This window comes from Narcine bancroftii, unplaced genomic scaffold (genome assembly GCF_036971445.1).
Source record: "Narcine bancroftii isolate sNarBan1 unplaced genomic scaffold, sNarBan1.hap1 Scaffold_245, whole genome shotgun sequence".
NCBI lineage: Eukaryota > Metazoa > Chordata > Chondrichthyes > Torpediniformes > Narcinidae > Narcine > Narcine bancroftii.
The window spans coordinates 279728-351816 of record NW_027211980.1 but is presented as its reverse complement, the minus strand read 5'-3'; the positions used below and the strand labels follow the sequence as shown (position 1 = coordinate 351816).

General features: G+C 45.0%; 2 long non-coding RNA genes across 3 annotated transcripts in view; both read left to right on the top strand.

Moving 5' to 3' along the window:
* LOC138750733 (uncharacterized) overlaps positions 1 to 9713 on the top strand; it is a 12357-nt gene extending 2644 nt beyond the window's left edge. Inside the window, exons 2-3 of the long non-coding RNA XR_011349480.1 lie at positions 52 to 135; positions 7894 to 9713. This is a non-coding gene — a long non-coding RNA (uncharacterized lncRNA). The remainder of the gene's footprint in view (positions 1 to 51; positions 136 to 7893) is intronic.
* A 29455-nt stretch (positions 9714 to 39168) lies between these two features.
* LOC138750736 (uncharacterized) lies at positions 39169 to 71520 on the top strand. 2 transcript variants are annotated; one of them, XR_011349485.1, is made up of 3 exons: positions 39169 to 39232; positions 54553 to 54710; positions 71312 to 71520. It is a non-coding gene; the product is annotated as an uncharacterized lncRNA (long non-coding RNA). The 2 variants fall into 2 exon arrangements; XR_011349486.1 differs by lacking the exons at positions 39169 to 39232; positions 54553 to 54710 and adding an exon at positions 61021 to 61409.
* Positions 71521 to 72089: the final 569 nt, after the last annotated feature.

Below are 72089 nucleotides of genomic sequence, written 5' to 3'. Positions count from 1 at the left end.
CCTGCTCCGCCCACCCCGAGCCAGTAGTGAAGGTGGTTTCTGTCCCAACAGGTGTTGCAGACCTCATCCAGGGAGCAGATCCGGGAGATGAACCCAAACTGCAACGAATTCAGCTTCCCGCAGATCAAAGCCAAGGTGAGTGACCCGAGGTGAACCAGAGCTCCAGGGGTGGTTTTGTCCTCTGGGTCCTTCCCTAATACTGTCCCCTGTCACCCACCTGGCCCTTCCCCAAAGCCCTCATCTCCAACCAGGCCTGTCCCCAAACCCCTCACCCTGCTGAGATCATCCCCAAAATACTGTCAGGCCTGTCAACAAAGCCCCTATTCCCCACTGGGCCCATCCCCAATGCTCCACCCATTGCTTGGACCGTCTCCAGAGCTCCTGTCTCCCACCAGGGCTTTCAACAAGCCCCTGTCCCACAACATGCCCAGCCAAAAGTCCCTGTCCCCGTCCCCCACGCCAATTCGCCTGTATCCAAAGGCCCAACATCAGGTCTGTCCTCCCACCAGACCAGTTCCTTCACTGGGACCCTCTCCAATCGATTACCCATCACAACTACCCCACCAAAGTTCTTTAACCTTCCCCTTCCCCCACCCACAGGCCTTGGTATCTGAGCTGCTCCTAGGACCCCTAGACAGTGGAGATGTGGGGAGGGCAGTGGTCCATCTCCTTCCCGTTGACAGTGTCCCATACCTTCACAAAGCTGGGGAATCCCCTGACCCTTGGCACACAGATATCTATCCCATCTGAGCCAGTCCTCTCTCTCTCTCTCTCTCTCCCCCCACCATCCTGGAGAATGTGGCCCAGTTCAGCTAGCTGCTACAGTACACACTGCCCTTCACCTCTTCCCCAGGATTCCTGCTCCCACTTGTCCTTCAACGAGCTGTGTGCCCACAGCCAGGAGCTTCCCCCTCCTAGTTACCCTTGGCCCTGTGGGTGAGTGGGTGGGACATGACAAGGGTTTGTAGGTGGTGGAATTGGGGTAAGAAAGTTTTCGTGAGACCTGGGAAAGAGAACGGTGATCATCCAGCCGGTGTCAGGCATTGAAGACGGAGTCAATGGGCAGTCCCCTGCCGGGTCCATCCCCCAGCATGTCTATCTCCAAAACTGACCCCGCCAGGTCCATCCTCAATATCATCCCCTGCCGGGTCCATCCACAATCCCCTCCCCTGCTGGGTCCAACCCCAAAACCGTCCCCCGCTGAATCTGTCCCCAATACCGTCCCCCGCCGGGTCCATCCCCAATTCTGTGCACGCCGGGTCCATCCAAAATCCTGCCTCCCTCCGAGTCCATCCCCAATCTTGTCCCCCACTGGGTCCAACCCCAATACCGTCCCCCACCTGATCCATCCCAATACCATCCCCCACCGGATCCATTCCCAAACGCATCCCCGCCAGGTCCATCAACATCCCATCTCCTGCTGTGTCCATCCCCAATGCCATTCCCAACTTGGTCTGTCACTAATTCTTTTGCCCGACAGGTCCTCCCACAAACCCACTGGTCTCTCCCCAAAGCCCCTGACCTCCACCAGGTCCATTTCCAAAGCCATTGTCCCCCACCGGCTGGTCACCAAAGCTCCTGCCTCCCCACAGGATCTGTCCTGAAGCCCCAGCCCTCATGTCTGTCATGTCTGTCCTCCCACTGGACCGATCCTCTCGATCACCATTCAGAACTACCCCTCCCCAATTCCCGAACCTACCCCTTCCCCCACTGACAGGCCTTGGAACCTGAGCTGCTCCTGGGACCCCCAGATGGTGGAGATGTGGGGAGGGCAGTGGTCCAGTCTCCTTGCCGGTGGCAGTGTCCCAGACCTTCACCGAGCTGGGGAATTCCTTGACCCTTGGCACCGGGACATCTGTCCCATCTGAGCCAGTTCTCTCTCTCCCCCCCACCCTGGAGGCTGTGACCCTGTGTAGCTGGCTGCTACAGTACACACTGCCCTTCACCTCTTGCCCCAGGACTCCTGCTCTCACTTGTCCTTCGACAAGCTTTGTGACTACAGGCTGGACCTTCCCCCACCTTGCTACCCTTGGCCCTGTGGGCGAGTGGGTGGGCCATGACGAGGGGGTTGTAGGTGATGGAATTGGGTAAGAAAATTTGGGTGAGAGCCAGGAGAGACTGGTGATCATCTGGCCAGGGAGAGGCATTAGGGACAGAGTCACTGGGCAGGGGTCAGAGTCTCAGGGAAACAAGGGCACTGGAATTGGAAGCAATCACAGCTCATGGAAAGTAGGAGGAAGAACCCTGGGAATAATTGAGAGTGGCGAGGTTAGTGCCGCGGTTAGAAAAATGCTGATAAGGGGCCAGCGAGCCAGGTTCAAATTTGACACTGTCTCTGGGGAGTTGTACATTCTTCTTGTGTCTGCGTGCATTTCCACCAGTTGCTCCTGGTCCTTCCACCATTTAAAACGTACCGGGGCTTGGAGGTCTTTGGTGTAATTGAGTGGTTGTGGCTCAGAGGCTGAAAGGGCCTGTTCCCGGGCTGCATGTGTCAATCTAAAATCTCCATCTAAAATGATAGTCCTGCCTGTCATGAATTATTTAAGGATTCAACTCAAAAGTGTGGACAAGATAGACAACTCCGAAACCATCCTTTTGGCCCTTCTTTTCTGCTGGCCAAGCTGCTTGCAAACAGTCCATATCCCTCTCATCCTTTTCATTCCACAGACCCATTCAACTCGCATTGCATTGTCAATCTCACGGCCTGTTGGAAGAAGTTATTTCCCTGTCTGGCAGCCTGATTTTGTTCCTCCATATCTCCTTCCTGATGGTAGTGGGTCAAAGATGCTGTGTGTTGGATGTCTGCGGGTCTATTTACAGGCCCCATCCCTGGACAATCAGAGGCCCCTTGTCTCGAAGTCCCATCCATGTGGCCCCTCACTCATCAATCCCTCGTCGGAACACAACTACCCCCTCCTTACCTACCTCTACCAGCCCTTAGTATCCTCATGACAGTTCCAGGCACCTGTTATGTCGACCCTTGATGACCTGCGCCAGCTCTAATTTGGACCCTGGCCTCACCTAAACCATTGGAATAACCTGCGCCTTTTACCCTCGAGAGCCCGAGGGAATCTGCACCCTCAGCAGTGTCCTGCTGGTGCACCATCGAATGCCCTCCATCCCCTTCCACGGGTTCCCTGCTGTTATCATGCTCCTGCATGGACCCCACCCTGGCAAAACTACCCATATTTTCACTGATCCCTCTGTGCCTCTACATTTCGTCCAGGGTTCAGGGTTGTGCTGGGGGACTGGTGGAGAATAAAACAACAATATCAGGAGACAGGGAGCAGTGTAGAGACCCCCAGATCTGCAAGATGGGGACAGTACAGAGACCCCCAGCTCCCGGAGACAGGGAGCAGCACAGAGACCCCCCAGTTCTGGGAGACCGGCTGAGTTGTACACAAGTCTGTAAGTGGCTGGACCAGGAAGTATACAAATCTATGTTCCAGGGTAAACTGGAACAAAAGCGAGGAATGCACTTTGGTAAATCAGTCCGCTGTCCTTTTCACAGTCAGATCTGACTACCTGAAGGTGTCGGGGATCTGGCTTGGAGAGGCCGAGGCATGCAACAAAAAAATGGTCAGAGCCGATTGTAAAAGTCCACCAGAAACTGGGTCTGTGGGAATGACATTCCCTCTCAGTAATGGGGAAGAACCTGGTCATCAGGTGCAAGGTGCTCTCGGTACTGCTGCATGTGATGCAGGCGTGGCCCATCCCACACACCTCTGCCCTGGCTATTACCAGAGCAGTTTCCCTCTTCATGTGGGGATCCAAAATGGATGGAGTGGGAAGGAGGTCCATGTACATCGCCAGACTATGGTGTTATGAGCCCAAAGGACCCCAAAACCCAGCAGCAATAGACATTCACCAGGACGAGTAGTTATATAAAGATAAGTTGTTTTTAATTATCTTTAAACATGAAAACAGAATCAAACTTTAACTTATCTCTATTAACTTAACTAACCTTAATCCCCTTCTAAGTCTAAGTGCACATGTATGATGTGTGTGTAAATATAAGAAACGTTATTTGGTTCACAGTTCAATCTCACTTCTCATTCTTCTAAGTTCATTGGTTGTAGGCAATTCTGATACTGTGCACGGAATTGAACATGTATAAAGTTTATCAGGCTTTGCCACTCAGGAAAGTTCTGTAGGGTTTGCAGAGAGAGATTTGTTGTTCCAGGATTTTCACAACTGATCTAACACCATTAGTCAGCTCAATGTGTCGCTGATAAAACTTGGCCCATCAGGGTTCTCCAGATGATAACTTATTTCTTTCAGGCTAGCACTGTGGTCCTTCCTGTTTCACTTATTCCGAGAGTAACATCAGGCAGCTAGCACTTCCAGCGAGCACCTAGGATTAGGTGGAGGTTAAACATGTGGCTCAAGGGGTGGAGTCAGAGACTGGGTTTCAATTCTTGGACAACTGGGACCTTTTTTGGGGAAGCTGGGACCTATACCATAATGATGGGTGACATCTTAATCTCAGAGGGACCAGACTCCTGGCGGGGGCATTTGCTAGGGCTGTCAGGAGGGGTTTAAACTAGTATGGTTGGGGACAGGGTTTCAAGTTAGGCAGGACAGTAGGGTGAGGGTTAGTAGGATAAGGAAAGAGACAAGTTTAGATAATTTGAGGGAGGAAAAGCAGGAAGTAGTAAACAGATACTGCAGTGAAAATTGTGAGAATGGTATAGAGGAGGATATGCAGTAGGTAGGATGTAGGAGATCCCTGAGTTGTATTTATTTTAATGCGAGGATTAATGTGGATTGACATGTGGCATTATGATGTGTGGCCATTAGCGAGACATGGTTGAAAGAAGGTTGTGACTGGCAGTTGAATGTTCCACGATTTTGCTGCTTCAGATGTGACAGAGTTGGTGGATTAAGAGGGGGAGGTGGGCATTACATGTCAGGGAGGATATTACAGCAGTGCTGAGGCAAGATAGACTGGAGGGCTCGTCAAAAGAGGCAGTGTGGGTAGAGCTGAAAAATAAGAAGGGTGAGGTTATTATTTTGGGGATTATTAAAGGCCTCCAAATGGGGAAAGGGAACGAGGAGAGCAAATGTGCAAGGAAATAGGTGAAATGTGCAAGTGAAATAGGGTGGTGTTGGTTGGGGATTTCAATTTTCCAAACATCGATTGGGAAACACAGTCAGTAAAAGGGCAGGATGGCTTAGTATTTATGCATTGTGTTCAGGATTGCTTTTTGCAGCAATATGTTGAGATGCCAACTAGAGTGGGAGCAGTGTTCGATCTGTTGTTTGGGAATGCAATGGGGCAGGTGACGGAGGTGAGCGTTAGGGAGAACTTCGGATCCAGTGATCATTTTGACATACTCTTAAGAACTTGAAGAGGGAAATTAGAAAGACAAAAAGAAGGGATGAGGTGTCCATAGCTAATAAGGCGAAGGTGAATCCTCAGGGTTTTTTCAGATCTTTGGCTTGGCTTCGCGGACGAAGATTTATGGAGGGGGTAAAAAGTCCACGTCAGCTGCAGACTCGTTTATGGCTGACAAGTCCGATGCGGGACAGGCAGACACGATTGCAGCGGTTGCAGGGGAAAATTGGTTGGTTGGGGATGGGTGTTGGGTTTTTCCTCCTTTGCCTTTTGTCAGTGAGGTAGGCTCTGCGGTCTTCTTCAAAGGAGGTTGCTGCCCGCCAAACTGTGAGGCGCCAAGATGCACGGTTTGAGGCGATATCAGCCCACTGGCGGTGGTCAATGTGGCAGGCACCAAGAGATTTCTTTAGGCAGTCCTTGTACCTTTTCTTTGGTGCACCTCTGTCACGGTGGCCAGTGGAGAGCTCGCCATATAACACGATCTTGGGAAGGCGATGGTCCTCCATTCTGGAGATGTGACCCATCCAGCGCAGATATGTGAACAGTAAAAGGAGGGTTAAACATAGAATAGGTCGACTGGATGATGGGACCAGTGAACTATGTCAGGAACCGGATGAGATGGAGAAATATTGAACAATTTGTTCTCGTCTGTATTCACGAGGGAAACGGACATTGGGCAATACAAGATAAGAGAGGCAAAGGGGTTAGTTATGGAAAGGATAAGGATTAGTAAAGTGAGAGGTTTGGAGCTTCTTGGGTCAATTCAAGTGGATAAGTCTCCTGGTCCTGATGAGATTTTTCCCAGGACTTTAAGGGAGGTCAGGGAACAAATAGCGGGGGCACTGACAGCGATTTTTCAAAGATCACTGGAGGAGGGTGTGGTGCCGTGGGATTGGAGGGTTGCAAATGTAGTTCTGTTGTTCAAAAAAGGCAGTAGGTGGAGTCCAAGTAATTATCGGCCAGTAAGTTTGACTTCCGAGTGGGGAAGATTATGGATGATATACTTCGAGATAGTATGTACAAATATCTGGATAGGCAGGGATAGATCAGGGGCACCCAGCATGGGTTTGTGAAAGGAAAATCATGTTTGATGAATCTTGTTGAATTTTTTTGAAGAGTTGACAAGAAAAGTGGATGAAGGTCGGATGGTTGATGAGATCTATTTGAATTTTAGTAAGACTTTTGATAAGGTTCTGCATGTAAGGTTATTTAGGAAGGTTCAGTCATTAGGGATTAATAGATAGTGGGATGGGTTCAGAAGTGGCTGGGAGATAGACAGCAGAGAGTCATGGTGGGCAACTATATGTCATGTTGGAAGCCTGTGACAAGTGGAGTGCCTCAGGGATCGATGCTGGGTCCCTTGTTGTTTATCATTAATATTAATGATTTAGAGGAGGGTGTGGTTAACTGGGTAAGCAAATATGCAGACGATACGAAAATAGGGGGAGTGGTGGACAGTGAGGTAGACTTTCTTGGAATAAAGGATTTGGTTTGTTTGGAAAAGATGGCAGATGGAATTTAACGTTGACAAGTGTGAGGTGCTGCATTCCGGAAAAAAAAATACAAATAGAACATATGCAGTTATGGGGAGGGGGTAGAGGAATGAAGAGGAACAGAGGGATCTTGGAGTTATGGTACAGAGTTCACTGAAGGTGGGTTCCCAGGTAGACAGGGTGGTTAAGAAGGCATATGACATGCTGGCCTTCATAAATCATAGCATAGGCTAGAGTGCAGCTGTTTAAGGCATTGGTGAGGCCATGTTTGGAGAATTGTGTTCAGTTCTGGTCTCCAAATTATAGGAAGAATATAGATAAGGTGGAGAAGGTGCAGAGATTTATAAGAATGTTGCCTGGCTTACAGCATCTGCATTACAGTGAGAGATTAAGGAGACTGGGACTTTATTCATTGGGACGTAGACGAATGAGAGGGGACAATATAGCTATTTAAAATTATGAAAGGAATAGATAGACGAAACATAGACAGACACTTTCCCGTGAGGGAAGGGAAGGTTGGAACAAGAGGCCATGAGTTAATGGTAAGGAGGCAAAACTTCTGGAGAAATTTTAGAGGATGCTTCTTCACTCAGAGAGTGGAGGCAGAATAGAATGATCTTCCGAATGAGATAGTTGCGGCAGGGTCCCTTCTGTCATTTAAGAGAAGGTTGGATGTGTACATGGAGGTGAGGGGGTTGGAGGGATATTGGCAGAAATCGGGAGGATTGAGCTAGTGGAGTTGTTCTAGTGAACCGGTGCAGTCTCAAAAGGCTGACATGGCCTGTTTCTGCTCTGTAAATGGTTATATGGTTACATGGTGACACAGTTTTCATTTCAATGTCCCATCTCTCGTTACACAACTCTCTGCTCTCCACGTTCATGCTGCACATTTCTTCACTGCTGTTATGGCTGGACTCAGAAAATGATTTTGATATTTATTCAACTTCAGTTTTGTATCTGCTTCATATCTCTGACCAAGCACAAATATTCTCACACCCTTTTGTATTTTAATCTTCATAATTTGTCCTAATAATAGACTGAAATCCTTTCACTTTTACAAAGGTCCAAACCGAATGGAAAGAAAAGTCTCAATCACCTGATTACATTGAAAACATTTCTCGGAATAATTGGAGATAAGTCCATTTAATTTATATGTAGTATAGCAAAATTGATGTGGAGATTTTTATTTTTATATCTGGCATTAATCATATTTGTAACACTCTTGACACAATCCTGACCCTATTTCTTCTTGAATTTGTATATTTCAATCTTCACACCACTCTGAACAGCTTCTTTCTGAAATCGTCACATCCAAGCCCGACTCCCATCTTTCTCATGACCTCTGCTATCCTGGTTTTGGATTTTCTCTCTGGAGAGCATCGTACATTTCATTGATAACTTTGGGTGTATTTCCCATCCGACTCTTTGTTCCATTTCACTAATTTTAGGTGGAGTCAATGTTGGTCCCTATCTTTCTCTTAAGAACGATCTAAGCGGGAGAAAACAGAAGGTCCCACTTGCCTCTCCGTATTTGTGTTTAATTGTTTGAAGAATTTCTTCCATGTAGCATCTTCAAAATATCATATACTCTGTCATAACATAAATTTAATATTCTATTGCCTCTGTTCATAGGTAATAACACATTTTGACATACTTTGCTTCCCCTCCTCCATTGTTGTCACATTCGTGTGGGTCCCACAGATTAAGAACCAGACCAAAGCGGAGGTACAAAGCACACATTTATTTCGGGGATGGAAACAGGACAACAGGGTTGATATGTTAGGCAAGCCTCTACACTTCTAATTAGGAGGGAGAAACCGACAGAGACGGGGAAATTACATGAACATACACATTCAACATTCAGGATCAAGTTGATAAAAGGTGAGGAGGAATGCAGTGGTCATTGGGGACTCCATTGTTAGAGGTACAGACAAGAGATTCTGTGAGCCAGATAGGTATACCCGCATGGCGTGCTGCCTCCCTGGTGCAAGGGTACGGGAATATCTCAAATCGGGTCCAGAGTATTCTGAAAGGAGACTGTGAGCAGCCTGATGTCTTGGTACATGCCTCATTGGGTACCAATGACATAGATAAAAAGAGGGAGGAGGTACTAAAAAAGAATTACAGCGAGCTGGGACAGAAGCTAAGAAAAAGGACCGCCAGGGTGGTGATCTCTGGATTGCTACCTGTGCCAAGTGCAACTGAGGACAAAAATGGAAGGTTAAGACAAATGAATGTGTGGCTGAGGGGCTGGTGTAAAAGACAGGGTTTTGGCTTCTTGGATCATTGGGATCTCTTTTGGGGAAGTCATGACCTTTACAAGAAGGATGGGTTACACCTAGACCCAAAAGGGGTCAATATATTGGCAGCTAGGTTTGGTACAGCCGTCGGATGCGGTTTAAACTAATTTGGCAGGGGGATGGGAACCTGTTTGATAGGGCAAAGGACAGGAAAGATAAAATAGGAAAATTTAGGTTGGGCAGCGAAAGTAAAAAAATCAGAAAGAGCAGGGAAGGTAAAAAAAAGCACATTTGAAGGCTTTATATCTTAATGCAAGAAGCTTTCGGAACAAGGTAGATGAATTGGCTGTGGACATTGAGACAAACAAATACGATTTGATTGGGATTACAGAAACATGGCTGCAAGGTGGGCAAGCCTGGAAACTTAACATCCCGGGGTATACGATATTTAGGAGGGATCGGCAAGAAAGAAAAGGGGGTGGGGTAGCATTGATGGTGAGAGAAGGGACCGACACGATTGACAGAAAGGATATTAACTTGGAAGATACCGAATCTATATGGGTAGAACTGAGGAATAGCAAGGGGCGGAAAACGTTAGTGGGGGTGGTATATAGGCCTCCAAATAGTAATGTAGAGGTGAGGGAAGGCATAAAAAGAGAAATTAGATAAGGGAACAGCTGTCGGAGACTTTAATTTACATATTGATTGGACTAGCCAAATTTGTAAAAATACTGAGGAGGAGGAGTTCCTTGAATGTTTACGGGACGGTTATCTAGACCAATATGTCGAGGAACCAGCTCGGGAGCAGGCCATTTTAGACTGGGTATTATGCAATGAAAAGGGGCTAATCAGCAATTTTGTTGTACGAGGTCCTTTGGGTAGCAGCGATCACAATATGATCGAATTCACACTCGACATGGAGAGTGAAGAAATTAAAACCGAGACTAAGGTCCTGAATTTAAATAAAGGGAATTATGATGGTATGTGATGGGAGTTGAGTAAGATTGATTGGGTGGTGTTTATGGGGGGCGGGGGGGTTGACGGTGGATAGACAATGGAAAGCATTCACAGATCTAATGGAAGAATTCCAGAAATCGTTTATACCAGTTTGGCATAAAAATAAACCAAAAAAGGTGACTCAACCGTGTATAACAAGGGATATTAGAGACAGCATTAGGTCCAAAGAGAGAGAATATCAATTGGCGAAAAAAGTACCAAATCCGAAGACTGGGAACAGTTCAAGATGCAGCAAAGGAGGACAAAGGGATTAATCAAGAAGGCAAAAATAAATTACGAGAGTAAGCTTGCGGCAAACATAAAAACCAACTGCAAAAGCTTTTATAGATATGTCAAGAGGAAAAGATTGGTGAAATCCAGAGTAGGTCCTGTTAGAAATAGAAGTACCTTTAAAGAAATTGCTCGAGACAAATATTGAGAACAAAGAACATTTATTACAACAACAATGCAAAGTTGGGTGCTTCCCCTTACCCTGGGAATAAACACCCATACTGGGGCTCACCCAACATTTATACAGTAAATTTCAGTATCAGAATACCCTCCCCCTTACATTCTTCTGCCCCCTGGATGGGTTTGGCAGAGGCAATCCTTCCTGCTTACGTGCAGTTTCAGTAGACTTGGAGGAACAGGGGGTATCCTGTCGGTGTCTTCTTATGCCATTATTCTCATTGTCCTTATTCACATCCTAGCCCTTGTCCTCATTCACACCTTCCCGACTCTCAGGGCTACAGTCCCTTCATCTGCAGGGTTCGTTAATCTTGTCTAGGGTTTACTAGTTAAATATGCATACTTGAAAAATCTGTTGTATGGCTTACTAATTATATATGTATAACTTGCTAATACTGTCTAAGGTCTTCTAATTATTTATGCAAGCCTTGCTAATTCTATCTGGGGCTTGGCGACCCTTATCTCGTTCAGACTAACTCTACTTCTATTCTCAATTGTCTGTCCTTCTCTCCTTCATTCAGTGAACTTGCTGGTGTAGGAGATTCTTATCTTACTCAGACAGTGTCAGCTTCCTGCCTTCTAATATCCATGTCTCATGTTTTTTGCACTGGCTTCATTCATTTACTTATGTATCAATTTTATTTTCTTCATGTTCATATTGCAATGTTAGTTTTTCTCATCTCTCACAATCCTCACTTTTCTTTTAGATCAGTAATACTGATCTCACGCAATGATCAGTGTTACTGATCTCAGTGTTACTGGTCTCTCACATTCCTCCGTTTTCTTTTAGATCGGTATTACTGATGCGGTAAAGTGGAACTTGTCGGTTTTCCCAGCTGGTCAATAAACGGATAGCAGTTTCCATGTCCTCAGAAAGATGTTGGGAAGCGTACATCCTTTGGGTGTAAGTGTTCTGACGAAAGGGTTGATGAGTTAAACGATGTGTACCAGTCTGTATGTAGGGAAGCAGTAAGATGGTGAGAGTAATGAGTCCAGCTGTTAAAAGGGTTGCGAGTATCAGATTCCAGTAACCGGTGAAAAGTCCAGTCCATCCCGCAGAGGACCGAGGTGGCAAAGTCTGTCCCTGGGCATGGGAAGTTTTTTGACGTCCTGAAGAAGTGTTCTTAACCGCCTGCCCGTTGTGAGTAGTGTCTTTAAGGAGTCTTTCACAAGTGCTGCGTTCAGCAGCGAAGCTGTAATCGAGAGGCAGGCGGTGTTGTTGAAGTGTGTCTGGTAAACGTTGTTTAACTTCAGCCCGTAACCTCAGGGCCATTGTGTTGTGTTGGATGATAATGCCCAAGGCTGCATGGAGTCTGATTAGATGTTTCAGATGGCAAGGAGCGTTAGCGATCTGTAGCCGCTGTTGCCGTTTATAACTGGAACTTCCCTTAACGATGCAGTAGTAAGGATTGTAAATGCCGGCGGAACCCAAAGGATGTTTGAGAAAAGACCAGTCTGGGGAGGATTGTGCATTACGATTAGAGATGTGTGTAACAGTCTGAGTAGAATTGAAGTTATGAGTCGAAGCCTGTCTGTGTACATTAGCAAAAGTCCTCTCTCTCTCTCTGACAGGTGCATTGGTCACTAACATTCAGTGTGTCTGTGTCATATCGCTCTCTTTGTGCTACAGGTTTAGAACTCATACCTTTAATATCTATGTGGGAAGTTAAGTGATGGTCTCTACAGCTGTTCTGGTCCCCTGGTCCGTATTGGAATCCCTTGTTAAAACATATCTTACTATGGCTAAAAACTAAATCTACACCTTGTCTAAACTCTAAAGGAAAAAAATTGTGACCTCTGCTGCCCCTATTCCAGGAGGACTTAATACATTGTGAGTAATTAAGTGATGTCCCAGAAATGGAGAAGCAACAATTAAACAATTGTTTAACAATTAAACAATTCTTGTAAAGAATAAAAACAACATTACGGCACTTTTTCACGGCGTAGTGTAAGTTTCAGGTCAGAAGGATGAGGCACTGCACGCCAGGTGGAGGTTTGAGTTTGACTGTCTTGATCCTGTGGTTCGGTAGCTGGTTTAATCCGTTGGATGTGGGTCCAGCCTTTTTCTCTTGTTCGCACGGCAGCGTCTGAAATCAAAAGGACACAGTAGGGACCATCCCAGGCAGGTTTCCGTTGGTTATCTTGCCATGCTTTGACATAAACCCAATCACCAGGTTTAATAGAATGGATAGGAAATTCCAGGGGTGGAGTTTGGGCTAATAATCCCTTCTGTTTCAGATCGTGAATTGAAGTAGAAAGACCCTGTAGAAATTTTGAAATGTATTGATCATTAGCCTCAGGGATAGGGGTATCAGTGTGGAATCCCATAAATGGAAGTCCAAACATCATTTCGTATGATGAGACTGCAAGGTCTTTACGAGGGGTTGTGCGAATTCTAAGCAGGGCTAATGGTAAAGATTTAATCCAGGAGAGGCCAGTCTCTTCACGAAGTCGAGTGAGTTGATTTTTCAAAGTTTGATTCATTCTTTCAACTCGACCTGAACTTTGGGGGTGCCATGGGGTATGTAGTTGCCAGTCTATTCCCAGTTTCTTGCAGACACCCTGGAGAACCTGAGAGGTAAAATGTGTTCCTCGGTCTGAATCAATGGTTTGAATCAGACCATATCTTGGAATCACAGATTCAATAAGTATTCTGATGACAGTGAGAGCTCGATCATTTGGGGTGGGGAAAGCTTCAACCCATCATGTAAAATGATCTACCATGACTAGAAGGTATTTGTAAATACCAATTTTAGGAAGTTCTGTAAAATCAACTTGTATGCGTTGAAACGGGCGAACTGCGATGTCGCGACCGCCAGGCAGTACAGGGCGCATAGATTTCTTATTGATTCTCTGACAGATCAGACAGCTGCGAGTAGTAAGTTTAGCAATTGTATATATACCGGAGCAGTATAAAGATCGTTGAAAGGCATCAACAAGCGCCTGAGTTCCCCAATGTGTCTGTTGGTGTAGCTGATCTACCACTTGGCGGGCTAATGCTTTGTTAAGGACTTGACGTCCGTCTGCTGTCCACCACAACCCGTCGGCAGTTTGGCGAAATCCCTGATCTTTCATTGAGACCTCCTCTTTCCGTGAAAAGATGGGTTTTTTTTTAATCTCTAGTGGTGTGGGCAGTAATAGGTGGATGTGAATATTTTCCGCAAGTGCAGCCTGTTTGGCAGCTGCATCAGCCTGTCTGTTGCCGTTCGCTTCAGGACTGTCACCACTTTGATGTCCTCGGACATGTACTACGGCTATTTCGGTCGGGAGCATCAGAGCATCTCGGGATTGGACAATTAAGTGTTCATGGGCTAACTTTTGTCCTTTACCAGTTATCATTCCCCGTTCTTTCCAGATCTTCCCAAAGGTGTGGACTACACCAAAAGCGTACTTAGAGTCAGTGTAGATAGTGTCTATTTTGTTCTCTAAGCCGTGGAGTGCTCTACATAGGGCGTATAATTCACAGGATTGCGCTGACCAATGACCAGGGAGGCGACCGGCTTCAATCACTAGTCCTTGCTTCCCATCCACTACACTGTACCCACTGTAGCGAGTTCCTGCAATGCATCGTGAAGAGCCGTCAATAAACCACCTTTCACCTTCTTTTAAAGGGACATCAGTTAGATCTTCCCTAATTTTGGTTTGTAGATCTATGACTTCTAAGCACTCATGTTCTAATTCATTTGTGGAATTGTCCAAATTAGGAGCAACGAGGAAGGCTGCTGGGTTAAGGGTTTTAGTCGTGAGCAGGGTCAAATCATCCCTATCCATTAGGATCGTTTCATATTTTAAAATTCTAGGGTCTGTGAGCCATCTCCCAGCACATTGTAAAAGAATATTGCGGACTGTGTGAGGGGTGTGAACTATCATAGGGGCGCCGAAAGTAATTTTCCGTCCTTCCTCAACTATAACAGCAGTGGCTGCGATGGCTTGTACACATTCTGGCCAGCCACGACAAATGGGGTCTAAAATCTTTGATAGAAAAGCCACTGGTTGTCTATAGCCTGCCCTGTCGTGGGTTAGTACTCCGGTGGCTACTCGCTTGGCATTAGTATATAAATCAAAAGGCTTATTTAAGTCGGGTAGTGCCAAGACTGGGGCACGCGTAAGGCTATGTTTAACGAAGTCAAAATCTTTGATCTCATCGTCTGTCCAGACTAGAGGCTCGGTCTCTATAGTCATGAGTTTATCGTAAAGAAATTTGACAAGGCTAGAATAATTTTCCATCCAGATTCTACAGAATCCCACTAAGCCAAGGAATTTCCTAAGTTCCTTGGCATTTTTGGGAGGGGGAATTTGCAGAATACCATGTATCCTCTCTGGACTTATTTTCCTAGTTCCCTGACTTACCAGATGACCTAAGTATTTAACTTCTGATTAAACAAATTGTAATTTGGATTCGCTCACTCTAAGACCTTTCTTTTCTAAAAAATTTAAAAGTGCAACAGTAAATTCTTTAGCCAATTCGTATGTTCTTCCCGTAATTAACAAGTCGTCTACGTATTGTATTAGCTGACAATTGTCTCTCCATGGAGCCTCATCTAATATCTGTTCCAGGACTTGACCGAATAAATTTGGAGATTCTGTAAAGCCCTGAGGAAGGACAATCCAATGGTATTGATTTTTACGTCCAGTAAAAGGGTTTTCCCATTCAAAGGCAAACATGTCTCTGCTTTCTGTTGCTAAGGGACAGGTCCAGAAAGCATCTTTGAGGTCAATCACACTAAACCATTTACTCTGGGGATCGATTTTACTCATGATCGTATAGGGATTAGGTACAACAGGGTGACGGGTGAGAATGATTTTGTTCAACTCCCTTAAGTCCTGTACTAATCGATAGGTACCGTCAGGTTTCTGGACAGGTAAAATTGGGGTATTAAAGGGTGACATACAAGGTTCGAGTATACCATCCTTAAGCAGCTGGTCAATTACGGGCTGCAGACCTTTGCGGCCAGCCATAGGAATTGGGTACTGTTTTCTTCTAATTGTTTGTTGCGAGTCTTTTAAAGTAACTTGGAGGAGAGGAATGTCTAAAACTCCTCTATTGCCTTTTTCTGCCCATACTCTTGGATTGATAAGTTCTCGATCTTCCTCGCTTAAAATATAAAATTGAACCCCGATGCCTGATTCTAGTGGTCTGGTACCGATAGCCAATTGGTCCTGTAAGTCTCGTCCTAATAAGCATACCCCAGCCTGGGGAAGTAGTAGAAGATCCTCTACTATTACCTTATTTCCCATTTGGATTCTGACCTCTCTTAATACAGGGACTGTGAATTCTCTTCCTCCCAACCCTGAAACTATCATTGTCCCTTCTATTGTAACCCCCTTTGGTTGGTGTAAGATACTAGATCGGGCTGCTCCAAAATCAACTAGAAATATCATGTTGTCACTGTGGGGTCCTATGCATAAATTAACTAATGGTTCTCCGTGCAGCCCCACAGTGTGTATTGACTGAGAACCGTGACCCCCCTATTCATAGTCTGCTTCCATCAGGGTATAGGATCGTGTGTCCCTGGTTCGCAGTGGGCAATCCTTTTTAAAGTGTCCTTCCTTTTTACAATGGAAACAGACAAATGTTCCCGTTTCCCAATCTCTACCTGGTTTTCTAAGGTGCCCCGGGAAGGGTCGTCGTCCCCGGAATCCTCCTCTACTCCTCCATCCACTGAGGTCCGCACTTCCCCACCCGTGGCTTCCCTCACGGCATACAGGAGCTGGCACACAGACCCTATCCTTTTTAGGTCGCTCATCTACTAGCTCTCTGACTGCTTGGAATAATGTTTTTGCCTTCACTATTTGCTTATCTTCAGACCTCTGGACAAATGCTTTTTGTGCGATCTGTAGAAGCTGGGTTATTCCCTGCTCATGCCAATTTTCTGTCTTTTGTAACTTTCTTCTAATGTCTGGGGCTGAGTTGGTAACAAAACCAGTTAGTACCAATTGTTGCCCTGCCGGGGATTCTATGTCGAGACCCCCATATTGCTGTATTGCCGCACGCAATCTGTTCAGAAATGCGGAGGGGGTCTCGTCGGGACCTTGGGGAACCTCAAAGGCTTTCTTGAAATTCTGTCCCTTTGGGACAGATTCCTTGATTCCTCTTATCAAAATAACCCTGTATTCTTCCATCAATACCCGACCATCATTGGTATTTTTATCCCAATTAGATCTTGCCAAGGGGAATTTAGTTTCTCCTGCTACCGCATCTAGTCCCCCTTGGTGATCCCTATCCCAGACTTTAATCCCTGCCTGGCGGATCATCCCACGCTCATCCAAAGTAAACAGGGTCCTAAAGATAGATGTTAACTCCTCCCAAGTATATAGATTTGGTCCCAAAAATTGGTCTAACTGTTTAGCACATCCCTGGGGATCTTCTATCAGGGAGGTGAGTTCTTTCTTAAAGTTACGCACTTCAGTATTGGTCAGGGGCACATTAACGAAACCGAGACCCTCTCCTACGGGAACCTCCCGCAGTGGTCGCATCCAGTTGGTTTCTGGCTGATTAGGTCTGGGTTCCTGCTCCCTGGGAGATGGATTGGGGGGCTCTGCCCTTTCTTCCTGAAGAGTCTCACACTGTTCTGAATTAAAGTCTCCTCTCTCTCCTGTCAACGGGGGTGGTAATCGAGTGCTTTGTGAGCGAGTCATCATACCACTCCTGCTCTCTTCTCTCTTCTCTAGTGGTGGGGGAGGTGGGGAAGGTGCAGAAGGGTAGGTTATAGGAGGGGGAGGAAAGATAGGAGCCGGCATAGGAGGAACATAAGGTGGAGGGAGGGAATGTAACACATCCCACCCTTGTGGTTCAGGGACAAAAAGTTCCTCCTCTCTCTTGTCCCTGTACTCTTTTTCTTTCAAAACCAATTGATCAAACGATCCCCTAAGCCAGCAGGCTGCATATTCTCTGCTCTCTAGGTTATCTCTCTGGTTTTGATAGAGCCAGATGTTCAATGCTTGACACATCCAGTCATCCTCGGATCCGAGTTTTGGCCAGTACACAGAGCTCCCTTTTATCGGGTATTTAACCCAGTCCCTACAACAATACCTGACCATGGTCAGTTTGTCCTTTCCACGGGTCCTTCCCGTGCCCCACTCAGATAACATCAACCCAAGCGGGCTGTGTGTAGTTATCTGATCCTCACATCCTGAACCAGGACTCTCTTCCTTGCTACCTGTATTTCCCATACTGAAAGGCAAGTAAAATTCCTCTTACCGGGTTCCAGTAGCAAGGTTCTAGCGCGCTTCCTTAACGTTTCTTCCGTCGTTTGTTCTCAATGCCTCTTCTCGGATATCACTCGCTTCTTCCACTGACCAGCCACCCGTCGTCCGTGAGTCCAGCTGAATCAGCCGGGGTGCACCTACTCTCGTCGTCGGGATACTCTGTCAGTGGAGGGAGTGTGATCCCGGATGAGCCCCCATTTGTTAGAAATAGATGTACCTTTAAAGAAATTGCTCGAGACAAAAATTGAGAACAAAGAACAGTTATTACAGCAACAATGCAAAGTTGGGTGCTTCCCCTTACCCTGGGAATACACACACATACACTGGGGCTCACCCAACTTTTATACAGTAAATTTCAGTATCAGAATACTCTCCCCCTTACATTCTTCTGCCCCCTGGATGGGTTTGGCAGAGGCAATCCTTCCTGCCTACATGCAGTTTCAGTGTACTTGGAGGACCAGGGGGTATCCTGTCGGTGTCTTCTTATGCCATTATTCCCATTGTCCTTATTCACATCCTAGCCCTTGTCCCCATTCACACCTTCCCGACTCTCAGGGCTACAGTCCCTTCATCTGCAGGGTTCGTTAATCTTGTCTAGGGTTTACTAGTTAAATATGCATACTTGAAAAATGTGTTGTATGGCTTACTAATTATATATGTATAACTTGCTAATACTGTCTAAGGTCTTCTAATTATTTATGCAAGCCTTGCTAATTCTATCTGGGGCTTGGCGACCCTTATCTCGTTCAGACTAACTCTACTTCTATTCTCAATTGTCTGTCCTTCTCTCCTTCATTCAGTGAACTTGCTGGTGTAGGAGATTCTTATCTTACTCAGACAGTGTCAGCTTCCTGCCTTCTAATATCCATGCCTCATGTTGTTTGCACTGGCTTCATTCATTTACTTATGTATCAATTTTATTTTCTTCATTTCTTCATGTTCATATTGCAATGTCAGTTTTTCTCATCTCTCACAAGTACTTTGTGAAAGTCTGACTGGGGGTGGGTGACACTGAGTCCTTTAGTCACCTGCCACTTGTGGACTTTACCACACCCAGATTTTTAGGGGGCTACTACTCTTGAGTAGCTTGTTTTCGGATTGATTTTTCTCTTTTTTTTTGGAATTTTTTAAATAGGTGGGGATTCGAATACAGCAAGACTTAGAAGGGGAGCATTATTTTATAGTAGGATTCACATTTGTGAGAAGGTTTAACAGTGATATACTATGAACTGCGTCAGACACTGTGACACCAGGTTCACAGAGGGAGAAGGTTTAACGGTAATGGACGGTAGACTGAGGCAGATTATATTACACCAGGTTCACAGGGGGGGGAGAAAGTTTAACGTTGATGTATGATAGACTGAGGCAGAAACTTTGAGACAGGATTCACATTCGTGATGTGAGAGATAGGAAAACTGATCTAAAATTATGAACATGAGGGAAACTAAAATTCATACATCAGTTAATGGCTGTAACCACTACAAACAGGATGAGCTTGGGAATTAGGATGCAGGAAAGCAGAGTCAGCACGATTAACATAAGAATCTTCTTTGTGACAAGAGCCACCATAAGACTAAGATAAGGAGTGGAAAGGAACAAAAGAATGTAGGAAGTTGAGGTAGTTTGGATCAGATAAGGGTCTCCTAGCCCTAGACAGAAGTACCAAGTTCTACATATCTAATTAGTTAACCTTACACAGATTTACAAAGTTATACATATTAAATTAGTCAACCCTAGACAGGATGAGCTAACTTTGCATACCAAGAGACTGTAGCTCCGAGAATCAGGAAGGTGTGAATAAGGACAATGACATGATGGGACACCGACAGGATATCCCCTGCTCCTCCAAGTATACTGAATCTGCACATAGGCAGGAAGGATTGCCTATGCCAAACCCATCCAGGGGGCAGAAGAATGTAAGGGGGAGGGTATTCTGATACTGAAATTTACTATATAAAAGTTGGGTGAGCCCCAGTGTATGTGTGTATTCCCAGGGTAAGGGGAAGCACCCAACTTTGCATTGTTGTTGTAATAAATGTTCTTTGTTCTCAATTTTTGTCTCGAGCAATTTCTTTAAAGGTAATTCTGTTTCTAACAAATGGGGGCTCGTCCTGGATCACACTCCCTCCACTGACAGAGTGCCCCGACGACGAGAGTAGGTGCACCCCGGCTGATTCAGCTGGACAAACGGGCAACGGGTGGCTGGTCAGTGGAAGAAGCGAGTGATATCTGAGAAGAGGCATTGAGAACAAACGACGGGAGGAAGCGCGCTAGAACATTGCTACTGGAACCCGGTAAGAGGAATTTTAATTGCCTGTCAGTATGGGAAGTATGAGTAGCAAGGAAGAGAGTCCTGGTAAAGGATGTGAAAACCAGATAGCTACGTACAGCCCGCTTGGGTTGATGTTATCTGAGTGGGGCACGGGAAGGACCCGTGGGAAAGACAAACTGACAATCGTCAGGTATTGTTGTATTGAATGGGTTAAAAGCCCGCTTAAAGGGAGCTCCGTGTACTGGCCAAAGTTCGGATCCGAGGATGACTGGATGTGTCAAGCTTTGAACATCTGGCTCTATCAAAACCAGAGGGACAATGTTGAGAGCAGGGAATATGCAGCCTGCTGGCTCAAGGGATCGATTGACCAACTGGTTTTGAATGAGAAAGAACTCAGGGATAAGAGAGAGGAGGAACCTTTTGTCCCTGAATCACAGGGGTGGGATGTGCTACATTCCCTCCCTCCACCTTATGTTCCTCCTATGCCGGCTCCTATCTTTCCTTCTCCTCCTATGACCTACCCTTCTGCACCTCCCCCTCCTCCCCCACCACTAGAGAAGAAAGAAGAGAACCGGAATGGTGTGGTGACTCGCTCACAGAGCGCTCGATTACCATCTCCGTTGACAGGAGAGAGAGTTCATTGTAATTTAGAACAGCATGAGATCCTTCAGGAAGAAAGGGCAGAACCCTTCCATTCATTTCCCAGGGAGCAGGAACTCAAATCTAATAAACCAGAAACCAGCTGGATGCGACCCCTGCGGGAGGTTCCCGTGGGAGAGGGTCTTGGGTTCGTAAATGTGCCCCTGACCAGCACTGAAGTGCGTAACTTTAAGAAAGAATTGACCTCCCTGATAGAAGATCCCCAGGGATGTGCCGAACAGTTAGACCAATTTTTGGGACCAAACCTGTATACTTGGGAGGAATTAACATCCATCTTTAAGACTCTGTTTACCTTAGATGAGCGGGGAATGATCCGACAGGCAGGCATTAGAGTCTGGGATAAGGAACACCAAGGGGGACACGAGGCGATACCTGGAGAAGCCAAATTTCCCCTCACAAAACCTAATTGGGACAAAAATACTAGTGGTGGTCGCACACTGATGGAAGAATACAGGATTAATTTGATCAAAGGAATCAGAGAATCTGTCCCCAAGGTACAGAATTTCAAAAAAGCCTTTGAGGTTCCCCAAGGTCCCGAGGAGACCCCCTCTGCATTTCTCAATAGATTGCGCATGGCAATTCAACAATATGGGGGTCTCGACATAGAATCTCCAGCAGGGGAACAATTGGTTCTAACGGGTTTTGTTACCAACTCAGCCCCAGACATTAGAAGAAAATTACAAAACACAGAAAATTGGCACGAGCAAGGAATTACCCAGCTACTACAGATTGCTCAGAAAGCATTTGTCCAGAGGGCGGAAGATAAACAGAAAGGGAAAGCGAAAATTTTAATGCAAGCAGTCAAAGGAATAGTAGATGAGCATCACGAAAAAGGTAGGGATTACGGGCCAACCTCTGTACGCGGTGAGGGGAGCCACGGGTGGGGAAGTGGGGACACCAGCAGGTGGAGGAGTAGAGAAGGATTCCGGGGATGACGGGTGCCCCCTAGAAACTTTGGGAGAGATTGGGAAACAGGACCTCTTATCTGTTTCCATTGTAAAAAGGAAGGACACTTTAAAAAGGAATGCCCACTGCGAGCAATGGACACACGCTCCTATGCCCTGATGGAAGCTGATTACGCATAGGGGGGTCACGGTTCTCAGCCAATACACACCGTGGGGCTGCACGGAGAACCATTAGTTAATTTATGCATAGGACCCCACAGTGACAAGATGATATTTTTAGACGATTCTGGAGCCACCCGATCTAGCATTCTACACCAACCCAAGGGGGTTAGAATAGAAGGGACAGTTATAGTTTTAGGGGTGGGAGGATGAGACTTTACAGTCCCGGTATTGCGAGAGGTCAGAATCCAAATGGGGGATAAGATCATAATCGAGGATCATCTATTACTTCCCCAAGCTGGAGTATGCTTGCTAGGAAGAGACTTACAGGACCAATTGGCTATCGGTACCAGACCTTTACAATCAGGCATTGGAGTACAATTCTATGTTTTGAGCGAGGAGGATCGAAAACTTATAAATCCGAGAGAATGGGCAGAAAAAGGCAATAGAGGAATCCTCGACATTCCTCCACTACAAGTCACTTTAAAGGATACTGAACAAATTGTTAGACAGAAACAGTACCCAATTCCGATGGCTGGCCAAAAAGGTTTACAGCCCATAATTGACCAGTTGATTCAGGATGGCATACTCAAACCCTGTATGTCTCCCTTTAATACCCCGATTTTACCTGTTCAAAAACCAGACGGCACCTACCGCTTAGTACAGGACTTGAGGGAGCTTAACAAATTCATTCTTACCCGTCACCCGGTTGTACCTAATGTGATATAGAGAATTTAGGTTAAAAAGACTTAAGTTAAAATGTGATGATTAATCATAAACAGGGAAGCCAGAACGGACAGAGAGTTTACTAGCAGTCAAGGACAGAAGGAGCTGCTGAATATGTTTTTTTAAACCTATCTTTTCATGGTCATAGTGAGAGACATGCAGGAGACAAAGGATTGATAAGAAGTGTGAGAAACAGAATTTAGTGAATGTAGAGTTCACAGCGTACGTAACGAACGTGATAATTAATAATGCAGTTATACTTAGAATGTTTTTGTAATACTAACCAATTAAAACAGTATTAATAAGAAGGGGAAGGGCAAATAATAAAGGTATAAAAATCAATGCACTGTATGTATCGGGGCTTAACTGGTGAGAAACCAGTTGAGTCCAACTCTGCAGACTTGTAAATAAAGCTTGTCGTGTCATCAGTTTTAAAGAGACTCATGTGTGAGAAGTTTTATTTCTGACAAATGGGGACTCGTCCGGGATCTACACTCCGGCCGTGAGGGGAGGCGAGAAGAGGGACATCGGAGGCGGTGCACCCCGCTGAGTTCAGCGGCTCCTAGTCCCTTGCTCGTCGCTTCGGGCGGCTTGAGCGAGTGGTATCCGGACAGGGTGACACGACAAGACGGAGAGGAGAAGGGTGACGGTTCAATCCCCGGGAAGACACCGGTAAGTGACGACTTACGATTGTGGTGTGGGGATTGGGTAACAGGTGTAACGGGATACACCTGTTTGGATAAAAACCTAACGGAATAGATTAAGTATACATCTTTTGTCGTTGTGTGAGGACCCTGTCGCGGGACTCTAGGATAGACCCCAGGGAAACCTCGGCGGTAACCGAAGGAGGGACAGCACCTCCGACGAAGTGCCGAGAAGAGAGGGGTCAACCCCAGGAAAACCTCAGCGGTAACCGAAGGAGGGACAGCACCTCCGACGAGGCGTCTGAGAGGAAGGGAGTAGGGTCCAGAGCGAGAGGGTCCTCAGCAACGATAAACAGATCTAGGTGGGAAAATGGGAGGATCAAAATCTAAGGGCTCGTCTGAAAATTCAGGACAATTCCTGGGAGTACCCCTTGACAGCCCTTTGGGGAGAATGTTTGAAAATTGGGATAGTAAAAGATATCGGGACAAAAACAAGAAAAAGATGGTCCAATATTGTCTCCTTTGGTCAAAACAACCTATTAAAGGTTCCTCGGTCTGGTGGCCGAAATTTGGATCTGATGAGGATTGGGTTAGACAAGCATTAAACATATATGTAAATTCGAGACCAAAGGTGAATCAAGAAGAGTCAGCATATGCATTTTGTTGGGTTCCCTGGCCAGGATCCTTAACAGAATGTTTTAAATTGAGAGTGGCAGGAGAAAAGAAATGGGAACCTCTGGACAACCTTCCCCCTCCTTATATTCCCCCGGTGCCTACTGCGCCCGAGGAAAGCTTATTACCGGAGGGGAAAGGTGATGAATCTGATTGCCCCGAAGGGGGCCGGGATAAAAAGGATGAATTAAGGGAGTCGGACCCTAAACTTCCACCGGTAAACCGACCCTGGACAAGATCCCAGACTGGTCCAGGACCATCAAAGTTTTCAATAAACCTAAATCCCCTGAGAGAAGTTCCTATGGGAGGACCGGGAGGGGGAACGGGATATGTGAATGTTCCCCTAACTAGTACAGAGGTGCGGGGATTTAAGAAAGAAATGAAAAAGTTATTGGAAGATCCTATAGGACTGGCTGAACAGCTTGACCAATTCTTGGGACCAAACACATATACGTGGGAAGAGATGCAGGCAATAATCGGAACATTATTTTCACCCCAGGAGAGGCAGATGATTCGACGGGCTGCCCTCCTCATGTGGGAATATGAACAACCTGGGGACCCTAGACCCCATGAACAAAAATATCCCTTAAATGAACCCAGGTGGGACAAACGAACACCCGAGGGATTGGCAAGTATGAGACAATATAGAGAGTGGACAATTAAAGGGATACGGGAGGCTGTGCCAAAGGGTCACAATTTTACCAAGGCATTTGGGAACCACCAGGGGAAAGATGAGTCCCCTACTGATTTTTTGGAGAGGGTGAGAAAGAATGTCCAACAGTATGCTGGTGTGGACCCTAGTACACCAATGGGTGAACAGCTTATTCGAATTGAATTTGTTTCCAAATCATGGCAAGACATTAGAAAGAAACTAGAAAAGGAGGAGGACTGGAGTGAAAAACCCCTAAGTGAACTGTTAAAAAAGGCACAAAAAGTATATGTGCAGAGAGAAGAAGAAGATCAAAAGAAGGCGACAAAGGTTATGGTACAGACTATCCGACAGATGAATGCTGAATCCAGAGGGGAAAGAAAACAAAACCTTCCTCTAAACAATCCAAAATATCCAAGAGAGGGAAGACCCCGGAGATTCGTTAAGTGCTATTACTGCAATGAGGAAGGACACTTTAAGAGGGAATGCCCCCGATACAAGAGGGAATTGCGTGCCCTCGAACTTATGGAAGAAGATTAGGGGTGTCAGGGGTTCCAAATGTTAGGGACCAAATATAAGAGGGAACCCCTGATAAAACTAAAAATTGGTTCCAAGGGAGAAGAGGTGGTGTTTATGGTGGACACAGGAGCGGAACGAAGTAGTGTAATAACTGTGCCAATCGGAACTGAGCCTATAAAAAGTAATTTGACAATTTCTGGGATAGAAGGGGCTCCCAGAATGGTATCAATAATTCCCCAAGTAACAGTGAAACTGGAAGAAAGAGAAGGGGTACAAGACCTCTTGTTATTACCTTCGGCTGGATTTAACCTCCTAGGAAGGGACTTACAGGCTCTCCTAGGTTTGGGTGCTCTCCCTGTGGACGGAGAAGTGCGAGTCCACCTCTGCGCTTTAAAGGAAGAGGATGAACGGCAGATTGACGAGAGAGTCTGGTATAAGGAGGGAAATCGAGGAGGTCTGGACATCCCACCTTTACATGTCACATTAATACCAGGTCATCAGCCGGTAAGGAAACGTCAGTATCCTATTTCTTTGGAAGGGAGAAAAGGGCTACAACCGGTAATTGAGACTTTAATACGAGACGGACTATTAGAAGAATGCATGTCACCTTATAACACCCCTATACTCCCAGTAAAAAAGTCAGATGGATCCTATCGCCTAGTTCAGGATCTAAGAAGTTTGAATGCTATTGTTCAGACCCGCCACCCAGTGGTACCTAATCCCTATACTATTATGAGTCGGATTCCCCCAGACCATGAGTGGTTTAGTGTTATCGACTTGAAGGATGCCTTCTGGACTTGTCCGTTAGAAGAGGAAAGTAGAGATATGTTTGCGTTTGAATGGGAAAATCCATGGACAGGTAGACGGAGACAGTTTCGGTGGACTGTATTGCCCCAAGGGTTCACTGAATCTCCAAACCTGTTTGGACAAATGCTAGAACAAATCCTGATGGACTATCCACAATCTGATGATTCCCAACTAATGCAGTATGTGGATGATTTACTATTATCAGGACCCAAGGAACAAGAAATGAGGAGAGAGACCATTAGACTCTTGAATTATCTGGGGAAAAAGGGTCTACGAGTGTCCAGAAACAAGTTACAGTTTGTTGAGAAAACTGTGATATATCTGGGGCACCAGATAAGTAAAGGACAGAAACGGATTACCCCTGAACGAATTGCGGGAATCACTAGAATGCCTTTACCCCGTAATAAGAAGGAAATAAGACAATTCCTGGGACTCTTAGGATACTGTAGGTTATGGATAGAGGACTACTCAGTTTTGGTGAAGTTTATGTATGATAAACTGACAAATGAAAATGACTATCCATTGAAATGGACCCAGGAGGAGGAGGGATGGTTCGAGGACTTGAAACATCACCTAACACGAGCCCCAGTGCTCACTCTGCCCTCTTTAAAACAGCCCTTCCAGCTATTTGTCACTCATAACCAAGGAACAGCTGTGGGAGTTTTAACACAAGAAAAAGGCGGTCAGCGACACCCAGTAGCTTTCCTTTCCAAAATGATGGACCCAGTGTCTCGCGGATGGCCGACGTGTATCCAGGGAGTAGCGGCTGCTGCTCTGTTGGTAGAGGAAGCACGTAAACTTACTTTTGGAGGAAAGATGACTGTGTACACCTCCCATTCTGTAAGTGTTTTATTAACACAAACTGCCCATCGATGGCTGACTGATTCTCGCATATTAAAGTATGAAACCATTTTAATGGTTGGAGAAGATTTACAGTTTGCAAAAATTAATAGCTGCAACCCAGCTCAATTTTTATACGGCAGTGAAACAGAGAAAGAGGTGGAGCATGACTGTGTCGAGTTGACAGATCTTCAGACCAAGACCCGAGAAGACCTTTGCGATACTCCGCTGGGAGAAGGATATGAATTCTACATTGACGGCTCCGCCAGATGTGTTGACGGAATGAGAAGAAATGGGTATGCTATAATAGAAGGAAATACTTGGAAAGTAGTAGAATCCACGAGACTACCCGGAAGCTGGTCAGCACAATCCTGTGAACTATATGCCTTGCAGAGAGCCCTCAGAATACTGGCAAAGAAAATTGGAACGATTTACACAGATTCCAAATACGCATACGGGGTAGTGCATACCTTTGGTAAGATCTGGAAGGAGCGTGGTCTAATTACATCAAGAGGAAAGGAATTGGCACACGAACAGATGATTACTCTGACTCTAGAAGCCTTAACATTACCCCAAGAAATAGCAGTGGTCTACATACCAAGCCATCAAAGGGGAGATAACCCGACAGCAATTGGAAACAGACTGGCTGATGAAGAAGCCAAAAGAGCAGCCATGCAACAAGAAGTCCGTTTGCTGACTTTAATCCCAATAAGGCAAGGCATAAAGACAGCTCCCATTTTCACTGCTAAAGAAGAAAAGAACATGGATCAGCTGGGCGCAAGCCAGTTACCTGATGGAACATGGAAAACACCAGATGGAAGAATTGTTCTAAATAAAGAAATAACTCGCAATATTTTAAAACACCTGCATCAACAGAGCCACTGGGGCACCCAAGCCTTATGTGACACAGTGCTTCGAGAATATGTGTGTAACGGAATCTACACCTTGGCCCAACAAGAGGTGCAAAATTGTTACCTATGCACAAAAATTAATAAGAAGATAATGAGGACAGGGACCATGGGAGGTCAACCATTAGCCATACGCCCTTTTCAACGTATCCAGATCGACTTCACAGAGTTACCTCAAGTTCAAAGATGGAAATATCTGTTGGTGATAATAGATCACTTTACCCGATGGGTAGAAGCCTTCCCAACAATAAATACTACAGCCTCTACAGTAGCTCGCCTCCTCCTAGAGCAGATAATCCCCAGATATGGTATAATGGATTCTATAGACTCAGACAGGGGTCCACATTTTTCTTCAAAAATCCAGCAATTGATTTGTGATGCATTACAGGTCTCTTGGAAATTACATACCCCTTGGCATCCACAAAGCTCAGGGAAGGTCGAGCGTATGAATGGAACACTAAAAATCCAATTGACAAAGTTAATGGTGGAAACTAAAATGCCTTGGATAAAGTGTCTGCCCCTAGCCTTATTGAGAATTCGTACTGCCCCACGAAAAGATGTAGGGCTGTCCCCTTATGAAATGATGTTTGGGCTTCCCTTCTGGAGTACAGTTGAGGGGTGTCCCACCTTGGGGGAAGGGGATATATTTGTTAGGAACTATTTACAGGCACTGTCACGCTCTCTTACAGATTTACGAAAGAGAGGACTATTGGCACAAACACCGCCTCTAGACTTTTCTTTACACAAAGTGGAACCAGGAGACTGGATTCTTATCAAGACCTGGAAGACTGAAAAACTCCAGCCCCAGTGGGAAGGTCCATACCAAGTTCTCTTAACTACAGAAGCTGCAGCACGAACAGGAGAGAAGGGGTGGACACACGCATCCAGATTTAAGGGACCTGTAGAGGCGCCACAGGACCCTGATACGAACTCAGATTGGACTTGTATTCCTGGAGAAAAACCTCTTACCTTACGATTTCGCAAAAAGACTTAATTCACAATGTTATTGTTATGTTCTTTGATTTTTCTTAGTTTGCCTATGTCTTTATCAGGTGTGAAATGTAAGAAATGCAGAGATACAGTGGTCCTGTTTCAGGACCACATTTGGGGAAGAAAGGAAGGTAATTTCATTTCCCATACCTCAGTTCCTGAGAAATGCTGGGCAGAAAATACCACCCAACATCCATATACCCCTTGTGTGGAAAAAGAAGGAAATAATATGGGTCATTATATACAGATTCCTAATACCACTCCTTTCCCTCTTAACGGTTGGAAAGGTGACTCAAGCCCACCATGCCCTGATGGACTCTGGTTTTGCATACACCAACGTACTGTTCCAATGAGAAGTTACACTCCACACTCGAGATTGCCTGTCCCTTTAAGACAGCCGGACTTAGTTCGAGTCCATCCAAATAACCATGTAAGTTTCGGTAATGCAATTGGGGGAGATAACCTTTTTGTAGATCTGGCAACTAAAATTGCAGGAACTTTTAATGTAACTAATTGTTGGGTCTGCGGGGGTCCACGGATGTCAGAACAATGGCCTTGGTGGGGAGAACCTCTCAATTCATTGACCATGATTTCCCGCATTTGGACAACTAACCGAATGAGATCAAGAGAAACCTGGTCTCTCTCTAACGTCCCCTCTGGTTTTTATTGTCTCTCTCCTACTGGGTATTTGCCAGCTCTCTCCTAAGGACTTTCTCCTAAGTCCCTGCAAGGCTGTATGGATTCGCATTTCGCCTGGTGTTTTCACTTGGTTTCCTAAACCTCAGACTTGGTTCTTATCCACTGTTTTTAAAACTAATTGCCTACCCCTGTCTAATAGCAGTATTCAGTTTTGGAATTGTACCACTTCCACCATCACAGGACCATACCAATCAAATCCTGTTCTTAAAAGAGTTTGGGAAAGGGGGTATGGAGTATCCCCAAATGGATTATTCTGGGTATGTGGTAATAAAGCTTATACTCGTCTTCCCTCACAGTGGAGTGGAACTTGTTTCCTAGGAATAATCCGCCCAGAATTTTTCCTTCTACCCCACGATCACGGTCATAAATTAGGCGTGAAGGTCTTTGATACATTACATCGTGAACCCCGCTCTACCACGGTACATTTGGGAGAATGGAGAGATGATTGGCCTCCAGAGCGCATAATTCAATATTATGGTCCCGCTACATGGGCTCAAGATGGATCTTGGGGTTATCGTACTCCTATATATATGTTAAATCGCATAATTCGCTTACAAGCAGTGCTTGAAATTGTTACAAATCAAACAGCTATAGCCCTGCAATTACTTGCATCCCAGCAAGGTCAAATGCGCTCTGCTATATATCAGAACCGTCTAGCCCTAGACTATCTCCTAGCCACGGAAGGAGGTGTATGTGGCAAACTTAATTTGACTAACTGCTGCTTACAGATTGATGATAATGGAAAAGCCGTTCGTAAAATCGCTGATAATATTCGTACAGGTTCAAACCTGGCATCCTTTCCCACAATTTAATTGGATGGACAAATGGTTTGGAGGAACCTGGTGGCGTACCTTCTTGTGGGTCATCGGAGGTATTTTATTCCTCCTACTTATTTTGCCCTGTATTATTCCCTGTCTACGCAGCCTGGTGATTTCCATGGTCGAACAAGCTATGCAACCAGGGGGGATGGGAGACCCTGTAAGACTTTTATTTCAGCGTGAGATTAACGTATCATAAAACATTTCTCTTCCCTAGCTTAGAATCCCCATTCATATCTATACATATATTCAACACATTTTAAAGAGAGAAAGGGGTGGATTGTGATATAGAGAATTTAGGTTAAAAAGACTTAAGTTAAAATGTGATGATTAATCATAAACAGGGAAGCCAGAACGGACAGAGAGTTTACTAGCAGTCAAGGACAGAAGGAGCTGCTGAATATGTTTTTTTAAACCTATCTTTTCATGGTCATAGTGAGAGACATGCAGGAGACAAAGGATTGATAAGAAGTGTGAGAAACAGAATTTAGTGAATGTAGAGTTCACAGCGTACGTAACGAACGTGATAATTAATAATGCAGTTATACTTAGAATGTTTTTGTAATACTAACCAATTAAAACAGTATTAATAAGAAGGGGAAGGGCAAATAATAAAGGTATAAAAATCAATGCACTGTATGTATCGGGGCTTAACTGGTGAGAAACCAGTTGAGTCCAACTCTGCAGACTTGTAAATAAAGCTTGTCGTGTCATCAGTTTTAAAGAGACTCATGTGTGAGAAGTTTTATTTCTGACACCTAACCCCTATACCATTATGAGTAAAATTGATTCCCATAATCAATGGTTTAGTGTCATTGATCTCAAGGATGCATTTTGGACGTCCATTAGCTACAGAGAGCAGAGACATGTTTGCCTTTGAATGGGAAAACCCCTTTACTGGCCGTAAAAACCAATACCGGTGGACTGTCCTTCCTCAGGGCTTTACAGAATCGCCCAATTTATTCGGTCAGGTCCTAGAACAGATATTAGATGAGGCTCCTCGGAGAGAAAATTGCCAACTCATACAATACGTTGATAACTTGTTAATTACAGCGAGAACTTATGAATTAGCTAAAGATTTTACTGTTGCACTTTTAAATTTTCTAGAGAAGAAAGGTCTGAGAGTCAGCGAGTCCAAACTACAATTTGTGCAATCCGAAGTTAAATACTTAGGACATCTAGTGAGTCAGGGAACCAGGAAAATTAGCCCAGAGAGAATAACTGGTATTATGCAGATTCCCCCTCCCAAAAATGCCCAGGAACTCAGGAAATTCCTTAGGTTAGTGGGATTCTGTAGAATCTGGATGGAAAATTATTCTAACCTTGTCAAATTCCTTTATGATAAACTTCCCAGTATAGGAACCGAACATCTTGACTGGACGGATGAAGAGATCAAAGATTTTAACTTCGTTAAACATTGCCTTACGCGTGCCCCAGTTTTAGCGCTACCCGACTTAAACAAACCTTTTGACTTATATACTAATACCAAAGCTGGGGCAGCCACAGGAGTGCTCACCCAAAACAGGGCAGGCTATAGACAACCAGTGGCTTTCCTGTCAAAGCTTTTGGACCCCGTTTGTCGTGGCTGGCCAGAATGTGTACAAGCCATCACAGCCACTGCAATTTTAGTTGAGGAAGGGCAGAAAATTACTTTCGGCGCCCCTATGATAGTTCACACCCCTCCCACAGTCCGCAATATTCTCTTACAACGTGCTGGGAGATGGCTCACGGACCCTAGAATTTTAAAATATGAAACGATCCTAATGGATAGCAACGATTTGACCTTACTTACAACTAAAACTCTCAACTCAGCAGCCTTCCTCATCTCTCCAACTACTGACCAATCCTCAAACGATTTAGAACATGTGTGTTTAGAAGTTATCGACTTACAAACCAAAATTAGGGAAGACTTAACTGATGTCCCTTTAAATGAAGGAGAAAGATTGTTTATTGACGGCTCTTCACGTTGCATTGCAGGAACCCGCTATAGTGGGTATAGTGTAGTGGATGGTAAGCAAGGACTGGTGATCGAAGCCGGTCGCCTCCCTGGTCATTGGTCAGCACAATCCTGTGAACTATATGCCCTCTGTAGAGCACTCCACGAACTAGAGAACAAGGTAGGAACTATCTACACTGACTCTAAGTATGCTTTCGGTGTAGTCCATACCTTCGGTAAGATATGGAAAGAACGAGGGATGATAACTGGCAAAGGACAGAAGTTAGCCCATGAACACTTAATTATCCAATCCCTAGATGCTTTAACACTCCCGTCCGAAATTGCCATAGTACATGAGTGGGGACACCAGACTGGTAACAGTCCTGAAGCTAGAGGCAACAGGCAGGCTGATGCAGCTGCCAAACAGGCGGCACTCAGAGAAAAGATTCACATGCACCAGCTACTGCCCACACCAATAGAGATTAAAAAGACCCCCATCTTTTCATGGGAAGATGAGGTCTCAATGAAAGATAAAGGGTTTCGCCAGACTGCCGACGGGTTGTGGTGGACAGCAGACGGACGGCAAGTCCTTAACAAAGCCCTAACTCGCCAAATTATAGATCAGCTACATCAACAAACACATTGGGGAACCCAGTCACTTGTTGATACCTTTGGACGTTCCCTTCACTGCCCTGGCATATACACTATTACTAAACTCGCTACTAGATCTTGTCCCATCTGTCAGAGAATCAATAAGAAATCGATGCGCCCTGTACTGCCTGGCGGTCGCGACATTGCCGTTCGCCCGTTCCAGCGCATACAAATAGACTTCACTGAACTTCCTAACATCGGTATTTACAAATTCCTCCTTGTCATGGTCGATCATTTTACACGATGGGTTGAAGCTTTTCCCACCCCGAATGATCGCGCCAGCACTGTTATCAGAATACTCATTGAATGTGTCATTCCACGATACGGTAGGATGCAGACCATTGATTCAGATCGAGGTACGCATTTCACCTCTCAGGTTCTCCAGGGTGTCTGCAAGAAGCTAGGAATAGACTGGCAACTACATACCCCATGGCATCCCCAAAGTTCGGGTCGAGTCGAACGTATGAATCAAACTTTGAAACTTCAACTCACCCGACTTCATGAAGAGACTGGTCTTTCCTGGATTAAATCGTTACCATTAGCCCTGATTAGAATTCGCACAGCCCCTCGTAAAGACATTGCAGTCTCACCATACGAGATGATGTTTGGGCTTCCATTTATGGGATTCCACACTGATTCTCCCATCCCCGAGGCTAATGACCAATACATTTCAAAATTTTTACAAGGGCTTTCTACTTCCATCCACGACTTGAAACAAAAGGGACTATTAGCCCAAACTCCACCCTTAGACTTTCCTATACATTCTATTAAACCTGGTGATTGGGTTTATGTCAAAGCATGGCAAGATAACCAACTGAAACCTGCCTGGGATGGTCCCTACTATGTACTTTTAATTACAGACACCGCCGTACGAACAAGAGAAAAAGGCTGGACCCACATTCAAAGAATCAAACCAGCTTCCGAACCACAACATCACGACACACAGACTCAACCCTCAACCTGGTGTGATGTTCCTCATCCTTCAGACCTGAAACTTACACGGCACCGCGACAAAGTGCCGTGATGTTACATTTATTGTTGTATTGTTTTTTTAACTGTTTATGTCACTTAATTACTCGTTATGTTTTAAGTCCTCCTGGAATAGGGGCAGCAGAGGTTACAATTGTGCTACTTTACAGTGTAGACAGGGCATAGATTTCAGACAGATATTTTTTTCATAAGGCTTTCCAATACGGACCAGGGGAACAGAGTAGCGATAGTCAGTTAACAGCCTACATAGGTATTATTACTAATCAATGTACATTTCGCACACAGGGAGAGAATACATGTTCTCATTCACACACATTGGCTTCTACTCACAACCTCACTGATACTCGGACTAAACTTAACAGGCAAGCTGCAACACACAGTTAAATCACAAGAAACAATCCCCCCCAGCTTGGTCTCTTTTCATCACAAACAACACCCCGTGAAGGGGAGCACCAGTTACAAACAACGTGAGCTGCTACAGTACTCTAAAGCTGCTTGGCATTTCAATATCAGACTCCAGACAGCCTTCGGAGATCGGTGACCCGAGGGTTCGGGGCTGAAGAGGAATGTCAGATACTAGCCACAATTCAACGGAACCGCCTGACTCTCGCTACTCGTTCACTGCTGAAGGCAGCATTTCTCACAGACTTCTTCAGGACTCGTTCGCTGCTGAAGGCAGCATTTCTCACAGACTTCTTCAGGACTCGTTCGCTGCTGAAGGCAGCATTTCTCACAGACTTCTTCAGGACTCGTTCGCTGCTGAAGGCAGCATTTCTCACAGACTTCTTCAGGACTCGTTCGCTGCTGAAGGCAGCATTTCTCACAGACTTCTTCAGGACAATGCTTCCAACAGTTGGGCGGTTAAAGACACTGCTTCAAGACTTCAACGAGAATCTGCCCATGCTCATGTTCAGACTTGGCAACCTCGGACTGATGTGGGATGGACTAGACTCTTTACTGAGAACTGGAGCCTGATACTCACAACCCTAATAGCAGCTGGACTTGCTACTCTGACCTTTATGGTGCTCCCCTACCTAAAGACTTTAAATTCATCGAACCCTTCTGCAGAACACGACACCCCAAAGCCTTAACTCTCCAATGACACAGAGATTACAATTCGGTTATTGACCAGCTGGGAAAAACAACACCTTACACTTTACAGCATCAGTATTACTGATCTAAAAGAAAAGTGAGGATTGTGAGAGATGCGAAAACTGATCTAAAATTATGAACATGAAGGAAACTAAAATTCATACATCAGTTAATGGCTGTAACCAGTACAAACAGGATGAGCTTGGGGATTAGGATGCAGGAAAGCAGAGTCAGCACGATTAACATAAGAATCTTCTAGTCTTTGTGACAAGAGCCACCATAAGTCTAGGATAAGGAGTGGTAAGGAACAATAGAATGTAGGAAGTTGAGGTAGTCTGGATCAGATAAGGGTCTCCTAGCCCTAGACAGAAGTACCAAGTCCTACATATCTAATTAGTTAACCTTTCACAGATTTATACATATTAAATTAGCCAACCCTAGACAGGATGAGCCAACTCTGCATACCAAGAGACTGTAGCCCCGAGAATCAGGAAGGTGTGAATAAGGACAATAACATGAAGGGACACCAACAGGATACCCCCTGGTCCTCCAAGTATACTGAAACTACACGTAGGCAGGAAAGATTGCCTATGCCAAACTCATTCAGGGGGCAGAAGAATGTAAGGGGGAGGGTATTCTGATACTGAAATTGACTGTATAAAAGTTGGGTGAGCCCCAGTGTATGTGTAAGGGGAAGCACCCAACTTTGCATTGTTGTTATAATAAATGTTCTTTGTTCTCAATTTTTGTCTCGAGCAATTTATTTAAAGGTAAATTCTGTTTCTAACAACCCCGACCTCTGGACTGGACTGACCTTTCAAATTGAGGGGTTGGGAGGGGCGGTCACCCTGGCAAAGGAAATAAAAGTCCGTGCCACGGTGGGTGATAGCTCTTCCCCTATCTGGTTACATGACCTGGTGGCTGCTACTGACGAGTGTATCCTGGGTATTAATATGTTGGCCGGTTCGGCCCTTAATACTAGCCAAGGGGGATTTGCATTTGGAATTCGGACTATTACAAAAAAACTAGTAGTGGGTCAGGCTAAGTGGGATCCTGTGATGGTGCCACCCCTCATGAAACCAGTGTGCATTCCACAATATTGTCTCCCTGGGGGGCAGGAAGAGATTACTGCCACCATCGATGCTTTGCAAGAAGAAGGGGTAGTGAGACCCGCAACGTCGCCCTTTAATAGCCCTGTTTGGCCGGTCCAGAAGCCGGACGGCTCCTGGAGAATGACAGTTGATTATTGCTTTTTGAACAAACATGCCCCACCACTTGCTTCAGCAGTTCCGGACATTGTTACCCTTATTGAAAACATTGCTACTGGGAACTCGGGAACATGGTATGCTGTCATTGATCTCGCTAATGCAAAAAAAACTAGTAGTGGGTCAGGCTAAGTGGGATCCTGTGATGGTGCCAGTATCGCCTTCCCTCTCAATTCACCATTATATTGATGATGTCATGATCCAAGGGGCCACAGAAGAGATGGTACAGGAAGGTTTGGAGAGTGTCCAAGATACCCTGATGCAAAGAGGGTGGGCCATTAATCCCGCCAAGATACAGGGCCCTTCCCAGACATTTATTTTCCTTGGAATTCAGTGGCATGCTGGAGAACAAGTGGTTCCCGATAAAGTTCGCAATAAAATCGCAGACTTGGCCACTCCTAATAACAAACAAGAGATCCAGCGTTTCCTGGGGTTATTGGGATATTGGCGACGCCATATTCCACACTTGGCATTGCTTTTACATCCTCTGTATAAGGTTACCCGAAATAAAACAGACTTTGTATGGGGTGACGATCAGGAAAGGGTGTTCCAGTCCGCCAAGCAGGCTATTCTTCAGGCCTTGCCCATTGCTCCCCACATTCCAGATACCCCCTACGAACTACAGGTCTCCATTACTGATGATGTGGCCTGCTGGAGCCTCTGGCAGAAACAAGAGGGTTGCTGAGTCCCGCTGGGATTCTGGTCACATAGCATGCCTGAGACTGCCACTCGTTATTCTGCTTTTGAACAACAGTTACTAGCCTGTTACTGGGCCCTGCTGGAACTGAAAGAATGACAAGTGATGCAGATGTTCAATTGAGACCTGCACTTCCAATAATGAATTGGGTTCTGGTTAATGACGCTAATCTAAAGATCGGGTGGGCTCAGCAGTCTTCTATTGTTAAATGGAAGTGGTCTATTCAGAGTTGAGCAACTAGAGGGCCTGAAGGGGTGGGCCGCATACATGAACAGGTGGCTGATCTTCCGTCTCGTCATGAGGACGTTGAACCCGCCTTGCCCCCTCCCCTACCTCCTTCATCAATTCAGAGGGGTAAACCATATGATTCGCTCACTCCAGCAGAACAAGAGGATGCCTGGTTTACTGATGGTAGCAGCCGGTGGGTGCAAGGAAAGCAGAAGTGGAAGGTAGTGGCTTACCATCCCAAGTCAGGAACTCATTTATTGGAGGAGGGAGATGGTGGCTCCAGTCAGTATGCTGAGTTGAAGGTGGTCACTTTACCACTAGACCCCCATGATCACCCTCTTCGCTTGTTTACTGATTCCTGGGCCGTGGCTAATGAACTAGTGATATGGATGCCTGATTGGCAAAAGAACGACTGGCTGATACATGACCACCCAGTATGGGGCAAACAGTTGTGGCAGCTGTTGTGGGATGCTTCCCATCATTGGGAGATAACCATATATCATGTTGACGCCCATACGAATGTGACGACGAGCATAGCACGACAAAATGCAGTAGCAGATCAGCTTGCCACTATCAGCCGCGCCGATACCGACCCCCTGGCTCGATGGGCACATGAACAGAGTGGCCATTTGGGGGAGAAGGGATCAGCTCTGTGGGCCCGTACACATGCCTTACCCATCCATCAGGACAATGTCCGCCGGGTTGTGCGGACATGCCCAGCATGCCAGCTTGTAAAGTTCCGCACCGTTCCTCCTGGTCTGCATGGCCGAATAAGACGGGGAGCTCGCTATGCCAGACTGTATAGGCAAACATTACATCCTAGTAATGGTTGACACCTTTTCAGGCCTGGATTTGCTCTTCCCACCAAGATGGCTGACCAAGCTAGCACTATCCAAGGACTAAACCATTTAATTTCTTGTTATGATGTACCAGAGGGAATTCAGTCTGATAATGGCTCACACTTCTCCAGGAAGGCAATCTGTGATTGGGCAGCTGACAACAGTATTTTATGGGTCCACCATATTCCTTATTACCCGCAGGCTGCCGGGTTAGTTGAACGAATGAATGGCTTACTGAAGGAACAAATTTGTTTAACACCACTGGGGACCCTGAAGGGGTGGTGCCATGTGCTGCAGCAGGCAGTCAACCATTTGAATCATCGCCCAATGAAGGGACGCACACCTTTCCACTGACTTCTGAACGACAGCCTATTCCAGAGGAAAAACAGTCATTGATCCCATTCCCGAGCTAGAGAATGTCGGACAAAAGGCATGGGTGGCATCACCAGGTAGTGGCCCTCCTGTAAAAGGGGAAATAGTGACACCTGCCCAGGGTAACACTCGGGTAGCTATTGGGGCAGCAGAGTTTATTTTGTGTCGGACTCTGGCCTTATCCTACCCTCAATTTGGTCTGTGTCGTCTGAGTCCACCGTGCTCGTTGAATGAAGTGATAGGAGAAGGTATTCGGTTTCACAATCAGTTTATTACATAGTACAAGAATAAAGCTTAACAGAGCTCTGGTTCAGTCATTGGTTCATAAATCACCTTCTCGGTGAGCTATTCCCCAAGACTCACACCTACTGTCCAGTCTCTTCTGTTTATATAGATCAACATTTTTACATTGACCAAGAGTTGGCTTTCTTTGATAGACTCCTTGCATAACATTTATCTCAAGCAATTTCCTGCTCTGCAATTATCGATGGTGTGGACCTCCTATCTTAATCCCCAAGGCCAGAACATCCTGTTGTTTTGATCAGAAGTCAATTCATACCCCAGATATTTCTAATTATTTCTTTGTTCTCGGCTGGCCATAGTCTTCTGTTGTAATCAACACCTCCCGTGTACCCTTATGACATCATTCCTACTAAATTGGTTTATCCATTTTATTTGTCTCTGACATTCTCAGTCATGGTACTCTTATCGCTTATCCTTGCAATACACTTATCTTCCTGTCACTGGCCTGTTTCAGAATAAATCACTGTCCCTATGGTTCCTCCAACCTCATCCTGTCTAACTTCTCCTATCTGCTATCCTCTTACTCCCATGTGTGCTTTACAATGAGCAGTGTAACTTTGGGGATGAAAGTATTTTCTCTCTTTGTATTTGGAGGCAGCAAATTCTACACATACTATAATCAGCCAACTTTTCTACATACTGTGGCTGTTACTTAATTGCATTAATATTTCCCTTAAACAGTATAATTGAAGTAAATAGTAAATTGTTACATAGTAATGGATTAATGAATATATAATGAATAGTACATAGGCATATTTTCCATGATTATTTAACCCCTTGGTTCCAACAGGGGAGACCGGCAGTGCGAGTCGGGGAGAGGAGGAGAGTCTTCATGATTTGGAACGAGGTTAGTTGAATTCCAGACACTAAAGCCAAGCCATCAGGGCCCTTGCTCGGTCTGCAGGCTTATGATGTTTCCACATTCTCTTTGACAAGCTTGTCGCACCGTCAGCTGTTTGTGGGCGGGAAGCCATTTATGAATGGGCTGCATCTGACAGCTGGTTCGTGTAACAGCAGGTCCTCGTGTTATTGTGCAGAGGACCAGGAGCTGGCTTTAGGGAAGAGGTGAGAATGGAGAGTTGTCTGGAATGTTGTGAGTTGTAGCTGACCTGTCTGTGTGAGTGTCCCAATACTCATTTCTTAGTCATTCACAACAATCATTTAAAAGTCTGCTCTATCTTTCAGAATACAGTTATAATAACATCTTAACTCTTCTACCCAGCACATTCACTTCATATGCAGAGGGCATGAACTGCCAAGGTAAAAGCAGATAGGACACTTGCACTCTCGGTTTTTTGAAAGTGAACCTTCCATATTTTATTAAAATTTTAGACCTATTATCCACTTTCGATGCAGAGATGATGGGCAGCGTAATGTTGATGTTGTCATTTAAGCAACTGACTGGTGCACAAGGATGTTTTTCGGTCAGGGAATGGTCTATGAGTGACCGCAGCACATTCTGCAGGCCACTGCCACCCGGTTCAGGATCTTTCTAAGGAGGATCTGCCATGGTCTTCGAGGCAGATCCTCCTCCCAAGCAATTCGAATGGGATGTTCTCTGGGGTGACAGTGACCTGAACTTCCCTCATCTTGTAGGAAGATGGTGAAATCTTGTTCCTCTGAGATCGTACTCATTCGATGAATGGTCCAATGTGATGGGAAGTAAATCGGTGTAATTCTTTGCGGCATCGTGATATGTGTTCAGCTAAGTCGTCAGGATATCCAAGAGTCGTGAAGTAGTCTGACAACTTGCCCACTGCACGATGTTTATAGAGTAAATGGCGATTGTGATGTCACTGAAACCAGCCAATTAAAACCCAAAGAAAATCTCCTTTTAAGGTGTAAAAGCTGCCTGATGTTGATCTATTATAATTTATATGATTATAAGTTGAGGAAACATCCCCCCCCAAAGAAAATCTCCTTTTAAGGTGTAAAAGCTGCCTGATGTTGATCTATTATAATTTATATGATTATAAGTTGAGGAAACCCCCCCCCCCCAAAGAAAATCTCCTTTTCAGGTGTAAAAGCTGCCTGATGTTGATCTGTTATAATTTATATGATTATAAGTTGAGGAAACGCCCCCCCCCCCACAAAGAAAATCTCCTTTTAAGGTGTAAAATCTGCCTGACCTTACAGTTCTACACGACGAATTACCAGACTTTGGACATGGTACAGATATTCAAAGATGATTCCTAGAACCATCTCACAATTCCAGCTCTGAAACAGGCAGCCTGGCCCTTCTTGTCCAGGCCCAACACTTTCTCTCTTTCTTAATATTTCATCTAAAATCACAGAACAGAACATGAATTACTCCATTCCAGTACATATTGTTACGGAGTCCAGAGGACCCCAAAACCCAGCAGCAATAGAAAGGCACCACAGCACAGGGTTACTTCAAGAAAAGTAGTTGTTAATTATATTTGAAGAAGAAAACAGAATTAAATTGTAACTGATTCCTGTGAGAAACCCAGCTAAGTGAAGAAATAATTTCACAGAGTCAGTGGGTGAAGTGATAGAACCTTTTATTCAACGTTCTTGCAAGAGCGGGTGTCCTTCAGAGAAGGGACATTCACTGATATATTTACTTTCATTTTTATGCATTTCTTTGTGTTCATAAACCACTCCTTGGTTAATTGAATTGGTCATTTAACTGAGGAACTGTTCATTTAACCTCTCAAAAGCTGTTCCTCTCCTCGTCTTAAAGCCCGCCCTTGTTTACTTCTCCCATTCCCCTGATTTTGCGACCCCAAACTCTTTATTTAGTCTTATCCTTATTTGGTCAGATGCTTTGTCACATGTTCCTTTCAGTCTTTTAAATAGATCATTCTTGGGCGCTCTCATTAGCCCCAATATGACTCGGACAAAGACTGAGGGGAATGATAGGCTTTATTGTACTAGAGACTGCTGGCCCGGGTCCAAGGCTAGGAAGGAGCGGGAAGGAGAGGGGCCTCGACCTTTATGGCTGGGGTCACATGCGCAGGACTAAGGGAGGAGCCAAGGTAGAAGGACACCCGGAGAGAGGGGCAGCCAGCACATACAATCATATCTCTACAGTCACCCCCTTTAATAAAAATGGAACCCACCAGAACACAATCAACAAGCGGGGGTGACACCACAACCATACTAACAGCTACATATAGTAACACAACAGCAGCAGGACAAAACCCAGCAAACCAGGGGTGGGAAAAGCACCCCCACCCCCCCCCCCACCACCACCAACAGCTAGAGCAGAGGTGGCCGATCAGCGGCTCGTGAGCCACACGTGGCTCTTTTACCTTTAATATGCGACTCGCTGCCAGTCTTCTCCCCTCCCTCTTTGCCTGGCACTCGTGCTGCTGGTCTCTCCCCACCCCCACCTGACTCACACTGCCGGTATCCTCCCACGCCCCCCCCCCGACTCACGCTGCTGATCTCTCCCCCCCATAAGGTGTATTGTGGGTTTGCATGGATGAGATGCACTGAGTCAACCAGTGGGTCCGTCTTATGGCCCCTGACGTGCTTCCGAAGCAGAACCGTCTCTGGGGTGGTCAGCCAGGGAGGGATGGAGGAACCATTCGGTGATCTAAGAAAAGCAAAGAGGTGTTAACGTGGGGTGGTCATATTAGCGGTGCATAGTAAAGACCAGATGGCGTGGAGGGCTTTGGGCAAGACGTCCTACCAAGCGGGATACTGGCAAATCTTTAGATCTGAGGGCCAGGGCCATTGCCTTCTAGATGGTGCTGTTCTCCCTTTCCACCTGGCCATTACCTCTGGGGTTAAAGCTGGTGGTCCTGCTGGTGGCTGTGCCTCAGGCCAAAAAAGTACTGTTGCATTTCTTCACTCATGAACGAGGTCCCCCGGTCACTATGGATGTAGTCAGGGCACCCAAAAGGAGAGAAGATACTGCTCAGGGCCTTGGTGACCATAGCTGAGGTCGTATCTGGGCAGGGGGTTGCAAAGCGGAACCTGGAGAAATTGTCCGCCACCATCAGGATATAGGCGTTCCTATTTGTGGTCAGGAGGGGGCCCTTGAAATCGATACTGAGTCATTCGAAAGGGCGGGCAGTCTTGATGAGGTGTGCCTTTTCTGGTCGGTAGAACTGAGGTTTACACTTGGCGCACATTTGTCAGTGTCTGGTCGTGGACCAGTCATCCTCTACAGAGTACTGGAGGTTTCACGTTTTAACGAAATGATACAACCTCATGACTCCGGGGTGACATAGGTGGTCATGGAGGATGTGGAGATGGTCGAGATGCATGCTGGCGCACGTCTCTCGGGCTAGGGCATCCGAGGGGACATTGAGCTTATCCGGCTGGTACAAGATGTCATAGATGTAGGTGGACAATTCTATCCTTCACCTCAGAATCTTGTCAATCTTGATTTTACCCTGTTGTTTGACACTGAAAATGAAGGCCACTGCCCTCTGGTCAGTCGACAGGTAAATCTTTTACCGGCCAGTTAGTGTCGCCAGTGGCCACCACTTCAACGATCGCTTGAGACTCCTTCTTGACAGAGGAGTACCAGAGTTCGGAAGTTCGGGACTGTGCAGGGTGCAAGATAATCGGGCTGCCTGTTTGGTTTAACGTGACAGTCAGTGCGACATCGGAGGCATCGCTCTCCACTTGAAAGGGGACAGATTCATCCACGGCATGCATCATGGCATTTGTGATGTCTCCTTTAATTTGGTCAAAAGCAGCCTGGGCCTCCGCCGATAATGGGAAGGTGTTTGTACGAATTAGGGGGTTGGGCTTATCGGCGAAGCTTATTGAGCATAATATGAAAATAGCCCTGGGCACCTCTTAAACGCCTTCTGGGAGTTTGAGACAGGGAACTCCATGAAGGGTTGTATGCGGTCTGGGTTGGGGGCAATGACACTATGAACCATGGTACATCCAAGAAGGGCCAGGCGCTGCGTGTTGAACACGCACTTGAAGGACTTGGCCATATGCATGAACTTTGCGAGATTCACGTCGTGGTCCTGCTGGTCATGGCTGCAGATGGTGACATTGTCAAGGTAGGGGAACGTCGCTGTCAGCCCGTGTTCCTCCACCATCCATTCCATCACTCTCTGAAAGGTAGAAACACCATTAGTAACCCCGAGACACACCCACAGGAAATGAAAGAGGTTTCCGTCTGCCTCAAAGCCTGTATATATTTGATCAGCTGGACGAAGGGGGAGTTGATGGTAGGCTAACTTGAGGTCACAGTCGAAAAAATGCTGTACTAAGCAACTTAATTGACCAAGTCGACAATACGGGGAAGCGGGAACACATCCAACTGGGTGAAATGGTTGATGGTCTGAATATAATCAATTACCATCCAGGGCTTGACCGCACCTCTGACCACGAGGACCTGCGTCCTCCAGGAACTGGTGCTAGGGGCTATGATTCCCTCTGCCAGGAGTCATTGAACCTCAGCCCGGATGAACTGCATGTCTTCCAAGCTATAGCATGTACTCTAGGTGGCCATTGTTTTACAATCCAGGGTGAGGATCACGAACTGCGATGGAGGGCAGCACCCGTAGCGTGGTGTGGTTGCAGTATGGTGCCGGAGACTGGGTACTGAGTCCGCAGGACGGTGCCGGTGGCTGTGTGCTGGGACCACAAGGCAGTGTCGGGCACTGTTGGCTGTGGATGGTCAGCGGTACTTAGGGTCTCCTGAATGCCATCATCACGCTCCTGAACTGATTCTGAAAGTCGAGGCCCAGGAGGATTGGTGCGCTGAGGTGAGGCCAAATTAACAATACGAAATTGTTATAACACTCCCCCCACCCCCCACCACCATAAGCGATGCTACACAGATACCCCCAGATTCTGGTCTGTTGGTCCCTTGCAGCCATTGAAACCATCCTGGTTATGGGTCGGACCGGTAGGGAGAGTCTCTGGATCATGTCGGGGTACAAGAAGCTTTCCGTGCTGCCGCTATTGAAAAGACCGTTTGTTTTGTGCCCATTCACCTTGATCCACATCATGGAGTTTGAGATCGCGTGAGGACTGGCTTGATTGAGGGTGACTGATGCAGGATAGGCATCCCTTCATTGTTGTCATCTGCAGGGAGGCCTTCCCAAGATGGGAAGAGCCTTTTGAGTGAGAGCGAGTCCTCCTCGAGGAGTCGTTGCCAGATATAATCTGACCTCAAATCCCACACGCAGGTGTCTCAAATCAGTTCTTCCACGCATTGGGTCAGGAATATAGTGGACATGGGTTTCCCTAGTCTTTTCCTTGTGTGACCAGGGACCAGACAAACTCTTCAGTGGACTCACCAGGCTGTTGCTTTCTGGACGTCAGCAGGTAATGGAGGTATACCACGTTCACTTTAGTCTTGTACAGCAGCCATTGCCTCGTTGTGAGTCGCACTGCCTTGGATTGTCAGGAAGGCCCACTGGCCGACTCGTGCCTGAGGATTTTTAACTTCTTCTTGTCGATGTCGACCACCTCAGCAGCAGCATCGAGGAAGTTATTGAAACAGTTCATCCACTGCTTGAAGAGCACCAAAGCATTTGGGACTTGGGGGTCAACTCATCACCCCTCTCTCCCATCACTCCTGCCTACCCACCAACTCTCCCTCCCCATCACCCCTCCCTACCCATCACCACCTCCCACCCCATCACCCCTCCCTACCCCTCACCACCTCCCTCCCCATCACCACTCCCTCCCTACCCATCACCTCCTCCCTCTCCATTACCCCACCGTCCCCACCAACTCCTTCCTACCCAGCATCCCCTTCGACCCAAAAGAAAAATTAGGAAAAGGAGATTATCAAAGAGAAATATAAATTCGAACCAACTGCCGTGAAACTGCAAATCTCCACCAGGATGAGCCATTGAGAGCTTCAGTTTTCCAACCAACCTCTTGTAAATATGGCTCCATATTTTCCAAACCAAAGTGATATTTATCATGTAAATGATGTTATTTTTCCAGAGGAATACAAGATCTCATTTTGAGATCCCAGCTCTGAATCCCCAAATCCATCCACCATCTCCAAATCATGGCTGAACATTTCCTTCAAACACCTGAAGTTGATCGTTAAAATTCAGTTTGAGACATTGTAAACCTTCATTTTCATCTCTATATTTCCCCTCAAAATTAACATTGGATCCAATGGAAGTTTAACCTTAATATTTTTTCTCCAAAAATACTTTAATTTATATCCCAAATGGTTGAACCTTAAGACACAGACAAGTCAAATGACAAAAAGAACCTATCTCTTTATCACATCTGAGACATAATTCTGAAGATATCAAATCTTTTTTCATTTTTGAGGCAGGAAATAGAGTTGATGCAAACAATGATTTTGTACAAATCTGTAGGTAACATTAATAATTTGCGTTGTAGCTCTGGGAGTTGAAGCTCTGCCTTTATAGAGGCTGGAAAGGTGCATTTTATACAGTTGGAGTTCCCGCCGTTAGATTGATTGGCTGACATCAGCCGCATGAATAACATAAGCAGGATTCATGCCTACGGGAAAATTCTTCCATATGAATCCCCTTCTTCCCCAGCCTGGTGTTGCTCTGTTAGCTGGGCAGCCTGGCCAGCCCCATTTTAGGGCTGCCTGACTTGTACTGTCCTAGCTTCCAAACATGCTGGTTCGTGATACGGGTGTCAAGTTAATGAGTTATGCCGCTGTTTGTTACTGTGCGTTGTGCCAGTCTGATTTCCATGGTGGCGGTTCATGACCCACCCCGTCCCCTAAGAAACATTGCTACAGTTCCTAGTGTCCTTGGATGCAGTCCCTAATGCCTTTGGAGATCTGCCTCTGCGACGAGGTGCTGGCATCTCCACAGGTTTGTCGGGTTCGCGTGTGTCAGCTTGAGCCTGTCTGTGGTGGAAACCTATGGTTTGCCACCAATGTCTAATTCGAAGATGGCTCCGTTGTTTGGGATGATTTGGAAGGGGCCTTCATAAGGCTTCTGTAGCGGTGGACGGTATTGGCCCTCTGTGCATGAACATGGACTCACAGTCTTTGCGGACTTTGGAGATGTTCAATTTGGCTTGCCTGTGTCTGGAGGGTGGGATCGGAGCCAGGTTACCGACCTGTACACACAGACTGTCCAGGAAGGTGATTGTATCCTCCTGTTGTCTTCTGGACAGTGGGACAAAATACCCAGGGACCATGAGTGGTGCTCCGTTGACGAGCTCGGTGGAGGGTGTGTGGAGGTCTTCTTCTTCTGCGGTGCTGTATGACTGCTGAGCAGACCCCACAGAAGTTCATCCACTCAGTTGGGGCCCTTGAGTCTGGTCCTAAGGGAAACCTTGAGGTGCCTGTGGAAGTGCTCCACCATCCCGTTGGACTGCGGGTGGTATGCTATCATGTGGTGTAGCTGAATGCCCCACTGGTTGGCATCATCAGTCCACAGGCTGGGGATGAATTGGGCTCCTATGTCAGAGGTTATGTGGTGTGGTAGTTCAAACCTTGGTACCCAGGACTAGAGGAGTGCTTTGGAGTAGGACCTGGTGGATGTGTCAGCCAGGGGATTGCTTCTGGCCACCGGGTGAAACGGTCAACCACCATGAACAGGCAGTGGAAAGCCTGTGAGATTGGTGAGGGCACCACTATGTCCACGTGGATGTGGTCAAACCTTCCTTCCATTGACTTGAAAGTCTGCGGGAGGACCTTGGTGTGTTGCTGTATCTTGTCTGTTTGGGACTGCATGCACGTCTTGGCCCACCCACTGGCTTGTTTCCACAATCCATGCCACACTGACTTCCTGGTCTTTAGCAGGACCGTAGTCCTGATTGATGGCTGCACCAGCCTGTGGATGGAGTTGACAACTCGTCGCCACCATGCCTTTGGGACGATGGGTCAAACCAGTCTGGCGGCCACATCACACAGGAGGTCAGTGTTACCTGTATCTTCTGGGATGTCCTGAAGCTGCAGCCCCATGACGGCGGACCATACTGAGGGATCTCGTCGTCTTGCTCCTGTGCCTTCTCCAGTGTCACGAAGTCCAGTCCATTAGCCAGACAGTAGATACTCTGCTTTGACAAGGCGTCCGTGACCATGTTGTCTTTTCCTGAGATGTGTCACATCAGTGGTGTACTCCGAGATGTAAATCAAGTGTCTCCATCGGGGTACCGACCAGGGATCGGAAATCTTAGCCAGGGTGAATGTCAGTGGCTTGAGGTCCGTGAAAGCCCTTCCCTTGAGAAAGTACCAGAAGTGGCAGATGGCTAAGTACAGCGCCAGTAGCTCTCTGTCGAAATCCCGAGGGCTGCAGATGCTTGCTGAAGAAAGCTAGCGGAAGCCAACTTTCTCCTTTCTGCTGCTCCAGAACTTCACCAATTGCTGTTCCTGAGGCATCGTCTGTGAGAGCTGTGGGTGCGTTTGGCCTGGGTAGACTGGAGCGCAGTTTCCACAAATACTCGTGTGGAGTCATCCCAGGTCAAATCCTTTGCCAGGGTGAAAATTGGGCACATCACTCGAACAGCTGCAGCGATTAACCTGTGAGAAAACTTGACCATCCCCACAAACTCCTGTAGTCCTCTGGTCGTTCTGGGCCTCGGGAATTTGCGGATGGCCTCCACCTTGCTGGGTAGTGGTGTGGCCCCGTCTTTGGTAATCCTGTGACCCAGGAAGTCAATCGTGCTCAGTCCAAACTGGCATTTGGCCAGGTTGATTGTAAGGCCCAACTCACATAGGTGATTGTAGAGTCTACTATGAAGAAACCCACACACTCTGACTTTACTGAGGCTGGATAGGCTACTTTCATACAGTGGGAGTTCCCGCCATTGGCTTGATTGGCTGAAATCAGCCGCATGATTAACGTAAATGGGATTCCCGCCCATGGGAATATTCTTGCATTCTTGCCTTCTTCCCCAGCCTGATCTTGCTTTGGTAATGGGCAGCCTGGCCAGCCCCATTTTAGGGCTATGTGTCTTGTACTGCCCGAGCTTCCAACCGCGCTGGTTTGCGATCCTGGGGATCATGTTAGTGAGTTTTCTGAGTGGCAGGCGGTGACCAGTGGGGTGCCACAGGGATCTGTACTGGGACCCCAGCTGTTCACAATTTACATTAATGATCTGGATGAGGGGATTAGATGTAATATCTCCAAATTTGCAGATGATACTAAGCTAGGAGGGGTTGTGTGCACGGAAGAGGGGGTCAGGAAGCTCCAGTGTGATTTGCATAAATTGAGGGACTGGGCAGATACATGGCAAATGCACTACAATGTGGATAAATGTGAGGTTTTCCACTTTGGTAATACAAACCGGAGGGCAGATTACTATTTGAATGGCAATATATTAAGAGATGGGGAAGTGCAGAGAGACCTAGGGGTACTTGTACACCAGTCTCTGAAGGCGAGCATGCAGGTACAGCAGGTGGTTAAAAAGGCAAATGGTATGTTGGCCTTCATATCAAGAAGGTTTGAGTAGAGGAACAAGGATACCTTACTGCAGCTGTACAGGCCTTGGTGAGACCCCACATGGAGTATTGTGTGCAGTTTTGGTCACCTTATCTAAGGAAGGATGTTCTTGCAATGGAGGGAGTGCAGAGGCGATTCACCAGGCTGATACCTGGAATGGCAGGAATGATTTAGGAGGAAAGATTGCGCAAATTGGGATTGTACTCGCTGGAGTTTAGAAGATTGAGAGGGGATCTCATAGAGACATATAAAATTCTGGCAGGACTGGACAGAATGGATGCAGATGGGATGTTTCCAATGGTGGGAAAATCCAGAACCCGGGGCCATGGTTTGAGGATAATAGGCAAACCATTTAGGACCGAGATGAGGAGGAATTTCTTTATCCAGAGGGTGGTGAATCTGTGGAATTCATTGCCACAGAGGGCAGTAGAGGCAGGTTCATTAAATATATCTAAGAGGGAATTAGATCTATTTCTTCAGTATAAGGGTATTAAAGGTTACGGAGAGAAGGCGGGGATGGGGTACTGAACTTCAGATCAGCCATGATCTCATTGAATGGCGGAGCAGGCTCGAAGGGTCGAATGACCTACTCCTGCTCCTATCTTCTATGATTCCATGCCTCTGTTTATTACCGCACGTTGTGCCGGCCTGATCTCCGCAGTTGTGGGATTATCTTTACGTAACATTTTCCAATCATTTTGATCTATTTTTCTGCCTAAAACATTTTCCCACTTTCATCTTGATTTATGCAATTGTGTGTGAGAGTCTGTGAGACCATGTGTGAGTGCATGTGCATGCTGTTTTTTCTTTGGTTTGGCTTCGCGGACGAAGATTTATGGAGGGGGTAAAAAGTCCACGTCAGCTGCAGGCTCGTTTGTGGCTGACAAGTCCGATGCGGGACAGGCAGACACGATTGCAGCGGTTGCAAGGGAAAATTGGTTGGTTGGGGTTGGGTGTTGGGTTTTTCCTCCTTTGCCTTTTGTCAGTGAGGTGGGCTCTGCGGTCTTCTTCAAAGGAGGTTGCTGCCCGCCAAACTGTGAGGCGCCAAGATGCACGGTTTGAGGCATTATCAGCCCACTGGCGGTGGTCAATGTGGCAGGCACCAAGAGATTTCTTTAGGCAGTCCTTGTACCTTTTCTAAGGTGCACCTCTGTCACGGTGGCCAGTGGAGAGCTCGCCATATAACACGATCTTGGGAAGGCGATGGTCCTCCATTCTGGAGACGTGACCCATCCAGCGCAGCTGGATCTTCAGCAGCGTGGACTCGATGCTGTCGACCTCTGCCATCTCGAGTACTTCAACGTTAGGGATGTAAGCGCTCCAATGGATGTTGAGGATGGAGCGGAGACAATGCTGGTGGAAGCGGTCTAGGAGCCGTAGGTGGTGCCGGTAGAGGACCCATGATTCGGAGCCGAACAGGAGTGTGGGTATGACAACGGCTCTGTATACGCTTATCTTTGTGAGGTTTTTCAGTTGGTTGTTTTTCCAGACTCTTTTGTGTAGTCTTCCAAAGGCGCTATTTGCCTTGGCGAGTCTGTTGTCTATCTCATTGTCGATCCTTGCATCTGATGAAATGGTGCAGCTGAGATAGGTAAACTGGTGATTAAAACCATGTACCCAGATGCTTTTTGCTTATGTGGAACTGACGACACTGGGTCCACACGCAGGTCACCTTACTTTCAGAACTAGCAGATGTAATTAAACTCAGCCATGGGGACTTATCTGAAGATACACTTTGAAATGGAATTCCACTGTGAGGCCCAGGGAAAGCAATTGTCAAATGCAACACTCTGAAATTGACGAATTGGTCACAACCTGTCTTGCTCGAGAAGTTTTAATAAGTCTTTGTATCTACGAGATAAACCAGGAAATCATAACATCCTGGTTCCATAATAATTAATCTTCTAAATTGTAGAATGTAATGTTCAGTTTTGATTTTGACTGACAAATATTAGAAGGAGTAGGCGCATGATTAATTGTTTTTGGGGTATATAAGCCTGTGGTCCTGCTGCTGAAGTTTGGACTCTCCGAGGGGTGGGAACACCCCTTGTCAAGAAGGAAGAACAGCCAGAGTCCGTGCAACATCCCGGTCGGTGGAGGTGGAGAAGCTGCTACCAGCGCCCTGACAACCTACTACAAGTGTGCAGTCGTTGCCTTGCTTCGGCAGTTGGGACCAGTCCAAGCGTTGATAAGTATAGTTGGGAAGGGCTTGCATATTGTAGTGTGAAATCAGCTTTTGAATTAGTAATAAACATTTGTATAAATTGAACTGCTCTCGGTGTGTGTGTCTATTTTCTTTTGGTAGCTCAAACACTGTGACCAATCTAAAATGAACAAAATGAGAGGTATAAGTTTACCCAAGACACATGCGTACATGTTTTTGTGCATGAGTTCATGAGGATGGAGGCGTAGGTGCATGTGTGTGTGTCTGCACGCTTGTGTGTGTGTATCTGTTCATTTGTATGTGCACATGAATGTGTGTCTGGATGTTTGTATGCGGGTATATGTGTGCATGCACTTGTGTGTGTGTACATAAGTCTGCATGCCTGTGTGTGAGTGTGTGCAGGAGTGGGTGAGTGTGTATGCATGTATGCATGTGTACATCTGTATGATTGTGTGTGTGTTTGTGTGTGCGCATTTATGCATTCACATGTGTGTGTGTTATGGAGAGGCAGCGTCCAACACCAGGTGGCGATGCTGCACTCATATTCAGAGGACACACTACCTGCCAATCAAGGTCACCCCAAAGCCATCAAGGTGACCCTTGCAATTGGCCTACCTAAATCACCAGGAGCTGCACTCCAGCCAGCCCAGCCAGACGCAGCCCTGACCTTCACCCAATTGGCCCACCTAAATCACTAGGAGCTGCAATGCAGGCAGCCCGGCCAGACTCACGCCTCACCTTCACCCAATTGGCCCAACTAAATCACCAGGAGCTGCAGTCCAGGCAGCCCAGCCAGACTCACACCTCACCTTCACCCAATTGGCCCACCTAAATCAGCAGGAGCTGCAGTGCAGGCAGCCCAGCCACTCAGCCCTGACCTTCACCCAACTGGCCCAACTAAATCACCAGGAGCTGCAGTCCAGGCAGCCCGGCCAGACTCACGCCTGACCTTCACCCAATTGGCCCACCTAAATCACCAGGAGCTGCAGTCCAGGCAGCCCGCCCAGACTCAGACTCAGCCCTGACATTCACCCAAATGGCCCAGGTGAATCACTTCGACTGACCCCTGCTGAGCCCCTGCACTTAGCTTTGAGCCATTGGCCACAGCAGCCAACGGGGCCCAGCCTGCCCTGAGTGACTGGCCCTCCCAGTACTGCCCCGAGAATTAATAAGGACCATGTGCCCCTTTGGTCGGCCTCTTTCGACTCCTCGTCGCTCAAAAGTAGCACCTTCCTCACTGGGTTGGGGTGAGTCTCAAGGTCAGGTAGCTGGAGCCGTGTCTGTACTGGTCAAGGGGTGGGGGATTGTAGTATAACCTTGATCCTAACTGTTGAATGTTTACGTTCATGTAATTTCCCCCAGTCTCTGTTGGTTTCTCCCTTGTTATTGGAAGTGTATATTTACCCCCTGCGTACTGTGCGTGTTGAGGTTTGTCCCGTTTCCATCCCCGAAATAAATGTGTGCTTTGTACCTTTGCTTTGGTCTGGTTCTTAACCTATGGGACTCACACGAACCTGACAACAATGGAGGTGGGAAGCAAAGTATTTTATCAATAAATGGAGAATCAAATCATGAGAAAAAAAAAGACAGATATATCCAATCAGAACATGGCAAGAAATTAATGTAGTGAAAAAAGGTAGGGATCTCAAGAAAAGTACCAGTGTGTCAAAATATGACCAAATGCAATAGAATATTAAATTTGGGTTATGACAGAGGTATAAGATATTTTGAAGATTGCTACACGGAAGAAATTCTTCAAACAATTAAACACAAATTTGGAGTGGCCAATGGGACCTTCTATTTCCTCTCGCTTAGATTGTTCTTAATAGAAAGATGGGGACCAACATTGACCCCACCTAAAATTAGTGAAATGGAACAAAGAGTCTGGATAGGGAATACACCCAAATTTATCAATGAAATGTACGATGCTCTCCTGAGAGAAAATTCAAAACCAGGATAGCAGAGTTCACAGGAAAAAGATGGGAGTCGGACTTGGATTTGACGATTTCAGAAAGAAGCTGGTCAGATTGGTGTAAGGACAGCACGACATCAATTAGAAAAGCAGGATATGGACTGGTTCAGTCTAATATTTTACACCAATTTTATCTTACCCTAGAGAAATGACCTAAATATCAGAAATGTGTTTCAGATGTGGGAAGGATGTTTTCTAGACATCAAATATAATATGAGGAAAATGATTTATATAAATTAAAACAAAGGTGGAAAGAAGATTGAAACATACAAATTCAAGAATAGGGTCAAGATTGTGTCAAGAGAGTTACAAATATGATTAATGCCAGATATAAAAATAAAAATCTCCACATCAATTCTGCTATAGTCCATATAAATTAAATGGACTTATCTCCAATTATTCCGAGAAATGTTTTCAATGTAATCAGGTGATCGGGACTTTTTTTTTCCATTCGGTTTGGACCTTTGTAAAAGTGGAAGAATTTTGGAAGGATTTCAGTAAATTATAAGGACAAATTATGAAGATTAAAATACAAAAGGACGTGAGAATATTTGTGCTTGGTCACATATATGAAGCAGATACAAAACTGAAGTTAGATAAATATCAAACAAACTTTCTGAGTCTAGCAATAGCAGCAGTGAAGAAATGTGCACTAACGTGGAGAGCAGAGAGTTTTGTAACGAGGGATGGGACATTGAAATGGAAAACGGTGTCACATTAGAAAAAAAATGACTTCTGGTTGAAGGAATCAGATCGGGAACGGTACATGGATATGGAGAATAAAACTCCATCCACATCCTCCACATCACCCACTCTTCTTAGTTCATGGTTAATAATTATTAGCTAGAAAATCAAATAACTCTGGGAATAATACCTACTGTATAGATTGAGGTGTTTTCTCTTTCTCTTTCTTTAGGGAGGAAGAGGGAGGGGGTGGGGAGAAAATAGACCAAAGGTTTTGGATCATTTTGTATTCTGTTGTTATAAGATATCCTCTTTATTGAGTTAATGCTTGTATTGATGTAAATGATAAACAAAAAAAGATTTGGGACTGAGACAGGAACCTTTTGATGGGTCACGTGGTCATGGGTGAAGGTGAGGCCATTTTGGCAAGACATCACCGAATAATTAACCAGAATAATAGGAATGGCTTTCACGGGCAGCCCAGAGTGCTATCTACTAGGTAATGTTATGGACGTCAGCAAAAAATTTAACAAATATACAATCTCATTGATAAAAATAGCATTGGCTGGAGCAAAAAAAAGTGGTGCGATCACTTGGACGTCGGACTCCCCTCGACTTATCGCAGAACGGATGGCAGAAATGGACAGCTGTAAACCCATGGAAAAAGTCACATCTAACGTAAAGAACAAATATGACACTTTTGTAAAGATCTGGCAGCCAGACCTGGACCACATTGGGGCCCAGATATAGACATAAAAAAGAAAAAGGACAATAAATGTAACTATTATATTTATTTAAGCATGGTTTCCCCAATTGGATACTATATATTTTAAAGATATATAAACTTTGATGGTGAGCGGATTCATTTGTTTGGAAGAAGGGAGGGAGGGATCTTTTGGCTTTTGTTTATTGTTTGTAAGAAAAAGTTTCATATATTATGATATTGAAACATTTAATAAGTATATTTTTGAAAATATTCATAAATAAATATGTTTGTTCCCCAGGGCTGAAGCGGCTCCTGGTGGTCAAGGAGGTCCTGCGCGCCCCATAACTGCCTGGAGATGGGGATGTACGCCCAGATGGCGTTGTCCTTGGCTGAAGGATGCAGCGTGCGGCAGCCGATGGCAGACAGAGGCATGGAGAGCATCGGCAGAGCGGCCTGGTAATCACCTGTGTTGACTACGTCATTCTCATCATTGTCAGGAGCCCTCCGTGTCGTCCACTGCCTGACCCAATCTGGCATCAGCACGTGGGGGCCCGCTGTGTGGCTGTCCTCCTTCCCCACTCATGTTCATTGTGCCGGGAGAAGTGACGTCATTGCAGATGGTGGCATCGACGTCATTACATCAGCCAGAAGTGACGTCACACCATGAGCTTGAAATGACATCGCTGTAGTTGTCGCCAAGCGTCACTGTCTGGGGCGGGGGCTGGTCCAGGTGCTCAGGGCACACACGGCAATCGTCGCTGGCGGAGCCGGATGCTGCACCTTTGTAGTCAGGGAAGGCAGAAGTTGTAGCAGGGAGGTCATAGAGGGCCGCTGAGCTGTTGGCTGGTTTTGAGAGACACCTGCCGCAGCGACATTCTCCTCCCCAGCTCGGTCTAGGGCTGCAGCTGCAGTGTGAGAAGGCCATGAGGGAGCCTGGGGGAACCTGGAATCGAATGCTTCGATGTGCAGGGCTGAGGTTTCCAGGGTTCGGACCACTTCCACTGTCTTAGTTAGGGTGTAGATATTATCTTCCAGCAGCTTCTGCTGGATGGCCCTCGAGTGTAGCCCTCAGATAAATGGGTCCCGGATCAGCCTTCCCCGGGTTCAGCCAGACACAGTCAGGCCAACTCTCGCATGTGTCCCAGGTAAGACTCAGCCATCTCCCCGGGTTGCTGGGCTTGGGAGCTGAGGAGGTATCTTGCACAGACCACATTCGTGGGGTGCTTGTACAATTTCTTGAGAGTGTCCATTGTGCTCTTGTACGTGGGGCAGCCTTTGGTGCCTGGAAGTCATGGGGACCCAGCTTTGACCGGAGTAGGTCCAGCCTCTTCCGATTTGAGTCCAGGATGCCGCCTGCGTGTGCCTCGATGATTGCCTCGACCGCGTGCTGCCAGATCTCGAAGCATGTCTGGGCTTCTGGGACGACTTCAAGGCTCCCTGCACTCAGGAGTTTTTCCATGGCAGCCATGGGAAAATTTTGTGGATTAAATTGTGGTGCGCTGTTAGCCAGAATCAGACACACACAAGACTGCACAACAAGCTTTAAATCACAAAGACTTCCACAGAGCCAGGCTGGCTGTAGCTGTAGTAACTCTGAGTGAGCTTTGGGAAGCTGGCGCAGGCTTATATCCCATAGGGTGATTGACACCCGATTGGGTGGGGCTTGATCCATTCAGGCCGACTGATTGACAGCCGGCCAGGTGTTGTCCAGTCCCCTTACAGGTACAGAAGATTCCCCCTGCAGTAGGCCGGTGGTGTACCTCCACAAATTCCCATCCAAGCAAACCTTCATCAAAATCTCCTCGTGAGGGTCACATGATGTAGTGAAGTGAGACGGACGCTGGCCCAGGGGCTCTCCAAACACATACATTTTACATCTTTTAAACACCCTCAACCCCACTTATGGTCAGACAGCTGCAGTATGGACCACAGACCAAAGTCGAAGCAACTAGATTCAGCTATTGAGCAAATTCCAACATCTGTGGAGAAAACTATTCTTGGGGCTGGCTGCCAAGAAAAAGGAGTCCAAATACTTACAAATAAAGAAGGAAAGAACTTGGATCAGCAGAATGACATAAAAAGTAAATCTGAAAGCAAACACGGTAAGGAATAGAAATGGAAACCTCCAGAATAGATCGAGGTGTCTCATGGTGATGAAAATGGCGGGGTCACTTCGAGGCCTGCTGGTGAAGTCAGTGGCCAGTCCATCTGACAGGAAAAAAACCTGCAAATTGATATTGCCTTTCTATAAGAAATCCATCTTCCCACACAGGAGCATAAGAAACTGAGGAAAGAATCGGTAGGACAGGCATCATCGTCATTCTTTCACTCCAAGGCCAGGGCGATCAATAACAACACTTTGAGAGACGATGATTGATCCACAAGGCTGAGATGTATTAGTTGATGGTCAGATTTACTCAGAATCCTGGATACTTTTAAATTTCCCTCCACCTAACAGTGATGATTCTTTATTCAGGATATTTTTCTCAGGGTATCGGGGGAACGACAAAATATACTTGGAGGGGTGACTTTAGTTTTTGCTGGATCCTGTTCTGGACAAGTCAACCTCGACAATATCCCAAATAAAAGCAGCCAAAACTACCTTGGATTTTCTGAAAGATTGAAATTTGATAGATGTGTGGAGGCCAATCCCCCCATTATTCCTCGACTCGGATTGGCCTTTCTTTGTTATCAACACAGCAAATTCGGAGAACATTCGTGCGAATACTTATCTTGAACCTTTGACCCTGTCTATCTTGATGCCAGAAAAAAAACAACTAATTCACAGAGATGGCCTTTGAACCCCACCCATCTTCAAAAACCAGATTTTGGCAAGGATATTAGTGACCAGATAAAGTTATTCTGGAAGTCAAACTGTGCCTCCTCGCCCACTAGTTTTGTATATTATGGGGACAAACAATATCACATACAAAAGGGATGAAGAAGAAATACATGTCAGAAATAGAAGAGCTGGAAACAAATTTGGAAATTGGAAAAGGTGTTCCAACAGTCTGGTTCCAAAGAATTCACATACTTAATAATGAAACAAATCAAATACAAATACATGTGGCATAGTTAAAAGAAAGAAGAAAGAAATCTCCCCATAGACCACCCCCATTGCCCCCTCCATCCCCTTGCTAAAAGGAAAAGAAGAAAAATGAGTACAAGGGACCACCAACGGGAGCATTGATTACTTTATTGTCCCTTTTCATAAACTGAGGCCTAAAGGAGAAAGGGAATATTCACACCCACCCTTTGTAAATATGGGCTCCACATTCTTCCATAATATATGGTTGTTGCCTCCCGCTAACCGGGACGCAACCCAGTACACAAGATGCCTGACGAACCCGGTGACTGCGAAGATCACGCGGGAACCAACAAACTTCATCCCAGGTGACATCCTGCACAGCGGGAAGCAATGAGCAATGGCGGGAACACCCACCAATCCTAGGCCAGTGCTGACGTCTCTTAAGTCCTGTCGTCAGCAGCGGGAGGGTATACAAGAGATTCCTGTTCAACAAACCATTCTTCGACTTTGACTTCTTGGGTGTGTATCGTTCATTCCACACTTCACGGTAACTGTGAAGACTTTCACCATTGAACACCTCAAGCCACCACATCTGGACATTAGCAAACTGGTCTCCACTCAGCCCCAACAATGCAGATATAGGTGACCAAAAGCAGCGAACAGTGCTCCAATCACTGGTTCTGGGGTGGTGGGGGATCATGTTAACTGGGATGCCACCCTGTACACAAGATGGCCGATGAATGTGGTGACCACGCAGAGTCAATGGGGACCAACAACGTTCGTCCCAGGGGCGAACCCACACAGCAGGAATCAACAAGGATGGGAACACTGACCAATTGGAGGCCGACACGGATGTGACAACACTCTAGTTGACAGTAGCGGGGAGAGAATAGAAGTAGAGCTGCCAGTGTAATAAAGGAGTCTTTGACTTTGATTTCTTGAGTGTGTGTCCTTCTTTCCACCCTTCACAGTAGCGCGCATGCTCCAATTAAACATCAAATGGTCTTCCTCATTTACATCGGGAGTCACATGTATGGTTTCCTTACCTAAAGCGTGAGAAGTGCAGCAAAGATCGTCAGACTTGTTTCTGGTTTGTTTTAAGCGGGTGATAGGAGGAAAGTTTGAATATGGATCTCTTTGTCGTTGGGAACGAGGGAGATGACCTGACAACATTATGAGAGGACACGGTAGCTTGGATCGAGAGAGGATAATGCAAAGAAGCCGAACACCAAGTGTCACAATTTCCCAATAACCGATCGGCTGCTTGGACTTGAAGAAATGTCTTCAATGAAAATGTAATATCATTGGAATTCTCTTCCCTGTTGAAGGTTCATTTGAAATTGGGATCCATGGACTTGTGATGAGTTTATTGCCATATCCATTCGTAGCGGGATAATATGCATCAAACTTAGATGCAGATACTTTGAAAAAAGTAACAGGCATTAAATTGTAAGTGGTAATAAATATGAAGGAAAAGATTGATAATAAATAGTCTCCCTTGCAGTTGGGGTACAATGTATTCCTTGAGATCAGAGGAATCTTGGAGCCAGGACAAAGTGATCCCGTGTTTCCCAAGGATTTGATTGAGTTGTTGGGGTAGTTGTAAGTTGATGGGCCAAATGGTTTGCTGCTCCTTCCTCTGGCTCTGCTTTCTGTCTTGCGATGCTGATTGGGTGCGTCTGTGTGTTCGCTCGCTCGCTGATTGGTTGCATCAATTGTGCGAGCCAATGGGTTGATTCGGTGAGGCTGCTATTGGATTGGACGCTGAGTCAGGTTGGATTGATGGGCGGGTTCGCGGGTTGATTGGCTCTTGTTGTGAGGAGGCGGGACGTTGGCGGCAGCATCGCCTGATCGGAGTCTGTCGCGTCGCCGCGAGCGCAAAATGGAAGAAGTTAGTGGCGGCGTCGGGACCTTCCTCAGCCACACGGTCCTGCAGCCCGCCAGGCTCCAGAGCCGAGGCGTCGGTGCAGGGCCTGATGGTGCCGACAGGGCGAGGCTGGGAGCTGCCCAGAGGGAGGGGGTGGGCAAGGGGGTAAGAAGGAGATTGGCGCATGCGTGGTGGGTTCGCGACTTGGTGTTCGGTTCGACCATGTGCGGCTGATACGCATGTGCCAACGGACGGCCAATGAGTGAACCTTTTGCGCAAGGACCAACCGAGGACTCGCGCATGTGCACTGAAATTAAGATGGCTGCCCCCAGCCCATGGACCCCCAGACACTGAGTCACAAAGTCAATCCACACATTTTGGGTTTGACGTGTCCTGTGTCTCTGTTCTCATTTGTCAAATCATTTGATTTTAAAAATAGGCTCTAAGACTTCAGATCTCCTCGCACGCGGTCAAAACCTTGACTTGCGACCATCGTGGACCCACCCTCCCCCGACGTGGTACTACGGTCGCAGGTCGGGGAGGACCTGTCGGGGTCATTGAGTCGCTTAGGAAGGGATGGAAAACCAATCCAATGTTCTTTGCTTCCCAATGCTCATAGAATGTGTCTGATTCCATTCCTTTTTCCTGTTGTAGCATCACATTCTTCATAAAGTTAGATGTTATTTTTTAAAGTTGTGTCACCTGAACAATAATGCTCCAACCCTTCTGATCCTGACGTACCATGTGTCTAAAATGTCATGTTTCTCAGTTACGTCCGAATGCCTTGAAAAATATAGGGACTTTGGTGTTAACAATACAGAGTAAGAGAGAGCGCTGCTCAGGGAGCTGAAGAAGGAATTCGTCCATCGTTATTGAATGAAGATCTACCAGGACCAATGCCTGAAGAGGGTGCACAAAATCAGTGAACAAGTGCGGACTCGAAAGGCCAACATGGCCTGTTTCCGCTCTGTAAATAGTTATATGGTTATATTTCACCAATCCTTTTGAATTTATGATCTCTTGAATTTCTGGTCATGTTTTCTATTTAGGTTGGTGTATCTTGCAGACCTGTTTGGTTGCAGCAAGTAAGAAGTTATCACCTTGTAGCATCCGCTGTGGAAGTGCTACCACATACTGTTTTAAACTCCCCATGTGTGCTCGCTGGCCCACCCACTTCTGGTGACGTACTTCCCGACTTCCAGCTTTATGTCATTGTGTCGTGTTGTCACTCTCCAGCTGGCTGCCGCTACGTGGAAGTGTAGGGCTCCTCAGCCCATACATGGTGCTAGGAGTGGGCTCCTTCTCATCAGTGAAGGGGAGTCCGTGCCATCTTGGACTATCCGAGTGTGGCAGTGATTTGACCTCTTTTTGCTCACCTGGTCTCTTGGCGCACCATAATCTCAGCGTTTATAAGGGGGAAATTCTTTCAATGTTTCATTCAACTTTATTACAGAATTCTTCCTAGATTATCTGTGTAACATTGAATGTTATGGGTTTTCATGAACAGGGATCATGATTTTACTCATAATTTGGTGAGCCAATGGATGGGACATTTTTTACTAATGCCCCATGGGAATCCAAATAAAAATGAAGTGACAAAATTAGGAAGGTTTGTTGACCCTTGTTTTTAAGCAGGACGTCAGGATGATTTTCATCTTGCTTGCTGAATTAAAATGTGATTTGTCAGTTCTTAATGGCAGCTGCCATATTGGCATTGCAAGGAGAGATGGGAAATGGATCAGGTCCTTGGTGGTCCCAGTAATGCAACGTAGAAAGATGTCATGGGGCTGAATGTGGTTTAGGGAGGGAGAGGGTATTAATTTTTGGGAAACGTATGTGACCAGCCACCTATCAATATTTCCCTCAAATAGAAACTCCTGCTGGTAGAAGCCATTTCCTATTTTAAACAGGCCCAATGTCATTACCCAAGCAGATATTGTTTCGAGCCCAAAGGATCCCAAAACCAGTAGCAATAGACATTCACCCAGACAAGTGGTTTTTAAAACAAGTTATTTTTAATCAAATTTAAACATGAAAATAGAATGAAATTTTAATTTAACTCTATACTTAACTAACCCAAATTAACCCCCTTCTAATTCTTAGTGCACATGTTTGTAATGTGTATAAATTTAAGAAAAGTTCTTTGGTTCACATTTCAATCTCACTTCTCCTTCTTCCAAGTTCTCTGGATGCATGGAAATCTTCTGCTGTGCACAGAATTGAACATGTACAAACTTCACCAGGTTTTGGTGCTTGAAAGGTAAATGTTTACCAATCAGGACGGTTCTTGTAGGGTTTTTAGAGAGAGATTTGTTGTTCCAGGATTTCCACATCTGAGGTACCACCATTATTCACCTCAATGTCTCGCTGATGAAACTTGCCCCGTCAGGGTTTTCCAGATGGTAACTTCTTTCTTCTCGCTACCACAGAGTTCATTGCTCACAACAGAACTAATTTCTTCTGCTCAAGCTGCTATATAAACAAAACCCAGGAGTGATTTTCCTCAAAGCACCCCGCAGAAAGGTACTTTAAGTCATCCGGCTCCATTTCCAAACAATGGTCATTCATTTTATGACATCAGTTCGATAAACACCTACTTGTGAATGTGAATAACATTCTCCAGAGATCTTCAATATTTCTTCAGTCTTTCAAATAAGATCTGTTTTAAAATGTGTGTGTGTATTTATGTAACCTACACTCAATCTTACCAAAATCCCAAATATTACCAACTTCTCCAAATATATTTATCCATTACAATAACATAAAGAGCATTTAAGAGACTCTTCGACAGGCATACATGGGTGAAAGAAAAACAGGGTTGAAGCGGGCGCACAGTACGGTATTACGAACTGCCACCGTCAGTGCACAGACTTATCTCACACATCGTGGGCTAACAGTGCTGGGAGGCAAAGTACAGTGAGTGGATCAGATGAAGGCCCCTGCCTAAAGGCGTGGGGCACTCATGGCTCGTAGCCTTAACCTGCTGATCCTGTGGACCGGAAGGTATTCACTAACGAGCTAATTTACAGGCAGGGAACAAAAGGTCTGTGTATGTCTGCAATAAAGCAGTATTGAGTTGACTACCTTTGTATGTGTTTGCCTTTATTTAGTAGCATCTACTTTCTTGGGACCTTCCCAAGATCGTGTTATATGGCGAGCTCTCCACTGGCCACCGTGACAGAGGAGCACCAAAGAAAAGGTACAAGGACTGCCTAAAGAAATCTCTTGGTGCCTGCCACATTGACCACCGCCAGTGGGCTGATATCGCCTCAAACCGTGCATCTTGGCGCCTCACAGTTTGACGGGCAGCAACCTCCTTTGAAGAAGACCGCAGAGCCCATCTCACTGACAAAAGGCAAAGGAGGAAAAACCTAACACCCAACCCCAACCAACCAATTTTCCCCTGCAGCCGCTGCAACCGTGTCTGCCTGTCCCGCATCGGACTTGTCAGCCACAAACGAGCCTGCAGCTGACGTGGACTTTTTACCCCCTCCATAAATCTTCGTCCGCAAAGCCAAGCAAAAGAAAAGAAGTAGCATCTACCATAGTAGCTGCTACAGTGTATTATTCTTTTGTTAGGAATATCTAGATCAACACAACATCGTGGGCCAAAGGGCTTGTACCGTGCTGTAATATTCTGTTATTTCTGTTATTGCTTCACTTTGAATATCTGTTGTAAGCTGTGTGAGACTTCAATAATGTAGCAAATGTGCACCTCAACATTGCGGTCAGGAGTTTGTATCTCCTGGTTGACTTGAGCTTTTCTCATTTTTACTCAATGCTTTATAGTTGTGGTCAGTAAGAAAAGAAATATTGTGCATGTTGAGTATGTCATTATGATTGAAAGTAACACTGGAAAAGAGTCAGTAACACCAAGGTAAATAGCACCCTGTAGTGGCTGGTGCAGTTTCCTGATGGGCAGAAGTTATCTCTCAGTGGCTACAGTGATGTGAAAATGTGGGTAAATTATTTTGCATATGATTTATACATGGAAAAATTAGTTGTTGTTTGTTCCAGTTTCAGGTAGGTGTGGTCGCAAAGTGGGTAAGGATAGAAAATATTGGGGATCAACAACTGGGGTTGCATTTGATGGCGTGGAAGTCGATATGGATGCTCAGAATAAGGCTAATCTGATTAGGCAAGCCACTGGCTCTTATACTTCCACCAGTGAATTGAGAATTGAATTTTGAGTCATTTACGGTGGGTAACTTCAAAGTCTGTTGATTGTAAGACTAAATTAAGAGCCCTTTTGCCCCTGGCTGTGCTGAAGATTGTTTTGTTTATAACTAATTCTTTCTGAGAGGGAGAATAGACTGAAGCTACTTTCCTACTCATTGTTGATATATTTTGCAGTAATATCTTTCAAATAATTACGGATTCCTAATTACCACATGCAATCCCCAGTCACTTTATCATTTCTGCCACCTACGACACGCTGGAGTCACATCTTCCCCTCCCCCTTTCTGCTTTTACCAGGGACTGCTTTCATCCTGTCATTCTGGTTTGCTAATCTCTCTCCACACATTCCTCCCTGTCCTAGGTCACCACCCTTCCCACCACCCCTGCCCACCACCCTTCCCCTCCCCAGGTTTCACTCTCACTCCTGTTGATTCACCCAGTTCCCCTTGTATTCTCTCTTCCAAACCAGATGACTTATAAATGTGGGCAGAGAAATGGCAGATGGAGTTTAATCTGGACAAGTGTCTTGCACTTTGAGAGAACTTGTCATACTGTTGCAAAGAGGGATCTTGGGGTCCAAGCGCGAGCTCCTTGAAAGAGGCAACACAAGTGGAGGGTGTTAAAGAAAGTATTCTTCATTGAGCAGGGCATGAAGTATAAATGTGGTTAGGCCACATTTCGAGTGTTTTCTGCATTTCTAGTTGCTGCATGACAAAAGGAGTTTATCAGGGGGTTGCTTGGTTTAGAGCATTGGGTCTAAGGAGAGGTTGGACAAATTTGGAGTATTTGAGGCTGAGAGATGACCTGGTTGAAATTTATCCAATTATTTTAGTCCTGGAGAAGGTAGATTTCTTCTTCCCCCACCCCTGTGGGAGATGTAAAAATACTACAATACCTATATTGAACATGAGAGAGGAAAGTGAGACAGGGTTTTGCACAGTGCATTGGGGGTTTGGCATACGCTGCCAAGATAATGGTGAAATCACCACGATTTAAGAGGCATTTGGTTGGGCACATGAACAAGAGGGAATGGGTGATGTGTTTGGACCATGTGCTGACAGATGGGATTAATTTAAATGAGCATCATGGTCACCACAGATATTGTTCACCAAATGGCCTATTCCTGGGCTGCTCTGTTGGGTGATGATTCATCTCTTTTCAAGGATAGTTGCCGATGGGCAGTAAACTTGTCACAGAAGCCTAACTCCAATGAATGTATTTAGAACATTTCCATGAGTTAATTCCCAGTAGAAACACCATTTTATCATTCAAGATGTGTAGCCACAGCAATAATGCAAAGTTTGAAGGCCATCATCACTGAATCCATTTTAATCAGCCTTCACCTTGTACAATGTTCAGTTGAGACAAGAAAATCAAAATGGAACTTTTAACCTCTAGGAAAGATGAGTAATCCTCTGTACCACAGAATTATTGCTGAAAAAATATTTGGAAAATTTTGTGAATTCAGCTTCCAAAGAGGGGATGAAGAGGAACCACAACAAGATTTTAAAAGATTAAACCCAGAACATTTATTAGAAGATGTTCATCACAATAAACATGTTCAGGTTCAGTAATGATCGATTCTGGAATGGCATGTGGCCGTAATAAAAGGAATGCAGGATAGATATATTCCAAGGAAAAAGAAATTAATGATTTAGATTGTGGTTTAAATGGTTTTGTGGCCAAATTTGCGGAGGTCACCAAGATAGGGGACAGAGTGGGAAGTGTAGAAACCGTAAAGATGCAGAAGGGTATAAACAGATTAGGAAACTGGGCAAAATGATGGCAGATGAGATTTAACACCGAGAAATGTACAGTTGTACATTTTGGCAGTGGAAATAAACAGGAAGCATACTATTTGGATGGGATGAAAATTCAGATCTTGGATGTGCAAAGGGACCTGGGTGTCCTTGTGCAAGGAAGCCTAAAAGTTAATAACCAGGTGAAATTGGTCATGAAGAAAGCGAATGCTATGTTGGCATTCATTTCAAGAGGAATGGTGTACAAGAGTAAAGAGGTGTTGATGAGGCTCTATGGGGCACTGGTGAGACCTCATTTTGAGTACCATGTGCAGTTTTGGGCCCCCTATCTGAGAAAGGATGTGATGTTGTTGGAGAGGGTGCAGAGGAGAATGACTAGGATGATTCCCAGAATGCAAAGGATAACGTACGAGGAGTGTGTGACAGCTCTTGGGTTGTATTCATTGGAGTACAGGAAATTAAAGAAGAAATCTCAAGGAGGCATTTTGTATTTTGAAAGGTTTAGATAGGGTGGATGCGGGTAAGATGGTTCCCTTGGTGGGTGAATCGAGGACAAGAAAATGAGAGGTTATCCATCCAAAACAGAGATTGGGAAGAACTTCTTTTGCCAGAGGGTCATGGAGCTGTGGAACTTACTGCCTCATACAACAGTGGAAGTCAGATCACTGGGAGTATTTAAACAAGAAATATACAAGTATCTCATCGTGAGAGCATGAAGGGATATATGGAAAAGTCTAGAAATTGGAAGGAGTGTCGAGTAGCTTAGTGTTTACGGAGCAGACTCAATGGGCTTGGTGGCCTGGTTCTGTTCCTTTGTCTTGGAAGCTTGTTCTCATTTGAGAGAGATTATTGAAGGCAACTGGGAAAATGGAAAAATACTCGGCAGTTGTTAGAGTAGGTTATTAGTTTGGCATCTCTCTGTAAAATTCCAAACCTGTCTGTCACTTTGGATCAGTGCCGGTCCCACCAACCCCTGAAGAACATGGACTTTCTAATATGTCATGTGTTCTTTCAGCTACAAATAATTCTCTTAATCATACATGGCCAGAGGTCACTCACATTTCATATCAGTCTTGCAATCATTTTGGGTGTGTTTTCAGTTGTAAATGTGGCAAATTCCATTTTGGGAGTGGATTTCTTGTCACATCTTTCAGTGATGTATTTGAAAAAACGTTGTGTGGACTGCAGCTCTCGAATGCAAGTGAGCTGCATTTGTTGTCCTTCCAATGCCATCTGCTGCCTGACAAGCCTTCAACCTGACTCCTGCCCTTTCCGAGCCTTGCTCAAGTGATTCGTGATCCCATTGTAATAGTGTACGGACATGCAATAAGCCACCATTTAAAGGCAGGGTCTGAGACGCAGGCTCGTAAAACCCCCAGATTATCTTAAAATTGCAAGATTGGATTGGCAAGAGTTGGGCGTAGCCCACAGATCTGACAGCTGCTGGGCTTCACGGTTGCATATGGTTCTGAAAAATACTAGGGATTGGCGGCCTTGCAGAGATGATCGTCCCCTGAACAATTCCGCCGTGCCTGACTGAAACAATATTCCAAATTTAGAAGACTTCTCAGCAAACCTCCTTGGCAAATGTGCATTTGCCAAAATAGATCTAGAAAGTGCTTACTATTAGATTCCATTTGAGTCTTCGGATGTCACGAAGACAGCAGTGATGGTTCCGTTCGGCATGTTTGAATTTCTGAGAATACCATTCGGTCTATGGAATGCAGCTCAGACATTCCAGTGGTTCATGGACCATGAACTCACTGGCCTTGGGTTTTTTTGGTGCTTGTGTTGATCGAGGAGATTCTGGTTGTAAGTGTGGATGAAGAGGAGCACAAGAGCCACCTTATCTCATTGTTTCCGAGGCTTGAGGAATGTGGCATCGTGATCAATCCCAGGAAAGTGTTTCTGGTGTTTCTGATCTTGTATTTTTGGGAGCTCGAGTTATGCCACATGGTATTTTGCCGGATGAATGGAAAGTGCATGAAATTGAGAATTTCCTCCCCCATTACATTTGGCCAGTTGTGATGGTTTTAGGTATGAGGAATTTTTATTACTGTTCCCTGGTGAATGTCGCAGCATCTCTATGACCTCTTGCTGAACAACTCAAAGGATATGATGTCTGCTTCAAAAAGACATTATCTTTGGGAGATGCTTTTTTTCCAGCCAAGCGGTCACCGGCTCAGGCAAAGTATAGTACATGTGGGCAAGAACTCTTAGCTATCTATCTCGCAGTGAAACGTTTCTGTTTTAAAAAATATATATTTATAGTTTTGTATACAGTTCAATATAATAATAGAATCATATCCAAATGATACGTTCAATGATCAAAATAGAATAAAAAATAAATGGTTGTACTGTACATAAAAGTGAGAAGAGAGAAAAAGTATAAAAGAAAAAAATACAGATCTAGGTGCAAAGCTCCTGTGATAACTATTCCCTCCCAAAAGGAAAGGCCGGAAATTTGATATAGTAGAATTAAACCAACATGATAAGGTTCAACCATTAAGATTAAAGAAAAGTGGTGGTGGGGTGGGGAAGTGAAAACATTAGATATCAAAACACATATCTAAATATGGTTTGCATATTTTGATGTATGTATCATAACCATTTCTAATATAAAACATCAATTTTGCTAAGGGAATACAATTTTGCATTTCCCCACAATCAATTTTAAGATGGGATTCAGATTTCCATGGATTTGCTTTTCAACTCCTGGCCACTGCAAATGTGACTTTAAAAAATACTTAATTGGTATTTTGAGAACTTGAATTAGGCTTCTAAATCATTTACATTTCCCAAAAGTAAAAGCTCAGGTGTTGATGGGAAACATGATTATAATTTGTTCCAAAAAATTGCTCACATCTTTCCAAAATGATGTCACCTTGAGACATAACCAGAGAGAATCTATAAACGTACCAATTTCTGTGCCACATCTAAAACATAAATTTGAAAAATTTGGAATAAATTAATTGATGTGGCATTAAGTATAATCGATGAATAAGTTTATAATTAACTTATCTATTGAAAACATTAATTACTGTCCCAACAAATGTCAGACCAGCAAAATGGGTCAATTTCAGTTGTCAAATCCAATTTCCATCTTTTTATTTATTCAAGTCTGGATTTGGAGATACCTCTTGAAGTAGAAGATACAATTTGGAAATAAGTTTATTTGTAATTCCCTCATGAATCCCAATCTCCAAATCAATATTTCAACTTTTTATTGGAAGGTCATCCTTTGACCATTTGTACAGACCACCAGCCTCTTTTGCATACTGCAAGTAGAAGCACACATCTCCACTTGCCCAGAGAGATTCAGCACTTGGACTTCATCCTACAATTTTCATTGGACACACAACACATCTGAGTAAAGGCGAATGCTGTGGCTGGTGCCCTATCCAGGTGTGACATTACATTCAACTACTGCCATTGATTTCACTGCCATGGTTCATGCACGGCACACTGATCCCGATTTCATCCTGTGAAACCAGATCAACTCTAGTCTCCTTCTTCAAGATGTGACCCTGGATGAATTGGGTGAAGAGTTGGTCTGTGATTTTTTTTCCCCAACAGAAAGGACTATGCCATTTGTGTGGGCGGCTATGAGGCAGGAGATTTCTCTTCACAATCTATCTCTTCCTGGTAGAAGAGCATCAATCAAACTGGTTAAGGAACATCTTACCTGGCTTCATGTTAAACAGAATGTTGGATTATGGGCAAGGACTCACTTGCTGGATCAACGCCCGAAAGTCTCCAGGCACATGAAATTCAAGCTGGGGGAATTTGTTGTTTTGGATTCCCATGTCCAGCATGTGCACCTTGTGGCTTGGAAGGTCCACTTCCGCCATCTCGGCAATGTACTTATCTGATCACATTTGAGGACAGGACAACCAGGTGGCAGGATGGAATTCCTATCATCGGCATCTCTGCAGAGACAATTGTTTGGGCTTTCATGGATCATTGGATTCCATTTTTTGGTGTTCTGGGCACTATTACAACAGATTGAGGGGTTCAGTTCGAGTCAGCATTGGTTTGAGTTCTCACAGAGCCTCTGGGCACTACATGAATTACGGCTAAGTATTTCAGGCTAACAGCCTTTTGAGCACTTCCATCGTTGGGTGGGGGGGGCTCTGGATTTTTCCCACTGTTCAAAAAGTATGGGGGGGTGGTTGAAGGTGAATTGGGAGGCACAGGCTTGTGGGCCTAAAGGGTCTGTTACTGTGCTGTAACTCATCTTAAAGTATCGCATTGACTCTGATATGTTACTCATGTAAATCTTGGTAGTAATGGTGTGTATGATTCTGCTTTGTCTTGATCACTGCGGCTATTGGCCTCGCCTCTCATGTGGAACCCTATAACTTGTGTGTTTTGGAATTACCTTGTTGTGAGGAGTATATCTGAATGAATAGCTTCACTAATTACTCACCATGTTCATGTTTAAAGTCCATCTATCCTTGTCTGCCAAGTCTGCACTGGGAAATTGTAAATGTTACTCCACTCTTTAAGAAGGAAGAGAGGCAAAAGACTGTAAATTTTAGACCATGTCTTCACATAAAAAAAATTATTATGAAAATTATGTTATCTTTTCCTAACAAATACAAGCTTTCTTTATGCCAACGATTCATATTTAAATCCACATAATTTATCCACGTAATAACAATACATTCACTAGCCAATACTAATGTGAACCGAATAAATTCAATTTGAGATTTATCCATTCTTAAACCCATTGTTAAAGTTGTAATATACACTATTTAAAAAAAGCAGTGGATCTAACATTAAAGTAGTCTCTCATTAATCCGCCTTAAACTCTTTAATTTTTTTCTCCAAAAAGACTTACTTTATCACACAACCAGACAGAATTGAAAAAAAAAGTACCAATTTGAGTCCCACAATGAATACACAAATCTGAATGACTAAATCCATATCTATTTAACTTTTCCGGCTTTTAATACAGCTGATGTTGAAAATTATAGTCCACCAAATTTAGTCACACTATCTTCACACATAGTAGTCCATCCTTCCTCAGATAATTTTAAGGTTAAATCTTTGATTTATCTAAATCCAGTTTAGCCATTTTCTCTTGCAACAAAGAATACATTTCTGAAATAAATCCCTTTCTGCCCCATTTACAATTACATTTTTAAATTTAGTTAACTTAGGCATCTTCAATTCCTGCCAAAAATTCTTCACTACTGGAGCACATACTTTAAAATATGCAAAGAAAGAATTTAATGGTACCTCAAATTTTCCTCAAGCCTATCAAAAGAAAGAAATATCCCATCTTCAAAACAATCTGCAAACACTTGAATACCTTTCAAATGGCAAATCTTTAAATATTGAGATTATTCATCAAGAAGGATATGAATTTATCCTGATATAATGGAATTTATAATGAAACCTTATCTCCAGTTCCTATTTCCTGATTTCTTTTATTCCAAATATCACTTAAGTGTCATAATACTGGCACATTATAATAATGCAAAGGATGAGGAGTCCATCAAAATATACATTGATGTATAATAGAATGAGAAATCTGTGCAAATGCCTCTTTAGCCCAGCGAGGAGATTGATTAACATCTAACATCATATTAATAAATTTTAACTGATAATTAACTAATAGTTTAATAAATAATTCTGAAAATGAGACCATTGTAGTCTCGAAAGCATATTTTCCTGTCAATGTTTGCAATAATACTCTAGTCAATATACTTTTCTATAAAAATATTCTGATTGCTGCATAACTCTTTAAAAAAATATGTTTGGAAGTGAACATAGAATTGATTGAAAAAGATATGAATACAAGGAAAAATATTCATTTTAACACAATTCACATGTGTCATTTATGTCAGAGGAAGACCTTTTCATTTAATTAAATCAGCTTTAATTTTTGTCTTTAGTAAAACATAGTTCAACGTACACAAATATTGATAAGACGCATCAAACAATAGCCATAAATATTTAATTTTCTTAGTCCATCTAAGCTGTGTAATCTGTTTACCAGCAGTATAATCTTCCTCTGTAATTGATAATATGTACCTCTTATCCCAATTAACCTTATAAGCAGACATTTTTCCATATTGTACCAAACAGGTTTGCAGATGTCATAATGATTGCTGAGGATTTGTTAAATATATTGGTACATCATCTGCAAACAAATGAATCTTACATTCCTCTTCATTTATTTTAATCCCACTAATTTTATCATTTTATCTTTTAGCCTGGGCTACCGGTTCTATCACCAATGTCGACAAAGGACAACATTGCCTTGTGGAGCGTGTTAAATTAAACATATCTGAAATTTGTCCATTCGTCACCATACTCGCCAAAGGATTTTTATACAAGGCTTTAACCCAAAAAAGGTAAAAAAGGTCCAAACTTAAACCTTTCAAATATTTTAAATAAAAAGTACCTTTCAACTTGATCAAAGGCTTTTTCCGCATCTAATACCACTATCACTGATTGATTCAAACAACGTCAACAGTCAAGCAATATTTTCAGAAGAAAATATATTCTTAATGAAACCTGCTAGATCAACGTATTAAACGTGTCAAATACTTTGCAAGTCTATTAGCTACTATCTTATAATCTACATTTAAAAAATAAATTGGTCGATATGAGACAACGTTGAATGGGGGTCTCTTTTTCCCCAAGCCTATTCCTATTGGGCATCTCAGCTACTTCCTTGCACATTTGCTCTTCTAGTTCCCTCTTCCCATTTGGCGGCCTATAATATACCCTTATAATAATAACCTCACCCTTCTTATATTTTAGTTTTACCCACACTGCCTCCCTCGAAGAGCAGTTCAGTCAAAGAAGGATGAAGACGCTGACGGGCGGCAAAAATGGTGTTTTTACCATCGCCATTGTGGGAAAAATGCCCATAAATGTGTCCTGCCACGTACCTATTACAGAAGAAAGGCAGGAAACGAAAAACCAGCTTCTATTATTGGCCTCGGCAGCTGGTACAAGAACGGGCCTATTTTATCTTCAAGACG